This window comes from Borostomias antarcticus (assembly GCF_949987555.1).
Source record: "Borostomias antarcticus genome assembly, chromosome: 24".
Classification (NCBI taxonomy): Eukaryota; Metazoa; Chordata; class Actinopteri; order Stomiiformes; family Stomiidae; genus Borostomias; species Borostomias antarcticus.
Genome location: NC_140257.1, coordinates 13,817,383 through 13,887,721, shown reverse-complemented (window position 1 = coordinate 13,887,721; position 70,339 = coordinate 13,817,383). Strand labels below are relative to the sequence as shown.

Sequence of the window (70,339 nt, the reverse complement as noted above, 5' to 3'; positions counted from 1 at the left end):
TCTGTCTCTCTCTCTGTCTCTCTCTGTCACACAGATTATACACAGATTATACACACAGATTATACACACTCGCACGTGCGCGCGCGCACACTCACACATGCACGTTGTCTTCTTCCTGTTCATGACGCCTGCACCTGTTCATTCCTTGTTGGGAACGTGATGATGTCACACAGTACACCACCGGTTTCTGTCTCCGCTGGATCCTACACACACACACAGACGGCCAGACACACCGTTTTTGGCCAACAAAACGCCTACAGTATGCAGCTTAGTTGTGTTTAGTTATGTATTTTGTTTGTCCCACGCTTTATTTAACACCTTTAATTCTAACCTTTGTCTTTCAATTTGAACAGCAGCCCATAGCTAGGCTAAAGCGTGACCTTGTCACAGCAGCCCATAGCTAGGCTAACTCGTGACCTTGTCACAGCAGCCCATAGCTAGGCTAACCGTTGTGACCTTGTTACAGCGTTGTTGTCTGGGGTCCGGTTAAAGCCTGGTACAGTTGCCAATGGCTGTTGTCCAACACCAGTGATTGTACCATACGTTATCCAACCTGTGTGTGTGTGTGTGTGTGTGTGTGTGTGTGTGTGTGCGTGTGCGTGTGCGTGTGCGTGTGCGTGTGCGTGTGCGTGTGTGTGTGTGTGTGTGTGCGTGTGTGTGTGCATCTACTTGCGTGTGTGTGTGTGTGTGTGTGCCAGTCTTAGCCATGAAGAAGAGAGAACATGACTGGGTCTGTGTTTTTACAGAGAGGGAGCAGAACGATGACTCATCCTCTCTGATATGATGTCACCTGCGCCATCTCAGAGCCGTAAACGTATTTACCCAGCAGGCACTTTCTACACAGCAGCACCATTACAGACTGAAGACCAGAGTGAACACAGAACTTGATCTTGGGCAGATATGGACAATGATGTGTGTGTGTGTGTGTGTGTGTGTGTGTGTGTGTGTGTGTGTGTGTGTGTGTGTGTGTGTGTGTGTGTGTGTGTGTGTGTGTACGGAGGGGAATTCGATAACTGGAACAGTTATTGGAGCAGTTATCTTGATGCTAGCGATCAACACTTCAATGCTACAGTTCACTTCCAATGCTACAGTTCAATATAACCCCCTCAGAGGCCTCTCACCCCACCATGCTGGCTGCTGACCCCCCCCCCCCTTACACTCCCCGCCCCCCCCACTAATGCCTGTCTCCGCTGACCGCCTGTCCCCCTGTGCTGCTGTGTGCCGTCTCGTAGGTTCAGTTAGTCCACAAAAAGCTGGACTTCAGCCACATCACCTCGCGCTGCGGCTCCAAGGACAATATCAAGCATGTCCCTGGGGGAGGGAACGTAAGTAGCAGCGCTGTACCACGCCCACTCTGGGGGCCGCACGGCTACAGGATGACCAACAAACACTGATTGCCATAATTTGCCCGATATTGTGATTGCGATTATTAAGTGTGATTGATATTTCACATTTTAAATATATTTTCTGTAGTACCACCTTTATATATATTATATTATATTATATATATATATATATATATATATATATATATATATACAGTATATATTAAAAAAGGAGAACAAAAATCTGCTCTCTGTCTATCAGTGGAATTGCTCCCAGTGCACTCAGCAAGAATGCATGTGATTGGTCAGACAGCATGAACGCCTGTGATTGGTCCGCTCGCCCCCCGGCACGCTCGGTGCAAAGCCGAATTATTAATCACATTAATTGCTGCCTTTTGCAATTAGTTAATTGCAAGGGTCATGATTGCGATTACGATTAACGGACGGTTAATTAATTGTGCAGCACTAGCTCCCCCAACCCCCAACCTCCTCTCTCGTACCGCTCCAGGTACCTTCTGGATAGGCGAGTGGATTTGGGATATCCGTCGTATCGTTTTCACATACAGTATCCAGCCCTCACAGCTTCGTGAAAGAGTCAGGGGTCAGGGGTTATGGGATTGGTGTTGGGACTTGAGGTGGTGTTCCTTTATGGCCGTCTGCCCCATTAGTCCACTGACATCCTGCATTGGACTCCATTCAGCATAGATTCACTGCTATAGTGCAGTCGGTGCATGTTCAACCTGTCTCTCACCAAAATAACCAGGCTGGAACATTCTATAGCTTTCTATGTGTTTTTCTTTAACTGTCTTTTGCATTCAGTAACAGTCTTAACACCTGGATATTAAACCGAACTCAACAACATGTCAAATCAACATTTTACCTGAATGTGTTGAAGTGGATGTTCAGTTCAATACACTAAGTCATACTGTAGGGAATGGAATGGTGATAGGGCCTCAGGCGAGCAACTTGAGTACAGGCTTATTTCCGTGTCCCATTTTCCCCCATGGCCTACAGTGTGCGTTTGTCTGTTGTTTGTGTGTGTGTGTGTGTGTGTGTGCGTGTGTGTGTGTGTGTGTGTGTGTGTGCGTGTGTGCGCGCGTTTTTTTTTTTTTTTTTTTCAGGTCCAGATCCTGAATAAGAAAGTGGATCTGAGCAAGGTGATGGCCAAGTGTGGCTCCAAGGATAACATGAAGCATAAGCCAGGTGAAAGCAATTAGCTACTGTACTTCACGGTTGAATCCACCTCTTATGAGATACAATTAACTTCAGGTCTGTCCTGTTCTGTTTTCTTCTCTTCTGTTTTGTTCCCCCTCGGTTCCGTTCGGTTCCGTTCTTTTATGTCTTGTTAACCGTTCACTTCACCCAGGAGGTGGTGATGTGAAAATTGAGTCTCACAAGGTGAACGTCAAGGCCAGGTCCAAGATTGGCTCGCTGGACAACGTTGGCATGGAGACAGGGAATGGACACAACACGGTGAGGTCACACTGTTTAAGTCAGATTTGTCGGAGTCAAAAACATATTCAACTGTGGGAGAGCTATAGAGATATAGAGAGTATCTATACCGTGGATACATTCAAAAAATGGCACCGTGGATACATTCAAAAAAAAATCTGAAGACCTACCTGTTCAAACCCAGATAGCAAGCGGATCTGGGCCATATACAGGCCAGATCTGGCCCTTGTGACTTAGTTCCAGCCCATATATGGCCCAGATCCGCTTGCTATCTGGAAAAGGGCATTTCCCATTGGATAATGACAATGCAGGTTTTTAATTTTAGTTTTGTTTGTTTGTTTTTTCTGTTGTCTACTGTATTTGCATTTTGTATTTATTATGTTGTGTAAAGCACATTGAGAGGCACGTTGTGTCTGAAATGTGCTCTATAAATAAAGATTATTATTATTATTATTATACCGAATATGCATATAATAATATTATAAACATATAATGTTATACAAACCGTCTGTGCCACTAGAGGGCATGCTTGCACACACTACTCTCCGAAAGCCCCTCATCATCAAGCCTGTGTCCGCAGACTGAGGAGGCGCAGGAGAAAGCTGCAGGGAAAACATCTCCCCCTAGTGGCGCTCCGGCTGCACTTCCAGGAAGCATGACTAAGGAGAACGGAGTGAAGGAGGCCTCTCCAAATCCTTTCGGGGGGGAGGGGCTGAGGGACCCGCTGGGCATGGACAAACGCATCCCTGAGACAAGTCAGTACCCACCCCGACCCAACACACACACACACACACACACCATTCTTAGCCCGCAATCGATTACAGTTTAGACAACTTGAGTTAAAGAGAGTGAATGATGTCTCTTGCCATTATTCTAACAAATGTATTGTCTATTCTTCTGTCTCTTCTGTCCTCCTCTCTGTCTCGTCCTCTCTCTTCTGTCCTCCTCTCTGTCTCGTTCTGTCTCTTCTGTCCTCCTCTCTTGTTTTTTCTCTTTTGTCCTCTCCGGCAGATTGAGTCTCCCCGGCCGAGCTTTGGCGAGAACGCGCGGGCTCGCAGCTACCCACGCCGCAGACATCATCTCCCGGCCCACCTCCCTCACCCCCATCGCAGCACCTGTCTCAGTGTTACTCTGGGGTCCGCCAGCCTCCCGCCCCCCCCCCACCCCCCCACCCTGCTCCCCCTCAACCCACCAGACCCCCCCCCCCCCCCCCCTCTACCTCAGACCCCTCTACCCTGTCCTCCCCCCCCCCCCACCCCACCCCGGACCCAGCCACCGGTCAGCCACAAGGCTCACTACTGGACGCTAGCAGGACAAGGACTTAACCACGTTCCAGCTCCCAGCACTTCTGCTTGTACCTCAAACATATGCAGTATATCTCCTCACCGTCTCTCTCTCTTTCTGTTTCCTAGTCTTCTAGTCTCTCCAGCTTCTAGTGAGTGTAGAACCGGCCCCTGAGAGAGCAGCCACAGGTCTTCCCCTGTGACGGTGTTGTCCAGCGGGGGGGTTCTGGCTAAAACGTTGCAGTGATGAGTGGAGCTGGCGACCTCGGAGTGAACCCACTAGCCTAGACGCTCACTGTTCTGCCAAGTCATGTCAGCGCAGAGACTAGCCCATCGCTGACTACCTTTAGTTCCGGCCTTAGAACTACTACTACTACTACAGTACTACTGCTACTGTTAATCTGCTAGTACTACACCCGGACACTGTCAGCGTGTCACTGAACCGTCAAGTCTATCTCAGAGTAGACTACCGCAACCGGCCAACGCTATCTAAGTGACAGGCCTAGGTAAATACCTGCCCTGCCACTCCCTTCCATCGAGCGCAGTGACACCCTTTCCCTAATGGGGACCCCAGAGGTTTTCTGAGATCTACTGTAGTGTCAACAGTCCGTCATATATGGCTATTAGACACACACCCCCTTCTTGTGAGCATGTGGGACTGTCATGTGATCTCCTCCTAGCCAATAATATGTTATGTCTAGATCACCTCTGTAAACTTGTGACCCTCTGCCCTCGACGACGCCCCCCCCCCCAACCCCCACCCCCAACCCTGCAGCAAGCACACCCACCAAAACAGCACTCGGCAACAATAATGGACCTTGTAGGCTGTTCAACAGGTAGACTTAACAACTCTCTCTCTCTCTTAAAGAAAAAAAAAAATCTGTATTGTGTTTATTCGTAATTTATTGTATTAGAGTGGGCTGTGTGGTTCAGTTGTTCTTCATCAGTATACCCTTTCCCTCTTACTGTTTTATGTCTCAGAGAGCAATACAGCGGTCTTTGCTGAGGGTACAAGATCTTCAGCTACACATATTATGCGTACACAGGGGCCACTAGAAATGTTGGGCCCTTTGAAAGAATATAATATTGGGCCCCCCAAACCTAGACCTTATGATGATGATGATAATAATAGGAATAATATGAATAATATGAATAATATGAATAATAATAATAGTGGTTTATGGGGCCCCTGGCAGTGCAGGGCCCTTGGAAACGTCCTAACTGACTTCCCCCTTACGGCTGCCCTGTGTGTATATGAACTACAGCCTGGCAGACAGATGCTGGACTGGGGAATAAACTAAAGGCGGCAAACAGAGTTGATTGGCTGGAGAGGTGAGGGAGGGGGCCTCCTCCAATGACACTGTTCCATTCCTCTAGACATCAGGTCTATGTAGCATTGTCCAAAACCTCGTGAAAAGGAAGATGCAAGAACCGTAATATTTTGTATTTAGATTTATCAATAGCGTGAGGATTGAACATAGTGAATCGGGAAGTCCTTTGCAGCTGTCTTAACTACTGAACTGTCTTAAATTGAATGCGATTCAACTGGCTGCTAATGCTGTTGTTCCCACTGATTATGTAGGCAGCGCCGTGTAACAAAAAGGGACAGATTATCAATAATAATGTCACTTATTGCTTGCCTCTTATTTATTCAACCAAAAGGTTATTAACTCTGACTACCTATCTGTGGGTTTTTGAAAGCAGGGAAAGATAGTGAAACATGACGTTGAATGACAGGATCCAGTGGTGTGTGTGTGTGTGTGTGTGTAGGCCTACATGTACTGTAGAATAGATGTGATGTTGATATTGTGATAGTTTCATGAAGCTAAGCTCAACCGGCACACGGCCTAGATGAGTCCCCTGGGGGAGTTTGCCAGGTGTGTGCAGCGCTGCTGTATCTGGTCGGAGGTTCGCTCCGTTGCCTTTGAAACACTGGGAGTTTGTCTTCAGAGGAGGAAAGACCCCCTGTCTCACTTCTCCAGCTGAGGGGATACCAACCGCAGCACAGCAAGGTGTTGCTGTGGTATTACTGCTTATCTGGCAGTAAGTATCTTGAAGTCAACAGCTCCCTGTTTACCTGCTGAAAAACCCTACAACACATTCAGTATATCAGGGCTGCCAAGTCTCACGCATTGAGTGTGTGACACACGCATTTCAGCCTCTTCTCACGCTCACAAGCCTCACTTCACAATTCTCACGCGGAGAAATTACCAACCCAGATACTAGCAGTTCAATGGTTATGGGACCTTTATTTTGAAATTACTTGAAAGAACGCAAATCTCGCCTCCCAGTCGTCCTTCGCGCTCAATGAAGACTACTCAAATCTACCTAGCGTGGGGGGGGGGGGGGGGGGGGGGCAGGGGGGCGCAGGATGGGGAGATAGAGAGAGGTTGTGTCCGAATGTCCATACTATGTGTAGTACATACTATATAGTACGCCAGATGCAGCATGCTACATCATCAGCGTACTACATATTATATAGTAGCCGGAGCCCGTCACTTTCACTGGATGACTCGAGTAGCATGCTACATTTATCTCGCATACTAAACATGTTTTCGTGGAGTAGTATGTACTAAATAGCATGTAGTAGGCGAGTTGCAGTATGTACTATATAGTATGGACGTTCGGACACGGCCAGCCGGCGGGGGGGGGGGGGGGGTGCGCTCGTGACTGAGAGACAAAATCTCACTCCTAACTTTTGGTCAAACTTGGTAGCCCTGAGTATATATAATGGCAGTTATGTTGTTGCACTGTGAAGATGCTGCTTAAGTCATGCGGCGCAAATTGAGAATCTACACAAGTCAAAGTGAAAGAAACAGTAGCAATGATGATGACTCCCATTTTGAATCTGTTTGGAAATTCTTTCTGTGTCATACAGCAGCAGCGGCCATCTACGGCACTGCGATAATCAGCAAGTGACTAAATTGTTATAGAATCAAAAGAAAGCACCTTATGATGATATTTACAAGGTATGAAGTCATCCCTACGTAAGAGCATTAGGGCCAACAACTGAGTTTATTATTTTTTTAAGCTTTTTTTTTAAGACTTTAAAGTCAGAATTTCTGAAAAGTGAAATAACTTCTGAGATTAAAGTCTGAATTTCTGAGATTAAAGTCTGAATTTCTGAGAAAAAAACTCGGAATTTCTGAGAAAAAAGTCAGAAATAACTTCTGAGAAAAAAGTCTGAATTTCTGACTTTAAACTCAGAAGCTTAAAAAAAAAACTCAGCTGTTGGCCCTAATGCTCTTCCGTACATCCCCCACATGGTTAACCCCGATAAATAAAAAGGGTTGAAGAAAAGGGTTAAAGCACTTTGAATACTGTGTATATAGAGTACTGGTGACCGAGCTCTCGTGTCGGAGTTAACTGTTCGTGTGACTGGGTGATCCGATCCGTTCCTTCTCGCTGGCTTCTTCACTGTGGTCACGTTCGTGGTCGTTGGTGGTGTAATGGTGCGTTCGAGTCTGGCGGTCGAGTCACGACGGTCGCTCGCTCTCGGTCAGCTCTCTGTGTGCCTGTTTGGAGTCACTTCGGTTGCTATACTACTCGTCCCCCTCCAGCGGTTCACAGTTACCCGTCCGCCCCCCACCCCCGCCACCCCAACCCCAGTAGTCTCCACACAGCCATTTGTAAATAGACACCACACATGTTTTTATCGCTAAAGGAATTTAAAAAAGAGAAGTTGTGGCTAGGGTGTTGTGGATGTTGAGAGCAGCTTTCACGTGGGCCCATTCGTGGAGGGTGTTTCTTTTCGGAGTCTGCCTTTTTTTTTTAAGGGCTGAAGTTCAAGAATGTTTTTCAAAATGTAATGTATTAAAGATGCAAGATTATGAACATAATGTATTAATTTTTGTTCTGTTTTAAAGATCACAGTAAGTACTACTTACTCAATGGGAGTGACTGTAGGTGGTGTGTGTCTCTATGGGGACAGTGGACCGAAGGCAGCCGAGATTCAGAGATGCTACAGTCTAAGATGTCACCCTCTAGTTAGACTCTAAGCTGCTTGACAAAACTAAAACCAACGGAGAATTGCCGCCTGCACTATTGCTGATTATTAAAGATGTACAGTAGCATGCCATTGGTGAGCAGAATGGCAGAAACAGCGACCGGGAGATGGCAAATCAAAGATGGAAGGTCACTCTCCCACATGCGGCCCCCAGACACACACAGCCCCCTGAATGTCACATAGACATCCCTGCCTCCCGACCATGTGAGACTAACATTAACCGTCTTTTGGCATGTGGTATATACAGTAGTGCTCCTGCACAACTAGGAGCCCGTAGTAGTACCTCTCCTCTAGCAGAGGCCTACGGTGTATTATGGTAGTGTGTATTCCATAGGGCACACCATAAGAGCATGCAGAAGACATCGGATCGTAGAGACATCTGTCATAGATAATTCATCGTTTCCCCCTTCGATTTAAGATGTAATGAATATTTGGTATGAAAGAGATGTGATTCATTGTGATTAATTGTTAACCAGTGATGTGAATATTAATCCTGAAATAAAAGACAAGCAAAACATGATTGACTTTGTGTGTGTTTTTTTCTCTTCGGTTTTGAGCTACAGCACTGTATGTTTGATTGTATCAAGGTGCCCCTGTGTGCCTACTAGTTCTAAATGTGTTTTACAGACAGAGGTGAATCCAATGAATGCCATGTGTTGAGGCGTGTTCTCTAGTAGCCAAGCACCTGTCCTGTCCCGTCCTGACCAGGGAGACTTCAAGGTGAGGCTGCCCATGTAGACCTGTTGTAGACCTTGCTGCGCCCTGGGCATTGGATAGCCTCCTTCCTTCTATCCTTGATGTCAAAGATAACCTGGCCAAATTCCTGCTGAATGCCACTCAGAGATTCCGGGCAGCTTGTGACGCAGAAAAACGTTGCCTACCCAAGTTAGCTAACCTCACCAGGAGCCCTTACCACACACATTGATCTCTATGATCCCAAACATTAAACCCTATAAAATGAAACATATACCCATAATTTTTTTGTCTTCAGGAGGAAGTGTATGTTACACTTCTATTGGCCATACTGTATGTCAATTTCAACCATTGTCCACTGCTCTGTCTATTCCTACCCTTGACCAAGAACACCCAGAAGTATGTGACTGTAACCGAACCTCCCGCTATCTTTCCACACTGTATTATTAGAGATCTCACGTTATTGCTGTAGACAGCTGCAGGCGTGTAGAGGACAATTATGTTATAGGAACCAGCGTTCAGCCGAGGTTGGGACAATGCCAGCCCAGTTGCCTTTACAGCAACACTTGTTGGTCAATAGGGGAGTCAAGGCATAAGGATGACGAGAGAAGTGTTTGGTTTCTCCAACTGAGCCTTTGGGAGCGTTTAGTGAGCGGAGTCAAGTTAACGCAACAGTGAGAGAACCAATTAGCAAATAAAATACATGAACGTGCTGAGATTATTTGATCAGAGGGGAGCGGAGAGGGCAGTTCTCATGTATTGCACAGGTGATAGCCTAACCTGGGGTGTTTTTTGCTTCTTTCTGGAAAATTAGAGGTAGAATCAGTACGATATATGCACCCCCCAACCCCTTTACTTTCTGTGAAGCGCGTTTTGTTGCCTTTGTGTATGAACTGCACTCTATAAATAAAGTTTGAATTGATTTGACTTACAGCTTAACAGTCATAACCTGTACTTCCAGGAAGACATCATACAAAGTCATTGACATTTTATATGTGAGATGATATCATATCTACCTTAAAGTAAGCAGAGGGAAAGAGCTCTCCTCTATTTATCATTAATAAATATAGACACTTCAAATAAATGTACCTGTCTTCGCCATACCAAAACTCTCCACACTCCACCCCACTTTGCCCTCAGCCTCTGAACAAGCTATTCCAGGCCAGGCACTTCGTCAGAGGCCCCTCATTCTCAGCTGTCAATTAGTCTTTTATACGTTTGACTTTTGTGACTTTTATCACATGGGGTGGGAAAGAGAGGGTGTGAGGCACCTTGTCCCACTTAAGTGTTGAAACCCAAGTTGGCTTGGATTTAGGAAAGAGGCTATTGTTAGGCTATATGTTCTTACATGATGGGTTAAAGGTCAGAATGCTTGTTCCCGCCTCCTTGTGTGTCTCTTCTCTCTTCATGATCAGTCTGACATTGTGCAGATGGGCTGTTGGATCTGGATGGTCTCTTATCCAGGTCCTACCTACAGTACCAGACGGAGAGAGACTCAACCAAGGATGATCCCGTGAACATGACCTATTGCAGAAAAATCAAGACATCAAGGAGGTTTGATTGACAGAGAGCCTTTTGAAGATGTAGTGCTACCCTAGAGAGCGGTAAACGTGCCTTGTTTTGATTTGTCACTTTCTTCCCTACTACACCCGAGAGGAAACTACGCTTTCCAGTGTCAGGTGAGGCACAGCAGGTCTGCCAAGGAAGACTGCCTGATTTAGGATTCCTAACATGAAAGGTACTGCATAATGGATATATCCTAATAGTGGAATAATGTCAGCTATACACCTAGGTTTTTTTTTTAGGCTTACATTAGCTATAACTAATTAGATAATTGTACGCCTATACCTACAGTATGTGTTCTCTGGCGAAAATGGACTTAGAGTTTCCAGACCCTATTGCATTCTTGCAAACAGGGTCTGACGAAGCCAGGCTAACATTTAGGCCTACCTGAAAGGAAGTATTGCTGACACAGCAATATTGGCCTAGATGCTTAAATAGGATCTGCCCCGGTTGTCACGTGCAACAAAAAGCCCGCTTAAAAAAAGCCCTGCAGTCTGTCATTGCAAGTTAGTTGGTAGCTACAGTAGCTAACTAGCCAGAGCCTACTGTTATAAAATGCAAAATCTCAGTATTGGCTTACTGAATTTACAGCTAATGTAATTATATAATCATAATAATGTTATATTCATATTTATTTTTTTCTCAGGACCTGAAGCAGTGCTGGTGATGGGGGTTTTGCCCGTCAGATTTCCAAATGTGTTAATCGGCCTCAGTTCAATGCGAGTGGCTTCGAAAGCATCAACACCACCTTTCAGGTAAGCTCAAGGTTTAAGAGCAGATGAAGGAGAGGGCTGCAGTGTTCCTCAGGTGAACCTCATAGTAGGTGATGAAGGTAGCCTACTCTATTGGACTCAGTCGGGGGAGGGATCCGATGCATTAGAAAGAAAAAGGTGTCCAAGGCAACACTTCAAAAATAGCAAGCCTTTATTAAAAGCGACTAGGCTAGTTCATTGTGGAAAAATCAGACCAACATGTTTCGGCCAGCTCAGGGCCTTCGTCAGGGTATCAGGCTCAAAGTTTATTTGAAAGTAGGTCTAAGACTGTTTTTCGCCAACCAAGGTAAAGTTGGCTTCATATTGGACATTCAACAGACATTCAACATTCCATTGTGTGCCTTAGTTAGGAGGTAAATGTAGGTCCACAATACTAATCACGAATTTTCCTCCTAATTTCATTTTATTTAATAAAAATTCTGGTTATTTATAGTAACATTCAGACTGTTTAAGATCTGCCCTACTTACAGCTTTTTTAAATTCAAGAAATCAATTTAAAATACATTTAAATCTGCTTAGATCAATATAACTTTGCCAATATTAGAAAAAACAGACCTATGGTTTTCAGTGGACCACCAATACAGTATATTAAAATTAAAGAAATCAATAAAATATATATTTATTACATTTTGTTTTAATCCTGCTTAGATCAATAACTTTGCCAATATTTGCCAAAACACCTCAAACCAATTGCAGATTATTCTATTAATACCTGACATTCTTTCACAACCTTTGGTTTTCACAAGTAATAGCTTTATTAAAAGTCTATTAAAAATACATAACATTTTGCTTAGATAATAAAAATAAATTTAATTCTGTTCAAGACATTATTAGAATAATATGCAATTAGGTTGGTCTCTCAAATATTGGCAAAGTTATTTATCTAATCAAATATATTTGATACATTGATTTATTGAAATTTCATTTTAATAAATTGTGGGAACAAAAGCTGTGGAAGCTGGGCAGATTAAACAGTCTGAATGTTATTATAAACAACCAGAAGTTTTTGTTTTTATTAAATAAATGAATAAAGTGGGATGAGAAAGAAACACACAGGTTCCTGAATATCATGGTAACATCCAATATGAAACCAACTTAACCTGGGTTATTTACACAGACCGATCTAATTCCTTGACCTTCCACTCGTGTTTTTTAGAGATGTGCTAACCTCACACTGAGACACGTACTACTTCTTATACGATTAATTGTATCCATAGTCAAGTCAAGTATAAAAAGTAGGCCTAATGTACTAGAGTGTTGCTAGGATAGTGATGCCCTTGCCTTGCTGCATTTCATCTACATAATATTGACAGGTCGACTCCAAACCATAAATCTAAGCTCATTCCCACCCCATACTATAGGCAGCATCCGGTTTCAACTTTCAGAAAATTCTTAAAGAATACAAAGACAGACTTAAGGATGCAAATTCATTTTATTATAGTATGAAATAACAGTCAGGGTTCCACATGAATGGTGTCTTGGGCAGATAGTCTACAAATATGTGCAGAGTCAGTATGATTTAGTGACTTATAAAGATACTAAATGTGATTTAGTGACTAGCAGCTATTGCTCTCTGGTGAACTTGATTAGGTAAGTTTGTTAACAGTGGGCTTTAAGTACTGTTACAAGACTGTTATTTTGTTGTGGGCTGGCATTTAAGTGATGCATCTAGAGGGGTCGGTCTTCATCAACTGAGGTGTAAACAAACAAATGGGGATAGAAATCAATAATTAGCCTATACAATGCAATTTACATTTTTATAATGATGTATTAATTTTGACTATTAAAGGAGTAGTAAAGGGGAAATCATGTTTAGCCCTGTTTTAAGGTTACTTATGATCATATACAATGGTTCAGATCAAAAAGTTGACAAAACTAGCAATTTTGAGAAAGTCTGATAATTGCTCTACCACCGTTTTGGTCATACAATGGATGTGGGTGGGCACCTTGAAAAATCATTAAAAAACATGTTAAACTCTCAATTTCAAAGACCATTGACCATTGTATATGATCATAAGTAACCTTAAAACAGGGCTAAACATGATTTTCCCTTTACTACTCCTTTAAAGAGTCCATTATAAGGAGTCTCATTCTGTATCAATTTGTGAAATAGCTCAGTAGAGATTCATGCAGAAATCCAAAGTTGATTAACTTGGCCCAGGTTGGGGCCAGTAGAAACTCAGTCCAGGCCAGTGCACTTCAGATCTACTGGCCTGTCTGGGCAAGTTAGGAAAAAAAGTTATCTGAACCCTGAACAGGCATGAAGCATGGATGGAGATACGGTAACAAACTCTTCACTCGTGATCGAGCCCTTTCTGTAGCAGAAGTAGGATAAAGAGAAAAGAGAGACATGTTTTGAATCAAGCTGTTTGAAAAGTTGATCAAAGTTTGAGACTTCAAATGTGGAAATGAATGCCTGTCTTATTAGTTGCCAATGTCTGTTTTTAAACTCAGAATATACAGAGGTTACTGACCTTGGTTCCCACATCACGGGTCTTGGCGCGCAGCTTGTTGACCTGAGACTCGGCGATGTCAGCTCTCTCCTCAGCCTCGTCCAGCTCATGCTGCAGCTTGCGGAACTTGCCCAGATTACTATTGGACTGTTCCTCCTGTAAAAAAAAAAAGATACAATATAATAATGTCAGCACCAATGTCACCAGCACGGTACTCTTTAGAAGTGCATGACATGAAATCCTGTGTGTAGTGCATCATTTAGAGCATTCGATATTGTCACTTACAGCCTCTTCTGAAGTTCTCTTGTAGGATTTGACCTTCAGCTGCAACTTGTCCACAAGGTCTTGCAAACGACAGAGATTCTTGCGGTCCTCCTCAGCCTTAAAATAGCAATCCAATTAGCCGACAAGCATTTGAAACCATAAACTTGGTAATGCTCGTATTATATTACAAACCTATTTATTTATTGGTTACACTGAGAGTTTGTGACTTTGTAATTTAGTTTGAAGCTCTGTAGTCTATTAGCCTATCCACTGAAGCAAGAATGGAGAGGTACCTGGTAGGTGAGCTCCTTAGTGCGTCTCTCATATTTCCTGATTCCCTTGACAGCGTCGCTGGCCTTTTTTTGTTCAGCTTCTACCTCAATTTCAAGCTCCCTCACCTGTTAAATTTGAGGGTAGGTTTTTTTTTTGTATTGATCATACAGCAATGATGTCACCGTTGAACAATGTGGCAGAAAGACACTCACCCTGGCCTCCAGCTTCTGCACCTGCTTCTTGCCTCCCTTCATGGCGATTTGCTCAGCCTCATCCAGACGGTGCTGCAGGTCTTTGATGGTCTGCTCCATGTTCTTCTTCATGCGCTCCAGGTGAGAACTGGTGTCCTGCTCCTTCTTCAGCTCCTCTGCCATCATGGCAGCATCGGTAATGGCCTTCTTGGCCTTTTCTTCAGCGTTTCTGCACTCCTGCACTGTCTCCTCCACCTCGGTCTGAAGCTGAGACGTGTCGGCCTCCAGCTTCTTCTTCTGGTTCAACAGGCTGGTATTCTATTTATAGGTGAAATTCTGCTTAATATTGTTGTGAAATCCCATTGTGAATAGGCTTTATAAAGTAATGCAATGGTTTAGTTTTACCTGTGAGTGCAGCAGCTGCACCCTCTCGCTGACGTCCAGCAGCTCTTGCTCAGCCAGCTTGCGGGCTCTCTCAGTCTGCTCAAGCGCTGACCTCAGCTCCTCCAGCTCCGCCTGCATCAGGGTGTTGCGTCTCTCCACAATGGCATTGTTCTCCTTGAGATCGTCGTTGGCTCTGAGAGAGTCATCCAACTGTAGTTGAGCGTCCTTGAATATGACAAATGAAAACATGTTTCATTTTCTTTTCCTGCTTTTATTTATTTCTTTTTTTTTAAGGCAAACATTTTGTTTTTGATCATGTCCTCCGTAGCTTCATATTGGCTTTGAAAACTTGGAGCTGTTTCTGAGCCTGGCTGGGTGTAGATACGTTTCTCATGAAACTCCTTTTTTATTTGATCAGATTTACCTTCAGATGTGAATGAACAGACTTGAGTTGTTTCTGGGCCTCCGCTGCCTGCCTGTTGGCCTGGCTGAGCTGGATCTCCATCTCGTTGAGGTCTCCCTCCATCTTCTTCTTCAGTCTGAGGGCTTCATTCCTGCTGCGAGTCTCAGACTCCAGAGAGCTCTGCAGGGACTCCACCATCCTTTGCTGGTTCCTCTTGGACTGCTCCATCTCCTCGTCCTTCTCAACCAGCTTGCGCTCAATATCAGCCTTGATCTGATTAAACTCAAGCTGGGCCCTGAGGATCTTTCCTTCCTCATGCTCCAGTGTGGCCTAGAGTAGACATTGATAAATGTAACTAGCTATGACGATTTCCTAATATCTATGGCAATATGATGATAATTCCTGATATTTATGATGTTCAACCACCCTTATGGATTGAGGTCACAACATACCTCTGCTTCCTCAAGAGCGGTTTGAATCTCCACCTTCTCCTGCTCCAACTGTTTACGGAGCTTCTCCAGCTCATGGATGCTCTTTCCAGTCTCGCCAAGTTGCTCAGTTAGGTCAGATATTTCCTCTGGGGAAGAGCGATAAGATTGAGGCTCATCATAGCATGCTAATCTGAGAAGCTTATTAGAATAAGTGACATTTTCCCTCCGTACCCTGGAGATTCTTGTTCTCCCTCTTCATGGTCTCCAGATGGTCCAGAGATTCCTCATAGGAGTTCTTCAGCTTGAAGAGTTCAGTACTCAGAGACCTGGCCTCCTTCTGGGAGCTCTCCAACTCAATCTGAGACTCTTCGTACTTCTGCTTCCACTCAGCCAGGACCTTATGGAAACAAGTTCACTTTCATGTAATTTGAAAGAAATTATAACCCCCTAATATAAGTTATCCATTACTCTACTAGATTTGGCTCTTTACTTTGTCAAAGTTTCTTTGCTTCTTGTCCAGGGCGGCTGCAGCAGCATTAGACCTCTCCACATCCACCATGAGATCTTCAATCTCATTCTGGAGTCTGTGTTTGGTCTTCTCCAGCGAGGAGCACTTGGCATTCACTGCCTCAACAGCCTCCTCAGCATCCTGCAGACGCTGAGCCAGCTTCTTTCTGGGTGATCATAAAAAGGTATGTGAGATTCAATCAGTTGTTGAGCCTCATGCCTTGGAAAAACTCAAGAATGATGTGAGATGATAACACGCCTTACTTGGCTTCCTCCAGCTCCTCAGTCCTCTGGATGGCATCGGTTTCGTACTTGGTTCTCCACTGAGCCACCTCAGAGTTGGCCTTGGACATGGCGCGTTGCAGCTCAGCCTTGGCCTCCTGCTCCTCCTCATACTGCTCTCTCAGCAGGTCAGAATCATGGCGAGCAGACTGCACTGCATGGGCCAGGGCATTCTTTGTCTGAAATTTAAAAGAATGTATTTAATCTATGATAGAAGAAACCTAACTGCCCTACATTAGAGTACTGTAATGTTACATAAATATGTGCAGTGCAATAATTACCTTGACCTCCTCCTCTAGTTGTCTTTTAAGGTCCTCAACCTGCTGAGTATAGACCTGCTTGCCCCTAGAGAGTTGAGACACTAGAGAGTGCTTTTCCTCAAGCTGTCTGGTAAGTTCTCCTGTAATTATAAACAAGTATCTTCTTTATAACAACGTAATATAGATTAAGTGACTGAAGGTCCATCTCTTTGAATAATTGGTGAAAAGTAGATATTGAGCACGTACCATTCTCAGTCTGAAGCTTGGCCTTTTGCATTGTGAAATCATTGATGGTCCGTTGCCCCTCCTCTGCCTTTGTCCTATATTCATTCATCTGGTCCTCCAACGTTCTACACATTTTCTCCAAGCTAGTCTGGAATAAGAAAATAGTGCTGGATGAGATCAGAGGCTGGATCATTCTCACAGTGTTCAGTTTGAGAGACTACATTTGTGCACTGAGGAATACCTTTGATTTAAAAATCTGCTCCATGTTAGAGACCACATCATCCAGCTCCAGTCTGAGCTCACTCTTCTCCTTCTCTAGTTTCTGCTTCACTCTCTGCAGGTTGTCTATCTGCTCTCCTAAATCAGCCGCAGTGTCAGCTTGTTTCTTCCTGAACGTGGCGGTGATGGCCTCGTGCTGCAGAGTGGACTCTTCAAGGTCTCTGCGGAGTTTCAGGAACTCGGCCTCCCTCTTCTTGTTCATCTCAATCTGGACGGATGTTGCTCCACCGGCCTCCTCCAACCTCTCACTGATCTCCTCCAGCTCCCTGGCCAGGTCTGCTCTCTGCTTCTCCACCTTGGCTCGGGCAGCTCTCTCTGCCTCAAGCTCCTCTTCCAGCTCTTCAATGCGGGCCTAGATCATGAAAAGTTTTCATGTAAAATTTGAATATTTTAAGTGTACAATTCCTGGATAATGCACAACCATTTTTCTCATTTGTGTTACCTGCAACTCCTTCAATTTTTTCTGGAGTTGAGCAGCCATAGCCAGTTCATCCTCAATTTTGCAGTTCAGTTGGCTGATTTCAAAGTCTTTCCTATGGATGAAGAAAGTCAGATGGAACAATTAATTCCAATTTGATTATAGCTTAAGACATACAGTATTTTGTCTTAAGTAGTTGAATATGTTCATATTTCTTATACTTTTTCAGCCTCTCGTCCATTTGTTGCTTATCATTTTCCAAGTCCATAAGGGTCTCTAGGGTCAACTTTAAGTCCCCCTCAAGCTTCCTCCTGACTCTTTCAAGCTCCATGCGGATCTTCTTTTCTTGCTCCAAAGACCCTTCGAGCTATGGAAACACATTCATTCCAGTCGTCATTTGTTTCTGGACAGTAGTAGACCAAATGCACATTATAGATGGATACAGTATGGGCAGCACTGTAAGATGCTCACATCGTCAACTTGTTGCTCCAGCTTAGCCTTCGCCTTGGTCAGAGTGTTGACTTTGTCTTCCTCACTCTGCAGATCGTCCAGCGTTTGCTGATGAGCCTCCTGCAAAGCTTTCTTCTCCTTGGTCAGCTTGGCGATGATTTCATCCAGAGCTGACATTTCCTCAGTCAGGTTCTTCACCTGTAAACAGAGGTTGAGCACTCAGTAACTGATTTGACACCTTAAATAGACGTTTGTGGTTATCAATGGTTACCTTGTTTTCAGTGGCATGTTTCTCCTTCTCCACTTTAGCCAAGGTGAGCTCCAGATCATCAATGTCCTTCTTCAACTCAGAACACTCATCCTCCAGCTTCCTCTTCTTGGCCGTCAGTTCTGCATTCATCTCCTCCTCATCCTCCAGTCTCTCTGTCAGCTCTTTGGCTTTTCCCTCCATCTGAATCTTGTTCTTAATCAGACCCTCACATCTCTCCTCAGCATCAGAAAGATTATCTTGTTCCTGTCAAGGATGGGAAAAAGATCAATAACATTTATTCAATAACAAACACTTGATCACAACTGATACATACAGACTGGCTCTAAACTCACAGTCTGGACTTGAAGCTGGAGGTCATTCTTCTCTTGGAGAATAGAGACCATTTTCTCCTCTAGTTCCTTCCTGCGAGCCTCAGACTTTGCATAGGCCTCCTTTAGCTTCTCAAACTCCACCTTCATGTTGGCCATTTCCTTCTCATTCTCAGCAGATTTCAGCAGGGGCTTGATCTTGAAGTAGAGCCTCATCCAGGGCCAATTCTTGACCCCCATGAAAGCACGGATATTCCACTGGATGACAAGCAATGCATCCCTGTGAAAAGGTTTAATAATTATAATACTGAATTGAACCATTGTTGAGTTTTGAATATAGTTGACCTTTGAGCATTTACCTGCAATCCACAATCTTCTGGAACTCAATTCTTGCCAGAACACCACGGGCTCGAGACTGCATTCCAGTAATAATGAGTGCCAAACGCTCATCTCGCATCTCCTCTAGGCGACCCAACAGCCCAGCCTTGAAGAACACCTAATTTACATTAAACCCAGGGGACAAAAATGTTAATTCCCTTTCATTCATTCACAGTGTAGATCTATTTTCTAGTGTTGATACTAGTACTAACCTTTGTGTGCCCCAATCTATACTGAGTGTGATCAATTTCCAAAGAACCCAACAGTTTTTCAGCAGCCTTCTTGCTGTCAATGAACTGTCCCTCAGGAATGGCGTTAGGGTTCAAGATGCGGTACCTAGAAAATTGAAAGTGAATGTTCTTGTGAAACCTGTAATGCTTTTCGGATTGACATTTTTCATGAACCGTAAATGACTAGGGGATTCAAGGTTATCCATATTACAGTAAGAATGTACTTTGTCTTGTATAGGTAAAGTACAGAATGTATAACAATGTACACCTCTGTTTGAAGTCTCCATACAGGATCCTGTTGGGGAAGCCCTTTCTGCAGATCCTGATGCCTTCCAGAACACCGTTACAGCGCAGCTGGTGCATCACCAGAGGGTTCTCCATGGCCCCGGGATTCTTGGTCTCGTTGGGGATGATGCAGCGCACAAAGTGAGGGTGAGTAGACTTCAAGTTGGTCATCAGCTTGTTTAGGTTCTCCTGTAAGTGTAGTGTAAAAAATTAAACATGAAATGTGATTATATATTTCAAGTTGAGGGTTGCCAGAGATTCCAATATAATTTCCTATTTATCAATATTATTATTTGACTGCAGGTCAGTATGGCTCATCGACGGATCTTACCCTGTGTAAAGCGGACACAGTTTGGAAGGAGGAGCCCTTTTTCTTTTTTTCTTTGCCTCCCTTGCCAGTAGACTCTACAGACATTAGACCAGATGATGTGAATGACAAGTAGCATGAAAGCATGATCTGTGACACTGAAAACAGATGTATACATACGAGAACACATTTATGTTGGAAAATACCTGAATCAGATGCAGAATAATTAGCAAAGAGCAAAGCCAGTAACTTGAGGTTGGACTTCTGGTAAAGTCCAACAACGGTCTCATTTAGAGGATCCTTGTTCTTCACCAGCCAATTGCCGATGTTGTAATCAACAGTGCCAGCATAGTGAACCAGGGAGAAATGGGCCTCTGGTTTCCCCTTTACAATCCTGGGCTTCTGGAAGTTGACGGATTTCCCCAGGTGGTTGTCATAGAGCTTAGCTTTAAAGGTAGCATCACTGGCCTTGGGGAACATGCACTCCTCTTCAAGGATGGACATGATACCCATTGGCTGTATGGAAGAAAATATAAGCAGCATATTGATGTTAATAGCAGGTTGATTGAATATTTGACAATATTCAATATTGAATTTTACAATACTCAATGTTTAACTTTTTATAACTATTCCCAACTTCTCACCTTCTCAATGAGATCAATGCAAGCCTGCAAGTCCATGCCAAAGTCAATGAACGTCCATTCAATTCCCTCTTTCTTGTACTCTTCTTGCTCCAGCACAAACATGTGGTGGTTGAAAAACTGTTGCAGTTTCTCATTGGTGAAGTTGATGCAGAGCTGCTCAAATGTGTTGAACTGAAATGGGTATGCACATTGATCAGAAACTCTAAAAAACAAAAACTGTAAACATTAATCATGTTGAACATACAGTAATATTTAACATGAATAGATCAGGCTTCTGTACTCACGTCAAAGATCTCAAAGCCAGCAATGTCCAGAACACCTATGAAATACTGGCGTGGCTGCCTGGTCTCCAGTGATTGGTTTATTCTCACCACCATCCAGAGGAACATCCTCTCATAAACAGCTTTGGAGAGGGCACCAATAGAGTAGTTCACCTTCAAAGAAAATACACATTTTAATGACCCCTTGTCAGGTTTACTATCAATGGTTTACTTGTAAATGTTTTCAGGTCTTTTTGTTTCGTTTTTTCATCATCACCTGCTGGACATTCTGCCCCTTGGTGACCCACTCGTTCCCTACTTTGACCCTTGGGTGACAGAGACACTTGATGAGGTCAGCCAAGTTCAGACCCATCAGATATGCAACTTTGTCAGCATCTGGCCAATGAAAAGAGAGTTTGCAGTCAAGTCTTTTTTTTGTCTCTGAAAGTAATAAAAACATGGTCCAGTTGCTCAGTCATGTTTCTCAGCTTTATAAAGCATCTCTCACCCTCGGTGCCGTCAGCCTCTGCCTGCTCCTCTCTCTGCTTCTGCTTGAACCTCATGTTGCCATGGTGCATGACGGCGCCAGTCAGCTTGTAAATGCCATTCTTCTCCTCTTGAGTGAAGCCCAGCACATCAAAGGCATCCTGTGGCAGTGAAAGGAAAATTAAGCATAACATCACATATTTACTACTACTGAAGAACTGAGGACCATTGATATGTTTCACTAAGTCTAAAACATCAGTTTTCCACTGGCGAAAAAAAGCTGTTTTACAGAATAGTTGAGAATGACTTCTTTTTTAATGAAGTTGGCTCACGTCAGTTGCCATCAACTCCTCAGAATCATTGATGGAGGCTACAGTTGTCTCTCCTTGGGAGATGAAGGCGTAGTCGTAGGGGTTGTTGGTGATGAGCAGCATTTCTAATTAGGAGCAGACAGGACAGTTTAATCATCCATTTTGTGGTAGTGATGCTCCAGTTGCTCCCCCTGAAAATGCACATTCCTCCTTACCCAGAAGCTCAGGTTTTGCTTGGGACAGGATCTGGTAGAAAATGTGGTAATCTCTCTCAGCTTTGAGCTGGAAGGTCACACGAGACTTCTCCAGCAGGTCTTGGGGGAGATTGCATCACAGGTATTGTATCATGAACTCACAATCATAGAATGACTTATGGGTAGTGTGAATGTTGTGCTTTTGTCCGTTCTTACAAGTTTCAATATCAGCAGAGGCGAGCTTTCCACTGACGCCAAAGTGAATGCGGATGAACTTGCCCTGTTAATCAAATAGTAATGTCAGCATTGTTGTGTGAGCACAAACCTGGTTACTACAGTAGTTTCAGTTTGTCAGGCACTCACAAATCTGGATGAGTTGTCATTCCTGATGGTCTTGGCGTTACCAAAGGCCTCCAAGGCTGGGTTAGCCTGGATGATTTGATCCTCCAGGGTACCCTGTGTTTGAAGAAAAATAGATGATGCGTCATTTAGGCTACATGTTTTCAGGATCTCTAACAACAATAGTAATCTATTGTAAAATCGCCCAACCTTTTTATCAGTAGCTGCATCTTTCTTCCCTGGCGTAGCGGCAATGCTAGCAAAATACTGAATGACACGCTTGGTGTTCACAGTTTTTCCAGCACCAGATTCTCCACTGGGGGTATGAACATAAAGGAGGTTTAAGATGACTGTCTGTTATACATAATACATACACAATACATTATCTGATTAACACTTACGTGATAAGGATGGATTGATTTTCTCTGTCTGAAATAGAAAGAGAGAGAAACTAGGATTCATGTTGTTTTGCAGAGTATAGATTTAATAACATTCATGGTAAATTAGGCTGTAAAGTAACATGGTAGCCTATGTTGAAGATGTACCTGACAACATGTATTGGTAGGCGTTGTCAGAGATGGAGAAGATGTGAGGAGGAGCTTCACTCCTCTTCTTGCCTCTGTAGGCATTCACAACCGACTGGTTGTACACTGGCAGCCCCTTGTAGGGGTTGACAGTCACACAGAACAGCCCTGAGTAGGTCTGTGAGGGAGATGAAGTGATCAGAATGTGTAGGCATATTCTCCTCAGCCACACTGTAAAAGTGCTTCCTGTTGTGTGCCTACTCACGTAGATCATCCATGCTGCATAACGCTCTTTGAGGTTGAACAGCACAGCGGGTTCGTGGAGGAAGGTGAACATCGCCATGTCTTCAATTTTATCAAACTTTGGCGGGTTCTGAGGATGGACATCAACCTCCTTCACAGTCACAGTCTGTGAAATCAGTACACCCATTAAATTGTTGGTCAAACATCTCCAAAGCTTGCTAAAAGCATATTGGTACTGTGTACCAATTTGCTACATTTGGCAGTATGGAATATCCATCTTTGTTAGTTCCATGAGTGTTACTTTGCCCTAGAAACCCTAGAACTGTACCTTCCCATCAGCTGTTTGAGCTGAGACTGTGTCACCATCACGGCTGAGAATGGAAGCCTTGACGTACTCCACCACAGGGTCGGGCACGAAGCACTCCTTCTTCATGTCGAAGGCACGCGTCTGGGCCTCCAGACGCTCCTTGTCCGACTTCCGCAGGAATGAAGCGGCGGCTCCAAACTCCGCCATGATGGCATCACCCATCTTTCAAGCTGCTAATGTTGATCAAGATTTGAATCACCATGCAGTAGGCTTATACGCCCCCCTACCGTCGCCCCCGCCCCCGCAAATAAATGTATAAATTGTCATTTCCAAGTACACCTCATTTCATTTAAAAAAAAAGATTTACAAAAACATTTTGCATTTTGCAAAACTACTGTTATGATATTGGGTTATTGTACATAGGAGTATACAAATGAGATACATCACAATTAACCATGACTTCAGATCAGATCTTACCTGGCCGGTTGCAGGCTTTAGGAAAAACCCAGATTATGTTCTAGCCCTGTGAACTAGACAGAGGCAAACTAAGAACACGCTTACATTCAACCACCAAATACTGTATGACTCTGAGAGTCCTTTCAGATCTGAATCAGATGTTGGCTTTGATGCAACAATGACAACAAGTAGCTACGGTAGCTGAATCACCAAAATATGAAAAAAACAATGATATACAGTAGTCATTACATAGTCCCTTGCCTGACCTCTTTTGATGACATTAGAATATGATCCTTTTGCTTACCTCTATGATTGTCAGTCAGATGAATTACTGCCACCGAGATGGCATCTCTGTTATAAAGCTTGTCAGTCACCCAAATATGGAGATGAATATCAGACGGTCTTGTGTGACACATTAAAAAAAACAGTCTCCTACATGGTCAGAGCGTTTCAGTTCTATTTGTTGCCGTCACCTTGTGACCAGGCGATTAAACAAAAGGCAGGTTAGGAAATGAATATGGAAAGGCAAGAGGAGGAGGAAGAGAACCTGGAGCCAGAACTGTACTTACTCATCTGACTATACAGTATATGATGATCCTATCAGATGGCACTGTCAGACAGGTCCATGTCATATATCTCTTATCTGTTAGTTTATTCTTGACTTGCTTTGAAGGTTTTGTATCGCTGACGTTAGTTTCTAAAGACAGCATGACTGACGGGACAACAAGGACAGGTCAGGTCAGGTGATGAACGTCTAGAGGGGTGTTGGGTAACAAAGTGTTGCAGCTGCTGACAGCAGAGAATCGCGGTTACGTCAAGGTCACATTTCTGTATACTTTTCATTATCCCCGTCCCTTGCTCCATCCAATGAGGTTGAAGCCTCGACCTGAAATTGTTGACATGACACTGTTCGCTTTCTTTCATCGTTGATGATAAAGATAACCCTGTGAAATTCTTGCTGGGTTACTCGCTCTGATTGAGAAGGACAGCAAATGCGCATCACTGATATGTGAACTCCTGTCCTTATGCTTACAGTATGACTGGACAACTGATAGCAGGAGGTTTTACAGTTTGTGTGGTGTTTCTCCTAGAATCCACTGGTATAAAAAAAAACTATGCAACATTTAGTTCAGTGCTGCCAAGTCTCCAATTTATTATTATTATTATTATTATTATTATTATTATTAAAAAGGTATGTTTTCAGTTGCTGTTTAAAAATGTCCACTGAGCCCACTTTTTGGTACGGTGTTCCACAATTTAGGCGCATATTGGACGAAGGCTAGCCTGGGTCCAGACGTTCGAATCCGCCCACTCCACTGAAGTTGACTGATTCTTGAAGATCTCAACCGAGTGTAACGAGCTGACAATTCTGTCTGATATCAGGCTAGACGAAGACAGCTTCCCCAATTTTATTTATGGGAGCTTTTGGAATATTTAAAAGACCTGCTGTAGAGAACGCAAGAGCTTGTGAAGTGACATAAAGCAACAGAGAATCAGTGATGTAAGAGGGTGCTAAACCATTAAGAGCTTTAGAAGGACTTTAAAATCAACTCTAAGAGATATACTGTAGGGAGCCAGTGCAGTGTACAGTAGATGTGTGCTACTGTATCTTCCTTGTTTTTGTTAAAGGTTTACCAGCAGTTCTAAATTACCTGTGATTTCTTAATTGACTATTCTTTGAAGGCAGTAAAAAGACTTGAAATAAAAGTATGAATAAAAATGGACGTACTTTGGCAATATTTAATAGGTGGAAGAATGCTGTTTTCATCACCTCGTTTTTGTGGGGTTTCAAACTTAAATCTGAGTCTAAAATTACATAGACGTATTACTTCCTTCCATTTTATTCTGAAGACCCACATTTCCTAATCTATTAGAAAGTGCATCTATTTTGGTTTTGGGAGTGTGTGTGTGTGTGTGTGTGTGTGTGTGTGTGTGTGTGTGTGTGTGTGTGTGTGTGTGTGTGTGAGCGTGTGCGCGTGTGTATTTGTGTGTGTGTGTGTGTATTTGTGTGTGTGTATTTGTGTGTGTGTGTGTGTATTTGTGTGTGTGTATTTGTGTGTGTGTGTGTGTGTGAGCGTGTGCGCGTGTGTATTTGTGTGTGTGTGTGTGTGTGGTCATATTCTTTCCTGTGTGTTTTTGTTCTCTCTCACTCTAGGACCGAGACACCTGCAGTAACATGAGATACAGACACTGTCCTATAACAAGTTCCCAGGAGGAAGAGGCAGAAAACACTGAAAGAACTGCTCGAGGGCACAGCAAGCTGCTTCAGAAGGTAAGGTTGCCATGGCTTCTGAAGGTTAACCTCTTTGTAGAAAAGTTGTAATAGATTTGTATTTGGTTGTAGTCAAAACCAGTTACCAATATTAGGATGAAGTGAGAATTAGTCTGTGTGCTTTTATTTTTCTTAAAGCTGCAAACATGAAAACACCACATTCTTCTGTCAGAAATGAAGGACATTTTAATTAATCTATACATGCATAGCAAAATCAAGACTACAAGGAGAGAATTCCAGTAAGCCATTGAATAAAGTATTGATCTAACTACAACATGTCACCAATTAAAGGTATTGCTCAGGCAAGCAGTATAGCAAACGTTTTTGATGCTTGTGAAAATCCATTAGCAATGTTAACAAATTGTTACGAGGACACACTTTCATATCCAGTAGCTGCAGGGTAGCTAGCCCCACACGTAAAAGTAAGAAAAATAAAAATGAAGTAGCCTTGAGAACCAATGGTTCTCGAGCCTAGTGGCCCATAAGGCAGGAGCCTCTTCCTGTGAGGCAGCATGATGTACAACTACACCCACTGCAGGGACTTACAACTGTGTACTTAGGGACTGTACGCCCAATCCAACCTTTGATGGTATGAGGGCCCAGCAGGGAAGCATTGGGTACCATTTTTTTTAATAGTCTTTGGTATGACTCAGCCAGGGATCGAACCCCCAACCTCCGGGGGAACACTCTAACCACAAGGCCATTGAGCTAGTACACCGAAAAGTAAAACTCATTAACTTCCGCTATTGGCTTGTCAATTCGAGCAATTTGGTCACAGCAAGACCTCTGTTTACTCAGTTGTTAACTGGTCAATCCCACTCTGTTATTCAACCTCTGTGTAAATAAAATGTGCCCTCTACTTTAAATGTCCTTAACTAGATCTGTTGTGGGATCTGAAAATACCATCGCTGGCTGCTTCATTCTCAGCTGTGCATTTTGTACTCCGATCAGTGATCTGTTAGCCTTACACCTAATCATGTGATGCAACCTGACTCACTGCGGTCTGGAGCAGGGATGGAATACTATTATTAGTCCCCTTCTTTCTTGAACAATACCATAAAGGACAATGAGAAAGTCCTGCCTGACCCACTGCCTTAATTACCTGCCATGACCCCTATCTCATGCACTCTCATTGGGGTTTAGATAGATAGATAGATAGATAGATAGATAGATAGATAGATAGATAGATAGATAGATAGATAGATAGATAGATAGATAGATAGATAGATAGATAGATAGATAGATTGATTGATTGATTGATTGATTGATTGATTGATTGATTGATTGATTGATTGATTCTTTAATGATTCCCTAGGGGTACATTTGGCATTGCAGCAGTGGAAAAAAATTACAACAGAGGTTGGAAATTATAAACATAATTCCAGATTTACATACTTTTCACAGTCATGGATACAATGAACACAAGTTTAAGTATCTTCTCTGAATGTGTCTGTCCTCTGTCATTTTTGTTCTACAGCTGGATCGACTCACAGGCTGGGGTGGGGGGCGATCAAAGGCGGCCCACTGTGCACCCAAGCAGACTCTCACTGACCACAAGGTGTCAGGAGTGCACCGCCTGTCAATACCAGCCTCGCTGGTCTTCTGGTTGGCCTCCCAGTACCCAGCAGAGGAACAAGAAAGAACCGGTCCAGAGGATTGTCAGCGGCTGCACAAGCTCTCCCTCAGAGCAGGGTGGTAAGAGTTTTTTATTTTTTATTTTATTTAGAAACAGTAGCATGTTATGTTCAGTGGTGTGAACCTCAGGATTGGCAGCGGTGCAATACTGTACTGGTAGACAAAGCCACTATTCAGTAATATTGTTTTCATCCACAATGTTGCTGTGATACAGTATGATGTGACGCGACACAGTAAAACAAAGAACTCCCACTCTTCTTCACTTGCAATCAAAACTATTTAACGGGAGCAACGTCTTCGTACACATACCTTTACCAGGTTGTATTTCAAGCATATGACCAAAAGTATTACTTTTGCTTGACCTAAAGTATTTCATGCACACTGTATGACCTAAAGTCCAATTTCAAACTTATGAGCTAAAGTGCATTATCAAACTTATGACCTAAAGTGCAATTTCTTTGGTTTCTAATTGATGAAGTTGTAATTATGATACAAAAGTTTTTATACCGTCTCATTGATTGGAATTAATTGTTGCCTTGTGAATCGATGCATCAGTAGAAATAGCCCATTCCTTACAAAATCACTTTCTGAGTTACAGTATCTTCCTGTTCTGATATCTTAGTTCTATATTTCATAATCCACAGCAAAGTGTGGATCAGTGACTGATAGATGAATCTATGCTAGATGTGTTTTTGATGAACATGAACCAAGATGAAGAAACACTTGACACCTAAATTCAATGCAATTTGACTTTATTCTACAGTTACAGTGCTAGGGTTCTTTGGAGAAAGTAGGGACGAGAAGAAGACAGAAGATCAAAAGTTCTCACATGTTCTGTGTTCATATTCACTCCTCATCAAGTCCTTTCTGTGAAGGAACAGAATAAGAGAATAAAGTGAGACAATGGGGAAAAAAGATATTGGTAAACAAGGGTTCTACAGACGTTCTACAATAGACATGTACAGTATGGGTCAGAGATCCAATTGCAATAATGGATTATCTCATGGTAGGTTCTACAAAAGTGACACACTCCATACTATGTGTAAAGATTACTGTTTCCATGTAGGCCTATTTTTATTCACGTTATCCACAATAGCTAAAGTGTAGCAGTACATTATGTACTGTAATCTCTCTGAAGCAGTGCCGATCACCTTCCAATCCCATCACTAATCCATGCGTTTCACACTGGGGGATAATAATCCCTGTTCAATAGGTATATAAGGTAGGTTTCAAAATCAAGATGTATGCCCTTTCCATAAACTCTCCATGGATTACTAACATAGACTAACCCTTTCTAATTTTACACTGTACAACACTAGACTAGAGCAGCAGTCATATTCTGTTTATAGGACTCTGCTCAACTTGGCTCCCTATCTAGCATATCATCTAAAATTGAACAGTCTCTAATGGAAAATTAAATATATTTCTATAATGCGTCTGGTCTCATTTCTTTGGTCTGGATTATTAATGATTTAATTGCATTGAAAAATGACAAATCAATTATAATATATAATTACAATATATCATTATAATAATATAAGTATACTAAATTGTAATCAATTCTAATTTATTATAATGATTATGATTATAATCAATAAATATTAGTGCCTCTCCTTATTTTGGAAAGAAAGATCTTAACCATATCATGGCAGATACTGTATCTCTTGACACCTTTTACACAGTATGGTAATGTACCTGACAATAAGCTAAACCAAGTTCCACTGACCTTGGTTCCCACATCACGGGTCTTGGCGCGCAGCTTGTTGACCTGAGACTCGGCGATGTCAGCTCTCTCCTCAGCCTCGTCCAGCTCATGCTGCAGCTTGCGGAACTTGCCCAGATGAGTGTTAGCTTGTTCCTCCTGTTACACAGAGACACAAAACACATTTCAGCTAGAGCTCTCAGAGAGAGACGGTTCCTGAACACTGATGTCAACACTTACAGCCTCCTCTGCAGCTCTCTTGTAGGCTTTGACTTTCAGCTGCAGCTTATCCACCAGGTCCTGCAGGCGGACCATGTTCTTACGGTCCTCCTCAGTCTAAGAACACAGATCATATGAATTAGTGATGCCATTAGTGAATGAAATACACTGATACAATATATCCATGTAAGTACAGATAGCACCAAACGCAATAGATTGACCTGGTATGTGAGTTCCTTGATGCGTCTCTCATATTTGCGGATGCCCTTGATTGCATCGCTGCCCTTCTTTTGTTCAGACTCCACCTCACTTTCCAGCTCCCTCACCTGTCAGTAACATATCAGAGTTTAATTGATTTACGGATCCATAATTGAGTGTTGGCATTTATATAAGACCCATTTGTAGATAAAATGTACTACTCACCCTGGCTTCCAGCTTCTGCACCTGCTTCTTGCCTCCCTTCATGGCGATTTGCTCAGCCTCATCCAGACGGTGCTGCAGGTCTTTGATGGTCTGCTCCATGTTCTTCTTCATCCGCTCCAGGTGAGAACTGGTGTCCTGCTCCTTCTTCAGCTCCTCTGCCATCATGGCAGCATCTGTAATGGCCTTCTTGGCCTTTTCTTCAGCGTTTCTGCACTCCTGCACTGCCTCCTCCACCTCAGTCTGAAGCTGAGACGTGTCGTTCTCCAGCTTCTTCTTCTGGTTCAACAGGCTGGTATTCTACAGATGTGTTTACAACAAATATATGAGAAAAATATAATTGGACACCTTTGATTATAATGGTGATAAATGCGTTAAGCGCGTGGTAATGTTTTACAAACCTGTGAGTGCAGCAGCTGCACCCTCTCGCTGACGTCCAGCAGCTCTTGCTCAGCCAGCTTGCGGGCTCTCTCAGTCTGCTCAAGCGCTGACCTCAGCTCCTCCAGCTCCGCCTGCATCAGGGTGTTGCGTCTCTCCATAATGGCAACGTTCTCCTTGAGATCGTCGTTGGCTCGGAGAGAGTCATCCAGTTGGATTTGGGCATCCTGGATGACGAGGCATTCATCACATTTAGTGTCTTCTCATATCAGTCTGATAGAAAGCTTCATGAAACTGTATAGGCTATTGTGTTTTATCTGGTGTACCTTAAGGTGAGCATGAACAGACTTGAGCTGTTTCTGGGCCTCCGCTGCCTGCCTGTTGGCCTGGCTGAGCTGGATCTCCATCTCATTGAGGTCTCCCTCCATCTTCTTCTTCAGCCTGAGGGCCTCGTTCCTGCTGCGACACTCTGCTTCCAGAGAGCTCTGCAGGGTCTCAATGGTCCTCTGCAGGTTCCTCTTGGACTGCTCCATCTCCTCGTCCTTCTCAGCCAGCTTGCGCTCAATCTCAGCCTTCACTTGGTTGAACTCCAGCTGGGCCCTCAGGATCTTTCCCTCCTCGTGCTCCAGGGAAGCCTGGGAGATATGGTTCATGGATTTATCACAGTGTCCAAATACATTCGAATATGTGCAAAAGATATTCAACGGCAACTCAATATAGAGTTCCTACTGTACCTCTGCTTCCTCTAGAGCTGACTGGATCTCACTTTTTTCCTGGTCCAGCTGTTTCCTAAGTTTCTCCAGCTCATGGATGTTCTTTCCTGCTTCTCCGAGTTGCTCAGTAATGTCTGAAATCTCCTCTGTGAGGTGTACAGTAGATCGTGCAGAACCATTTAGATTGTGTGGATAACATTATGTCAGATGGCATTCCAAACCATCTCTGCCACATGTATACAAACATATAAGCTGACTGAAAGCTTACGACTTACCACTACTTACAGTACTACTATCACATAGCATGCTAGTCTGATAAGCGTATAAGGCTAAGTGACTTATTTTCCCTCCTTACCCTGAAGATTCTTGTTCTCCCTCTTCATGGTCTCCAGATGGTCAAGAGATTCCTCATAGGAGTTCTTCAGCTTGAAGAGTTCAGTACTCAGAGACCTGGCATCCTTCTGGGAGCCCTCTAACTCACACTGAGACTCCTCGTACTTCTGCTTCCACTCAGCCAGGACCTAGAGGAATTAAGTCCAGACATAGTTTGCTGTGTTAAGGAATAGACCATGTCCTTTTTAATGTATTAAATAGAATCTATATAAGAAATTAGTCTTTACTTTGTCAAAGTTTCTTTGCTTCTTGTCCAGGGCGGCTGCAGCAGCATTAGACCTCTCCACATCCACCATGAGATCTTCAATCTCATTCTGGAGTCTGTGTTTGGTCTTCTCCAGCGAGGAGCACTTGGCATTCACTGCCTCAACAGCCTCCTCAGCGTCCTGCAGACGCAGAGCCAGCTTCTTCCTGGATAAAAGAATAAGACGTTATGGAATGATTTAAGGTTTGCAATGTTGTAAGTCATGACACTATACAGTACCTCACCATCAATAGCTGCACAGTCATCTAACAGAAAAACTTTTGGTTTGTCTTACATTTTAGAAGAAACATAACACAAACAAAAAGCCTATCTGCTAAACGAAAAATTATCTCTTTCTTGGGAGAGTGTAAAAATGATCAATACATAAGCAACATGAAAAATTATTATCTTACTTGGCTTCCTCCAGCTCCTCAGTCCTCTGGATGGCATCGGTTTCGTACTTGGTTCTCCACTGAGCCACCTCAGAGTTGGCCTTGGACATGGCGCGTTGCAGCTCAGCCTTGGCCTCCTGCTCCTCCTCATACTGCTCTCTCAGCAGGTCAGAATCATGGCGAGCAGACTGCACTGCATGGGCCAGGGCACTCTTTGCCTAGGAAACAAATATTCCACATATTACCGAATGTTCAAAAATAATCATGCATTGCTTTAGGTAATTGACAGATTTTATATTTTTGATATAATGTTACAGTAATTTTAGATTATGTTTCTATTACCTTTGTCTCCTCTTCCAGCTGTCTTTTGAGGTCCTCAATCTGCTGAGTGTATGACAGCTTCCCTCTTGTCAATTGAGATAACAGGCAATCTTTGTCCTCCAATTGCCTTGAAAGCTCCCCTAGAATGTCAAAGCAATCTGTTACGTTTGGGGACAGAAAGGCACAGTACAACATACATCATGATTTTTCAAGACAACAGACATACCATTCTCTGTCTGCAACTTCGCCTTTTGCATGCTGAAGTCATTTAGGCTGCGCTGGCCTTCTTCAAATTTAGTCCTGTATTCACTCATCTGATCCTCCAGAGTCCTGCATGCCTTCTCTAAATTTATCTGAAACAAATCCCGTTATTGTATTAAAATAATAAACCTCGCAGAAAATATATGGAAAGCCTATATATGACTGAGAGCACAAAATGTTCACACAATACCTTAGTCTTAACAGTATGTTCCATGTTGGAGATCACATCATCCAGCTCCAGTCTGAGCTCACTCTTCTCCTTCTCTAGTTTCTGCTTCACTCTCTGCAGGTTGTCTATCTGCTCTCCCAGCTCAGCCACAGTGTCAGCTTGTTTCTTCCTGAACGTGGCGGAGATGGACTCGTGCTGCAGAGTGGCTTCTTCAAGGTCTCTGCGGAGTTTCAGGAACTCGGCCTCCCTCTTCTTGTTCATCTCAATCTGGGCGGATGTTGCTCCACCGGCCTCCTCCAGCCTCTCACTGATCTCCTCCAGCTCCCTGGCCAGGTCTGCTCTCTGCTTCTCCACCTTGGCTCGGGCAGCTCTCTCTGCCTCAAGCTCCTCTTCCAGCTCTTCAATGCGGGCCTAGATAGGAGCATAATTGTATTTGCTAAAATTAGGTCATCAGAATAATTCGTTTGAAGACACCTTGAGTCTTATGTTAAATGATTGATTACCTGAAGCTCCTTCAGTTTCTTTTGAAGCTGAATGCCAACTGCTTGCTCGTCTTCTATCCTACTAGTGAGCTGACTGACTTCAAAGTCTTTCCTGTAGGGGACAGGAATAGATTGAATAATGTATCACAAACTTTTGGCATGAATGCTTTTAAAAGAGTACAGAATTCATCTACTTTTTAAGACGCTCTTCCAGCTGTTGTTTGTCGTTTTCTAGGTCCATTAAGCTCTCCAGGGTCAACTTTAAATCTCCTTCCAGCTTTCTCTTGGCTCTTTCAAGGTCCATACGAACCTTCTTCTCTTGCTCCAGGGATCCTTCAAGCTAAGGAAATACATTATAAATAACTTTGCAGGATCAAATGTTTTTTCTTATTTATTCCTTATATTAACATAATCATAAGTAACTAAGTGGACTCACATCGTCAACTTGTTGCTCCAGCTTAGCCTTGGCCTTGGTCAGAATGTTGACTTTGTCTTCCTCACTCTGCAGATCGTCCAGCGTTTGCTGATGAGATTCCTGCAAGGCTTTCTTCTCCTTGGTCAGCTTGGCGATGATTTCATCCAGAGCTGACATTTCCTCAGTCAGGTTCTTCACCTGTAAACAGAGGTTGAGCACTCAGTAACTGATTTGTTGAAAGACCTTAAGTAGACATGTGTGGTTATCAATGGTTACCTTGTTTTCAGTGGCATGTTTCTCCTTCTCCACTTTAGCCAAGGTGAGCTCCAGATCATCAATGTCCTTCTTCAACTCAGAACACTCATCCTCCAGCTTCCTCTTCTTGGCCGTCAGTTCTGCATTCATCTCCTCCTCATCTTCCAGTCTCTCTGATAGCTCTTTGGCTTTTGCCTCCATCTGAATCTTGTTCTTAATCAGACCCTCACATCTCTCCTCAGCATCCGAAAGATTATCTTGTTCCTGGTTTGAAAGATTAATAAGTAATTACAATACAGTTTTAATTTGCAAGACAATCTTGATATTAGTTTATCATTTTGTTATTCCTGTGCTCTAGGATGAAAATCCACAAACTTATACTGTTTTATGATCTCAACTCAGATGCAAATGTATAATTCCAAGGTATTTTCTGCAAACTCACGGCCTGGACTTGAAGCTGGAGGTCATTCTTCTCTTGGAGAAGAGAGACCATTTTCTCCTCTAGTTCCTTCCTGCGAGTCTCAGACTTTGCATAGGCCTCCTTTAGCTTCAGGAACTCCTCCTTCATGTTGGCCATCTCCTTTTCAGCCTCAGCAGACTTCAGCAGAGGCTTGATCTTGAAGTAGAGCTTCATCCAGGGCCAATTTTTCACCCCCATGAAGGCACGCACATTCCACTGGATGACAAGCAATGCATCCCTGTAAAGAAATTCCATTCAGATACAATGTAGAACCATTATGTAACAATAATAAAGTGTTACCCTAAAATATTTAAAGTTAAGGATCTTTTATTCATACCTGCGCTCAACAATCTTCTGAAATTCAACTCTAGCCAGTAGACCCCGAGCTCTTGACTGGATTCCAGTGATGATGAGTGACAAACGGTCATCTCGCATCTCCTCAAGCTGACCCAGTAGACCAGCCTTAAAGAATACCTTGAAGAGATTGCAGAGCACAGCACAGTAGAACATATTCCAATGAACAGACAATTACAATCTCATACAACCCCTTTGCTGTTCAAAACAGATGAATCTCCATCAAGGATAATTCTTTACTTTAGTATGTCCAAACTTGTACTGGGTTTTGTCAATGTCCAGAGATCCCAGTAGCTTCTCAGCGCCTTTCCTGCTGTCCATGAACTGTCCCTCAGGGATGGCAGCAGGATTCAAGATTCGGTATCTACAATACATGAAGCATTTCATAATGTCAGAGGATCTCCTATCTCAGAGGAACTATTTTGTAATGTACTGTAGTACAACTTATATACACACCTCTGTTTGAAGTCTCCATACAGGATCCTGTTGGGGAAGCCCTTTCTGCAGATCCTGATGCCTTCCAGAACACCGTTACAGCGCAGCTGGTGCATCACCAGAGGGTTCTCCATGGCCCCGGGATTCTTGGTCTCGTTGGGGATGATGCAGCGCACAAAGTGAGGGTGAGTAGACCTCAAGTTGGTCATCAGCTTGTTGAGGTTCTCCTGTGGTAACAATGACATTCTTTGTTAGATGCAAAACTAACTCACATTTCCCCCCTTTCGTTTGAGGTTAAAGCCATTTCATATACGGCTAATGGTTTGACATTGTACTGTATGATAAAAAAACATTTTTAAAAAACAATGTTATACTCACCCTGTGCAAAGCAGACACTGTCTGGAAGGAGGAGCCCTTTTTCTTACTTCCTCCCCCTTTGCCTTTCCCCTCAGCTGCAATAGAGAATCATTTCATGAAAATGGATGGCCGTTCATTTACTCTTATAGAATTTATATTTTTGTAGTCAATCTGGTAAATATATCTGTATAACTTACATACTTCTGACCCAGAATAATTAGCAAAGAGCATAGCCAGTAACTTGAGGTTGGACTTCTGGTAAAGTCCAACAACGGTCTCGTTTAGAGGATCCTTGTTCTTCACCAGCCAATTGCCAATGTTGTAATCAACAGTGCCAGCATAGTGAACCAGGGAGAAATGGGCCTCTGGTTTCCCCTTTACAATTCTGGGCTTCTGGAAGTTGACGGATTTCCCCAGGTGGTTGTCATAGAGCTTAGCTTTAAAGGTAGCATCACTGGCCTTGGGGAACATGCACTCCTCTTCAAGGATGGACATGATACCCATTGGCTATATGGAAGGAAATATAAGCAGCATATTGATGTTAATAGCAGATTTATCAATTTTACAATGTTCAATATTTTAACTATTCCCAACTCTCACCTTCTCAATGAGATCAATGCAAGCCTGCAAGTCCATGCCAAAGTCAATGAACGTCCATTCAATTCCCTCTTTCTTGTACTCTTCTTGCTCCAGCACAAACATGTGGTGGTTGAAAAACTGTTGCAGTTTCTCATTGGTGAAGTTGATGCAGAGCTGCTCAAATGTGTTGAACTGCAAAGGGGAGACCATATTAAAGGTGCTGTAGATAACCTGTTTTATGTAGACGAATCATAAAAAACTAACAAGGTACAGCACAACAATAATCACATATGAAGTACAGTAAGCCTATTCCTATAGGGGTGGATATAACACATTTTCCTTCAAAGTTGCAGAAACTCACGTCAAAGATTTCAAAGCCAGCTATGTCCAGAACACCAATGAAATACTGGCGTGGCTGTCTGGTGTCCAGGGATTGGTTGATTCTCACCACCATCCAAAGGAACATCTTTTCATACACTGACTTGGATAGTGCACCAATAGAGTAATTCACCTTCAAAGAAAATAAAAATTTTAATGACCCTTTACTATGAAAGTAAACATTAACTTGTAAATGTTTTCAGGTCTGAAAACCTAAAATTGTGATGCATTTTTTCATTATCACCTGCTGGACATTCTGTCCCTTGGTGACCCACTCGTTCCCTACTTTGACCCTTGGGTGACAGAGACACTTGATGAGGTCAGCAGAGTTCAGACCCATCAGATATGCAACTTTGTCAGCATCTGGCCAATGAAAAGAGAGTTTGCAGTCAAGTCTTTTTTGTCTCTGAAAGTAGTAACATGGTCCAGTTGCTCAGTAATGTTTTCATCTCTCACCCTCGGTGCCATCAGCCTCTGCCTGCTCCTCTCTCTGCTTCTGCTTGAACCTCATGTTGCCGTAGTGCATGACGGCGCCAGTCAGCTTGTAAATGCCATTCTTCTCCTCTTGAGTGAAGCCCAGCACGTCAAAGGCATCCTGTGGCAGTGAAAGGGTTTACTTTATGCCACCAAAGCATCAATACTGTGAAGTAGAAAGATAAACCACCATTCTCTGAACTCACATCAGTTGCCATTAGCTCCTCAGCATCATTGATGGAGGCTACAGTTGTCTCTCCTTGGGAGATGAAGCCGTAGTCGTAGGGGTTGTTGGTGATGAGTAGCATATCTGTAAAAACCAACAGAAATGTCAAATACATTTCTTGTGATTCTTCAGTAATATTTATTTTTACGGTGGTATCCATTTACCTAGCAACTCTGGCTTCTTCTGGGACAGGATCTGGTAGAAGATGTGGTAATCTCTCTCAGCCTTGAGCTGGAAAGTCACACGAGACTTCTCCAGCAGGTCTGTCAGATGGAAATGTCAATTGTTAATCAGAGTTTTATACCTGATATCCAAAATGAGCATCATGTCTTGAAATTATTTATAAGAATAACCCCTTGAGATGTGCCATCTCATTTTCACGAGGGTCCACAAAGACAATAATTACAACACAATTAGAGAAAAAAATTGACAGATGACAAAAACAGACTAATAAAGAAAAGGCAAAAAAGACAAAATAATAGTCATTATAAGACCAAATAATCAGGACATCAAAATCCAAATGGATTAAGAAAATCAATCAATATTAATCATCCATTGATAGAATGTTTCGATGTTAGCAATGTCCTCTTACATGTCTCAATGTCAGCAGAAGCCAGTTTTCCACTTGCAGCGAAATGAATTCTAATGAATTTGCCCTGTGAATGCAAGACAACAAATCATTAGTTATTTATTTATTAATTATTTATTTTAATATGGAATTTACAAATACATGTATAATATGTCTGTTGACCACATTGTTCATTTTCTCATAGTGACCGGTTTACATACAAATCTTGATGAGTTGTCATTCCTGATGGTCTTGGCGTTACCAAAGGCCTCCAGAGCTGGGTTAGCCTGGATGATTTGATCCTCCAGGGTACCCTGAAATCATTCATAGCAACAGTTGATAACAATGATAATGAAAGTACAGTGTCTTTAAAGAGTATTTTGTGTTTTTAATTAAATTAATTAAAACAGAAACCTTCTTCTCAGAGCCTGTATCCTTCTTCCCAGCTCCTCCAGCTGCAATGCTGGCAAAGTACTGAATGACTCTTTTGGTATTGACAGTCTTCCCAGCACCAGATTCTCCACTGAGGATACAAATACCATTCATATTAATTCAAGTGTAAGAATTATAATGTAAATAATGTAGAGTTTACACTCAAATGGACAGGCTTTAGGTCAGAACAGGAGATGCATTAAAATTCTCAAATCAGTATTGTAATAGGCCAAAGTAATAGTATCTATGATCCAAATTGAGTTACAGCAAGGAAGATACACAAGTTTCTGGTTAGACCTAAAGTGAAAATAAACTTAGCATAGGGAAAAAAGAGGGAAGACTCACGTGATGAGAATGGATTGGTTCTCCCTGTCTGAAAAAAAGAGATAAGGAGCTGTTCAAATACTTGCGCCACACTAGCAGTTCAGAACGTAATTTAAAGTAGTACGTTTGTTTACCTGTCAACATGTACTGATAGGCGTTGTCAGAGATGGAGAAGATGTGAGGAGGAGCTTCACTCCTCTTCTTGCCTCTGTAAGCTACCACCACCTCCTGGTTGTAGACTGGCAGCCACTTGTAGGGGTTGACAGTCACACAGAACAGCCCTGAGTATGTCTGCAAAAGAGAGGCAACGTTCATGAGAAAATATTTGTTGTATTTGTTGATAGTCGAATGCCTTTTATTCCACAAAGATTGGAGAATCCAGTCAGGGTGTTTTCCACTCACGTAGATCATCCATGCTGCATAACGCTCTTTGAGGTTGAACAGCACAGCGGGTTCGTGGAGGAAGGTGAACATCGCCATGTCTTCAATTTTATCAAACTTTGGCGGGTTCTGAGGATGGACATCGCAGTCGTTCACCGTCACAGTCTGAAAAAAGAAGTACAATAGTTGTCACAAAATGCAGGACGTTGCAAACAAAATATTGCTATTTATATGATGAAGAGCATCATTTTTCATTCCTTCAAGTTATGTTCATTCGGTTACATAGTTCATGTTCAAGTTCACAACCATGGTACAGTTGGTCCACAAAAGTCTAATTATTTAGGTCCAGGCAGAAGTTCTTAAAATTTGTATTACCATTAAAGGTGCAGTATGCGATTTGTGATTTCCTGTTACACTTACAGTTTTTGTTACATTTTCTTTTACAATTTTTTGAAAGATTTTGAAAAATACAACTGACAAAATGCCTGCCCCTCCCTTCAGGCCTCCCTCCAAAGCCACTCCTCCAAACTGGGGGGAAACAAATGACACTCACTAGGCAGGTACACCTGTTGGTAGATTGACAGGCAGGTAAGCCATCCAATCATTTCAAGTTGTCAACTCAAAATTATTGGAAGCACTTATTACACAGTCCAGTGACTTCCACAGATTATCGATTTATTTCATTTTAGTGGCAGAGCACTTTATTTATTGATTGCTCTCGGGATGTAATGATAATGGAAATAATTATGACAAAAAGTGCTTCTGAGCCAAACTACATACTGCACCTTTAACCTGTCATGCATGAGTTAGAATCATTTAATTTGAATGTCATCCTATAATCTCTACAGTAGGTGTCCCTGTTTGACCAGGGCAGGTGCCACAGCTGACTAACCTTCCCCTTCTCAGTTTGAGCGGTGACGCTTTCTCCTTCTCGGCTGGTGATGGTAGCCTTGACGTACTCCTCAATGGTGTCGGGGACGAAGCACTCCTTCTTCATGTCGAAGGGTCGCGTCTGGGCCTCCAGACGCTCCCTATCTGACTTCCTCAGGTAAGAGGCAGCAGGGCCAAACTGTGCCATGTGCGCGTCACCCATTATTCAGTGTCTAGAAAAAAAATCACGCCCAAGTGGTGAAGTAAGCGACAGGTAAGGGCAGTCTTATGCATTAGTGCATGAGCAGTCTAATCTAATCACAGCCCTGGACCAGATGGGTCATTTTCTTTTCTATGAAAAGTGTGAAATGTGTTGTTGAAGCAAGAGACTACGCCTGATGTCAAAATCTCATGCTACAAATGGACACACGGACACACACAAACACACACACACACACACCCGGGCGGACACACATGTCACATCTAGAAGTGGCTGCACCTCTTAAAAATGAATGATATGGTCACTTATACATTCATCTACTCATTCACTCTAGTGTATTTTGGTATATTATATATACACTCTAAAAGGTTGCTACTGTACAGAACCCTTTGTAACAACAGAAGAAAAAACCCTGTGTTCCATTTAGAACAGTTTCAGCTTCATACGGTGCTGTTTGGAAACCTAAATGGTTCATTCTTATCCCTATATGGAACAATTTTCCAGAGGGATCTTTTATAGTTACAACACGTTCTAGGTACTGTATAGCACCCCTTGTTTTTAAAGTGTACTGTTTATCCAGTGTTGCAGTATATCTTCATTGTAATAAAGTTTTGAAAATGTCAAACATTTCAGATTGATTTCTTTCTCCCACTTATTCTGTTGATGGAGATGCGTTACCAGTGGACCAATCACACCAAATACAAATGAATCATATAAAACAATCAAACAGCTTCCCTAAAATGATGTAGAGATGCTCCTACCTTATCAACCCCTATAGAGTAGGGATGAAGAATGAAGAAGAATGAGGTTGCCTTGGTCCTGTGGAAACAAATAAAACAAATTAGACAAAGAAATCTTTGTAACACTGAACCCCATTTGTACTTATATCTTTCAAATCAAAAGTTGGCGTTAGTTCCAAACCCTTTGTCCCCCTCTCTTACCTTGAGATTGAAAGCTGACCTATTGGGGCTCTGACCATGTGTGCCCTTTATAAATGAAGCCCTTCTGCCAAATATGGAGGCGCATCTCAGGGGCCGGGAATGTTATTGTGTCTGTGTTTGGTGGGGTACATGAAGGGGGGGGGCAGGAAGGCAATATAGAAATCAGCGGGTATCTTATCAGTGATGGAGCTGCTGACTAGTCCTTATTAGGAACACCATAGAACCCTGTGATTAATCACGGTTCTCAAGCAGTAAAGGGAAGTGAACTCCATCTTTAAATAGACAAGGGAAGAATTCCTTTGTCATCAATCATCAAGATATTCATAAACAGCAAATATTTAAAGGGCCTAATACATGATCAAATCCCCCCTGTGTTCTAGTCATGTATTCACACATTATTAGGAATTTATTTCCTATGCAATATACATTGTAATGATACAGCAAGCCATTAAGCTGACTTCCAAAGTGAACTGTAGCTGATATAGATAATTATCAATTAGTCAAACCCTAATTTAAAACCTGACTGAGTGCTTAAGTTGTGAGGTATAGATAGGTGAAAATAATGAGAATGTATACTAGCATTAACATAGTTCAGTGGTAGAACAAATATGTATAAGCGGATCACTTAGATTCCTAGCATGTTTTACCATGCCACAAGAAGGTCTGTTTATATACGCTACTGGTATTGTTTAGAAGAAACACAAATAAAAAGATATTGGATTTCACAAGTGATATTCAGAATAGCATGTCATGCAGGGTTCTCAATTACACAGTGGGCTTAAGAGGAGTTAATATGTGACTTTGGTAACATATTGTGTTTGGTCATCATGGTCTGGACTTTACAGGAACACGAACGGCAATATCAGATATCCCAAAGGGCCCGTCTAAATAAAGAACATGTGGGCAGTGAGATTAACCAGGCGGCAAGTGTGGAGCAGCACAGACAGACTTTTGCCACAGGTGACATGCTTTAGATTCACCGAAAGATCATCATAAAGATGCACAATGAAGGGCTGTTTGACCAATGGGAGGCTAAGGTCACCGTAGTAGACCCCTACTCCATTATCCACTCAGCAGCCAGTGAAAGCCTGGCCCCTTAGCTGCAGTCTTGTTGACATGGCGTTGTGTCTTTGAGGACAAAGATAACCCTGTTACATTCCGGCAGAGTGCCCCTCACTGACAGAGGAGAACAGGCTGTTCTCTGGGCTTTCCTGGGCCAGACGCTGCCTGTGAGTGGGATCAGCCGGAGCAGTTGATCACGCCCTTTGACTTTTCTCTTTGGCAAAAATAAAGAGGGCGTCACGAATAACCTTCGACTCTGATTTTGTTGTCTTTAAAATACCAGCACTGCAGTGGAGTCATCGTTGAGCCGAGCAGCATCAAGTTTATGATTTCTGGCTTCGGTCACGATACCGACATCCTGGGAATGTGGCTCTTCAAGCTTTGATGACGTGTGGAAGGTCACAGAAATCAGTTGTTCTCAAAGTGATGAGAGGGGGTCCCTCGACTGCCGGTCAAACCACAGAAAATTTTGAAACATGTACAGACCATGTCAAACAAAAAATAAATATAAAACAAAAAGTTTAGAAATGTGTGTTTAGTAGATGATTACTCTGTTGTAACAATGCTTCTTGGCAATAAATTGTATGTAGTTGGAAAACCTGTTTCCCTTTTGATGGTGCCCCATTTGTAAGGAGCATGCATTTGTGGGATGAGCAGCACAGCTGAGTACAGTATGTGGGTTGCACCCATGAAAAATGTGATAAATCATCTCTGCCAATGCCAAACTGTTTATTCTGCTGTTGCTATTGACTCTTGTTTGGTGGATTGGATGATTGAAGTCTATCGGTAACAAGGACAACAGTCTGGGACCGAACTCCATCCTCCAGGATCACAAGACCTCGCTCGCCCCCACAGAGCAGCGTTTATTAGAGAGTACCTCCAGAATTTGGGAGTGTTCCAGTGTTCCAATTGAACACTTATGGGATCATCTTGGGTGTGCTGTTCGTGATTGAGTGACCAACACAACCATGTTGGCAAACCTGTGACAAATTCTGGTTGAGGAACGGGATGACATCCCACAGCCATGTGTGACCAGGATGGTGACCAGCATGAGGAGGAGCTGCCTGGCTGTTGTGTCTGCGTATGGTTCTAGCATGTTCCTTACAAATTGGGAACCATTTAAAAGGGAAATAAAGGCTTTCTAATGGTAGGAAATGTATTGCCAAGAAGAATTGTTACAATAGAGTAAAAATCTACCAAACACAAATTTCTGAACTTTGTTTTATGTTGATATCTATTATCATTAACCTTTAATTCAAAAGGATTATATTAAGGCATGAAATTTATTATTTATTGTTTTTTAAAATAAGTAATTTTTAGTAAGTTTTAACTATTAGTAACTTTAAACTCTTTAGTTTGAAGTAAATAAATTAACGCTTATCACAGCCTCCCAGAGGTCGAGAGATAAAAGGAGAGTAGAGTGCTGATGACAAGTGTTGAGATTACTTCATTCTGACCGGTTCCCTTTAACTTCACTTGACAGCTGGCGTCAGGGTGACAAAACTAAGTGAGAAATGCCATGCCTCTGCTGAGGACCCAGTGAGGATAACACTGACCTGTAGCTGCCCAGTGTCAAACCACAGCTCTTTATTAGAAACATGAGAACCGATATTTAAGTCAATCACTGGTTTGCTTTGATTGCTGTATCTGATTGGTTTGCTGATTGGTTTGCTTTGTTATGCTGTATTATCCCCATATCCCCCGAGAGGAAATTGGTCTCCTGCGCTTCTGTCTCCGAGTTGAGCGCAGGGTCAGTCAGCTTGACCGCCACCCCTGGATGTTATGAGCCAGCGATGGGGTTAAGTGCCTGGCTCGAGGGTCCAACAGTAGCCACTGACTGATGGGAACTCAGCCAACAGCCAAGCTCTGACGTCGTCAAGTGGCCCGGCGTGGTCTCTGGTCTGCGCTCTAACCACTGGGTTGCATACCGACCAATTCCATATGGTCTATTATTGATTTGATTCAAACAAGCGAGATTACATTAAGGTTGCGATCACTATACTGTACCTCCTACACACGTGCTCACAGGTAATGGATATTGGTCCCACGCTCTGAGCCTACCACTTAAACATTATGTTCTTTAATACACAGTTAGTACATGGACTCTGTCCCTAGCCTGCTTCCACTTTTACCAATAATATAGTTACTGTAAACAATTGTAGATTAACACTTCCTTGAAATTTATAACATTGCCTTGTCCATTTGTTGTTATCAGTTCTATCCAACGGTGATAGGGCTAGAACTGATAGTACTGATAACAACAAATGGACAAGGCAATGTTATAAATTTCAAGGAAGTGTTAATCTACAATTGTTTACAGTAACTATATTATTGTTAACTGTAACTATATCATGTTTTAAAAAATTGTACACTGGTACTGTTAGGCGTGTCACTCTTTTCAATCAAAGCTAATGCATGATCTAATTTCTTCAACATCCACATTTTGAATAATCTCATCAACACAGTTTATCTGTGAACTAATCCACATCAGATACCACATCTGATTGTGGATTAGTACCCTGGCACACAGTACATTACTACACTGGCTTCCTGTCTGTCAAAGAATTGACTTTGAAGTACTGCTGTTGGTTTATAAAGCACTGAATGTTTTAGGGCCAAAATATATTTCTGATCTGCTGCTACGTTAAGAACCATCCAGACCTCTCAGGTCATCTGGCAGAGGCCTGCTTTCTGTCCCCAGAGTTAAGACAACATGGAGAAGCAGCGTTCAGTTTTTATGCTCCACATATCTGGAACAAACTTCCAGAAAACTGCAGGTCTGCTGCAACTCTCAGTTCTTTTTGAAGACTTTTCTTTTTGCTGCTACGTTTTATTAAATCAAATAATGATTTATTCATACGCTGCACTGTAACTTTTATGACTGTATTTTATTTTTACCTTTTATGTTGCACTTTGTCTTGATGCTTTTAATGTCTTATGTAAAGCACTTTGTTGCTTGTTGCTGAAATGTGCTATACAAATAAACTTGCCTTGTCTGTATGTGTTTCCATGTAGTAACTAGTGCAGGCTTGTCCTAGCTGATGGAACCCTGTTTGTCCATTAGGGGTGTTAATGGTGGCTAGACATGTGCAACAAGAGAAGGGTCATGACTGATGGTATTCACATGGAGGCAGACCGGGTCTTATCAGTACGGTGCTATTCTGTTTCTATAGCCCTCCTCCCTCTGACTCCTATGTCTAATCACAAGATCGGCCTCCCGCACTGAGACTGAGGCCTGACGAACTAGCAGCACTCTGCAGGCGCCAGCAGGTGAGGACTGACTTCTCTTCTACTTAACTGAAACAAAATGCTTTGACCCACCCAAGCATTTTATTTTAGATGATTAAGTAACCATATAATGATAAGATTATGATTATGATACGACAATTGATTAATAGTAACATTAATGCTCCTCTTCACTAACCCTAATAAGTGTCACTGTAATTACCCATTGGATGACTGGGAGGGTCTCACTGGGAGTTGATGCTTTCACAGTGTGATTAATCCTGCTCGCAGTACTGCTGTTTTGCATAGCTAATTGTACAAAGTGACTCCGATTTTTTCTGTGCGATGGGATTAATTATTGCTCACATACGGCAAAAGTTCAAGATCTTGAGTGATTGTACCATATTTGAACAATATTTAAATTTAAATTGTACACATTTTCAAATTTGCCAAATATTGTCCGTAATTACATTTTAAGGATAGTTTCTTAACTGTTTAGATCACAATATGATGAAGAAGTTGATGATGTATAAAAAGTTATAAATCAGCCCTCCAGAGGAGTGTGTGTGGTTGAGTGGCAGAGGGATTAAGGACGACCAGCTGCGTGTGATTATGCATGGCATCGTCTAAGGCCCGGCCATCTGCACTGGTTTATTGTATGACCTTGACGCCTCAACGCTTCCTTTAACACTCTATTTTAAGAACAATATATTTGTTTTATCTCTCTCTCTCTCTATTTTAGGAATCATCACCTCATATTTCAGACACCTAAGCCCTCATATTCTACTTCACTACTGCCGTGGGGCCCTCTCATGTTCCTCTGGCCTGCAAGCTCAGTTCTTATCCTTGGGGTAATTTCAGAGAGCATGCTTGACACAGATAATACCCATGATCACCCAGATACTACTGAACATAGACTTGTGGCTACGACTGCAGTGGAGCCTTAAATAAACCTTTCTATTTCTTTGGGGTGTATAACTTTACTTAAAACTTTAACTTTAAAGGCTAATTTGAAAACGAAATCAACCAACCAAACAGTGCTGGGAAAGAAGGTAGGAGACAGAATGTCAGACTGCTGGTGTTTATTCCACACAATAACAGGATGTGAACAGTGATGAAGCTAATGCACACAGCAGATTTTTAAAACAAATTCAGAAGAATCCAAAGCTTCACTCTTGATCAAACCCTTTCTGTGATGATGAAGGATATTGAAAAGAAAAGAGAAAAGAGAGACAAGAGTATCTTAGTTATTAGAGGGCTTATTTAATAAAATAATAAAATAAAGGAAACAAACAATTATTAGAGTGGAAAGAAAGACAGCCAACAGGGGGCAGCATGAGCCAGCGTCCGATGCCATCATAGATGGTTACTGACCTTGGTTCCCACATCACGGGTCTTGGCGCGCAGCTTGTTGACCTGAGACTCGGCGATGTCAGCTCTCTCCTCAGCCTCGTCCAGCTCATGCTGCAGCTTGCGGAACTTGCCCAGATGAGTGTTCGATTGCTCCTCCTTCCACAGGGAAATCCGTGACCACAACAAACATCACTACCAGAGCGGAGAGATGACAGCTCTTCAGTTTGGTTAAGATAGCGTCAACACTTACGGTCTCCTCTGAAGCTCTCTTGTAGGCTTTGACTTTCAGCTGCAGCTTATCCACCAGGTCCTGGAGACGGATCATGTTCTTACGGTCCTCCTCAGTCTGTGAATTAACAACATAGACAGGTTCTTAACTCTACTGTTTGCTTGGAGCGTTACCAGTTAAATAATACAATGTCCAGTATGTGTTAGACTATGAAGTCAATGGATTCCCTCAGCTACTAGATACTGTAATACAGAGCAATGTATATATACTGTACCTGGTAGGTTAGCTCCTTGAGACGGCGCTCATATTTACGGACGCCCTTCACAGACTCGCTGCTTTTCTTTTGTTCTGCTTCAACTTCAGCCTCCAGTTCTCTCACCTGGCCAATACAACCAAGAGTTACGACAAACCAAAGGCAAAGCAACATTGTGAGTCTGTTTTAGTTGTCGACGCGTGACTTGTAATGACACTCACCCTGGCCTCCAGCTTCTGCACCTGCTTCTTGCCTCCCTTCATGGCGATTTGCTCAGCCTCATCCAGACGGTGCTGCAGGTCTTTGATGGTCTGCTCCATGTTCTTCTTCATGCGCTCCAGGTGAGAACTGGTGTCCTGCTCCTTCTTCAGCTCCTCTGCCATCATGGCAGCATCGGTAATGGCCTTCTTGGCCTTTTCTTCAGCATTTCTGCACTCCTGCACTGTCTCCTCCACCTCAGTCTGAAGCTGAGATGTGTCGGCCTCCAGCTTCTTCTTCTGGTTCAACAGGCTGGTATTCTATTTATAGGGGAAATCCTGCTTAATATTGTTGTGAAATCCCATTGTGAATAGGCTTTATTAAGTAATGCAATGGTTTAGTTTTACCTGTGAGTGCAGCAGCTGCACCCTCTCGCTGACGTCCAGCAGCTCTTGCTCAGCCAGCTTGCGGGCTCTCTCAGTCTGCTCAAGCGCTGACCTCAGCTCCTCCAGCTCCGCCTGCATCAGGGTGTTGCGTCTCTCCACAATGGCATTGTTCTCCTTGAGATCGTCGTTGGCTCGGAGAGAGTCATCAAGCTGCATCTGGCCATCCTGAAAGATCAAACAAATTCCAAATATTTTACTGCTGTTACAGAGTGCTTCCTAGCTCAACCAAGGATCATTGTGTTTTGTTTCTTTACCTTCAGATGAGCTTGGACAGACTTGAGTTGTTTCTGGGCCTCCGCTGCCTGCCTGTTGGCCTGGCTGAGCTGGATCTCCATCTCATTGAGGTCTCCCTCCATCTTCTTCTTCAGCCTGAGGGCCTCGTTCCTGCTGCGACACTCTGCTTCCAGAGAGCTCTGCAGGGTGTCAATGGTCCTCTGCAGGTTCCTCTTGGACTGCTCCATCTCCTCGTCCTTCTCAGCCAGCTTGCGCTCAATCTCAGCCTTCACTTGGTTGAACTCCAGCTGGGCCCTCAGGATCTTTCCCTCCTCGTGCTCCAGGGAGCCCTGGAGTTGGCATCAGTCAACAAGTGCAAAGTAAACAGTCAACAAGTGCACAGTAAACATGTTGTCTCCCGTGAGCGGTGCATGACACCTCTGTGTCAATGGAGCGGTGGAAGCATGTGTAAAAGATAAGGATTCGTTTGCAGCTTTATTGTACTGATACTGCACATTGCATTGTTTCTGTAGTGAGGATTCAATATAAAATGATTTGTGTAATTAAAAAGTAATTATCTACCCACCACAATGCACCTAACCTCGACCCTAATCTACGAGAATGTAAAACAAGGACCAGAGAAGCTCCTCAAACTCTACTCCCTGAGTAGATTGTACTATACTTTTACTATGAAGCAAAGTCTATTTTTGTGCGTACAAAGCATTATGTATTGGCAATGGAGAAAGGGAACTTGACTGTGATTAGTACCCCCAGTGGTGGTCTCTGGAGTTGAGCAAACGAACAGACAGAGCCCTTTTTAATAAAAGATCCCCCTATGATTTAATCTTGGGAACATAAATATCGAACATAAAAAAACAAAATAACCAGCACAAAAGTTTGAAACTAGCTCAATCTTACCTCAGCTTCCTCAAGAGCTGCCTGAATCTCAACCTTCTCCTGCTCCAACTGTTTACGGGTCTTCTCCAGCTCATGGATGTTCTTTCCTCCCTCACCAACCTGTTCACTCAGATCACTGATCTCCTCTGCGAAATATGAATGTAAAGTGTTCAAAAGGTCATATTTGCATTACAAAATCGTCAACATGTAATTAAACATTGTATTGTGGATAACATTTCAGTCGATGGATTGAGATCATTGAATAATGACCCTGCAAAATTTTGTTCTCCCTCTTCATGGTCTCCAGATGGTCCAGAGATTCCTCATAGGAGTTCTTCAGCTTGAAGAGTTCAGTACTCAGAGACCTGGCATCCTTCTGGGAGCCCTCTAACTCACACTGACACTCCTCGTACTTCTGCTTCCACTCAGCCAGGACCTGGAGCAAAATAAGGCCAAACAAACTGTATTATTTCGCAGCGCATTACTTTCTCAAAGTAAAATTCAGGTATTATGATTCTCACAAGTGAACAGAAAAAAACGACATACCTTATCAAAGTTTCTTTGCTTCTTGTCCAGGGCGGCTGCAGCAGCATTAGACCTCTCCACATCCACCATGAGATCTTCAATCTCATTCTGGATTCTGTGTTTGGTCTTCTCCAGCGAGGAGCACTTGGCATTTGTTGCCTCAACAGCCTCCTCAGCCTCCTGCAGACGCTGAGCCAGCTTCTTTCTAAGTTAAATGGTAAGGGGCAATCATGAATATGAAAGGCACAAAATCAGTCAAGCATGGCATTGCACCTTAAACCCTCTCAGGATTTTGTTAATCAGAAATGTTTTTCGCTTACTTGGCTTCCTCCAGCTCCTCAGTCCTCTGGATGGCATCGGTTTCGTACTTGGTTCTCCACTGAGCCACCTCAGAGTTGGCCTTGGACATGGCGCGTTGCAGCTCAGCCTTGGCCTCCTGCTCCTCCTCATACTGCTCTCTCAGCAGGTCAGAATCATGGCGAGCAGACTGCACTGCATGGGCCAGGGCACTCTTTGCCTAGGAAGAGTAAAGACAGAGCAATGTCATTTTCATGTGAAAGGCGTTATGTTCATAAGATATATATTCACCAGCAATTACCTTGACTTCCTCGTCCAGTTGTCTTTTTAGGTCCTCAAGCTGTTGATTGTAGGAATTCTTCCCCCTGGTGAGCTGCGAAATTAGAGATTCCTTTTCTTCCACCTGTCTAACAAGTTCATCTGAAAGGTCAGAGGGAGAGAAACATGTTTTACCTTGTTACTCATTCTGTAAGTTTATTACACAAAAACAAACATCTACATACCATTTTCTGATTGAAGTCTAGCTTTCTGAGTTGTGACGTCATTGAGGGATCTTTGGAATTCATCAGACTTATTCTTGTACTCATTGGCTTGATCCTCCAGAGCTCTGCTGAACTTCTCCAAATTAGTCTTAAAGATGAAAAACATCACAAAAACCATTACGATGGGCTACCTCCCCAAAGGATGTGGCTCTAAACCACCTCCACTATATTTGCACTCAGAGGAATATTTACCTTACTCTTAACAATCTGCTCCATGCTGGAGACTACATCATCCAGCTCCAGTCTGAGCTCACTCTTCTCCTTCTCTAGTTTCTGCTTCACTCTCTGCAGGTTGTCTATCTGCTCTCCCAGCTCAGCCACAGTGTCAGCTTGTTTCTTCCTGAACGTGGCGGAGATGGCCTCGTGCTGCAGAGTGGACTCTTCAAGGTCTCTGCGGAGTTTCTGGAACTCGGCCTCCCTCTTCTTGTTCATCTCAATCTGGACGGATGTTGCTCCACCGGCCTCCTCCAGCCTCTCACTGATCTCCTCCAGCTCCCTGGCCAGGTCTGCTCTCTGCTTCTCCACCTTGGCTCGGGCAGCTCTCTCTGCCTCAAGCTCCTCTTCCAGCTCTTCAATGCGGGCCTAGAATCAGAGGAAGTTTCATTGTTGTAAAACAAACCTGACATACTTACATTGAATATGGATGTACGTACGTATATTGTTATTTTATTGTACCTGCAATTCCTTCAGCTTCTTCTGCAGTTGAATTATTATGATCTGGTCATCCTCAATCTTACTACTCAGCTGACTGACCTCAAAGTCCTTCCTGTTGAAAACATTTTGGTTGATCAGTTGAACTGCTCTTGGATCCCGGAGCAAGGTGCAAATTGAGAATATGTGCTTTTTTATGCCAAATCGTCATACTTCTTAAGCCGCTCCTCTAATTGCTGCTTATCATTCTCCAGGTCCATCACGTTCTCCTGCATCAGCTTTAAGTCTCCCTCAAGCTTCCTCTTGGCTCTTTCAAGGTCCATACGAACCTTCTTCTCTTGCTCCAGAGACCCTTCAAGCTGCATTGGGGAATAACCAAAAGAACATTGTTAGATCTTTGCCTGCATATTTTTCCATTACAAAATGTTCTTTGTTTGCATTCGTACATCGTCAACTTGTTGCTCCAGCTTAGCCTTCGCCTTGGTCAGAGTGTTGACTTTGTCTTCCTCACTCTGCAGATCGTCCAGCGTTTGCTGCTGAGCCTCCTGCAAAGCTTTCTTTTCCTTGGTCAGCTTGGCGATGATTTCATCCAGAGCTGCCATTTCCTCAGTCATGTTCTTCACCTGTAAACACATATGTTGAGTAAACCAAATACAGTGAATAGTATTTCTTTGTCTCAATATCTAAAGACTGAAGTTACCTTGTTTTCAGTGGCATGTTTCTCCTTCTCCACTTTAGCCAAGGTGAGCTCCAGATCATCAATGTCCTTCTTCAACTCAGAACACTCATCCTCCAGCTTCCTCTTCTTGGCCGTCAGTTCTGCATTCATCTCCTCCTCATCCTCCAGTCTCTCTGTCAGCTCTTTGGCTTTTCCCTCCATCTGAATCTTGTTCTTAATCAGACCCTCACATCTCTCCTCGGCATCCGAAAGATTATCTTGTTCCTGTTTTGAATGATTCATGCACACTTTACAAATAAGTCATTCTGTTTTTCCAGTGATGTAGGATTTGAACGAGCAATCTTTGATTCTGCACCCATTTCTTTATCCTCAAGGCTACGAGATAATTTTTAATGATCTCAACTCAGATGCCAAAGTATAATAAGGTATTTTCTGCAAACTCACTGCCTGGACTTGAAGCTGGAGGTCATTCTTCTCTTGGAGAATAGAGACCATTTTCTCCTCTAGTTCCTTCCTGCGAGCCTCAGACTTTGCATAGGCCTCCTTTAGCTTCTCGAATTCCTCCTTCATGTTGGCCATTTCCTTCTCATTCTCAGCAGATTTCAGCAGAGGCTTGATCTTGAAGAAGAGCTTCATCCAGGGCCAATTCTTGACCCCCATGAAGGAACGTACGTTCCATTGGATGACAAGCAAGGCATCCCTTGAGGAAAGTAATTTGTACTTTATATAATTTGTCCCTTATATAAATGCATGCATACTATACTAATACATTGATCTGGATATATTTGGGGCACAAGGCTGTGAAAGCTATTGGAATCCACTTTTCATTGAGTAATTTTGAAACTAAACTGAAAATATGCTCCTGATAAGAGACCATGCTGGTGTTTTCACAGTGACCAACAGACCAACCTGCGCTCCACCATCTTCTGGTACTCAATACGTGACAGAAGACCCCGGGACCTGGCCTGGATCGCAGTGATGATTTTGGACAGACGCTCATCTCTCATCTCCTCCAGTGTTCCCAACAGGCCAGCCTTGAAGAACACCTGGAAATCAAGGTATTTTAGTGACATCCATTCTACCATAGAGACTTTGGTTTGGATGATACAAGCTTTAAATATCACCTTAGTGTGTCCAAACTTGTACTGATTGTGATCAATGTCCAGAGATCCCAGTAGCTTCTCAGCACCTTTCCTGCTGTCGATGAACTGTCCCTCAGGGATGGCAGCAGGATTCAAGATTCGGTATCTACAATACATGAAGCATTTCATAATGTCAGACGATCTCCTATCTCAGAGGAACTATTTTGTAATGTACTGTAGTACAACTTATATACACACCTCTGTTTGAAGTCTCCATACAGGATCCTGTTGGGGAAGCCCTTTCTGCAGATCCTGATGCCTTCCAGAACACCGTTACAGCGCAGCTGGTGCATCACCAGAGGGTTCTCCATGGCCCCGGGATTCTTGGTCTCGTTGGGGATGATGCAGCGCACAAAGTGAGGGTGAGTAGACCTCAAGTTGGTCATCAGCTTGTTCAGGTTCTCCTGTGACATTTATTATTATGATGTTATTAGCCTCTCTTACTCTGAAAATGTAATTTAATGTTATTTATTGCTCTATAAATGTTCTTAGCCGGTAGACAAACATACTCCAGGAGCTTGCTCGATCGCCTCGTTGAGAGGGGTCAGGGAAGAATTTTTACAGCTCACTTATCTGGCCCTCGGGTGATTACTGTTTTTTTGCTTCCCTCTTGAATATGTAGGGGTGGGATGTCTGCCCACCTCCCTTGTTCTCTGTAAAGCGCATTGTGTTGCCTCTGGGTATGAAATGCGCTATATAAATAAAGCTTTGATTGATTGATTGATTGAAATATGTGTGATTTACTACAATGTATGTATTCACCACTGTCTTGCTTTGCAATTTTGAGAAGAGCCACCCACGTACCCTGTGAAGAGCTGACACAGTCTGGAAAGAGGATCCTTTCTTCTTTTTCTCTTTCTTCCCACCTTCTGCCGCAGCTGAAAGAGAAATTGTTTAAACATGCATAACTCAATAACTCATAACTCATTCTCTTGAAGTGCATGAGGAGGAGGGTGTCTACAGTACCTGAATCGGCTCCGGAATAGTTTGCAAACAGGATAGCCAGTAGCTTCAATGATGACTTCTGGTAAAGTCCAACAACGGTCTCGTTTAGAGGATCCTTGTTCTTCACCAGCCAATTGCCGATGTTGTAATCAACAGTGCCAGCATAGTGAACCAGGGAGAAATGGGCCTCTGGTTTCCCCTTTACAATCCTGGGCTTCTGGAAGTTGGCGGATTTCCCCAGGTGGTTGTCATAGAGCTTAGCTTTAAAGGTAGCATCGCTGGCCTTGGGGAACATGCACTCCTCTTCAAGGATGGACATGATACCCATTGGCTATATGGAAGGGAAAAGGGTGTACATTGATGTTATTAGGACATTGATTAATTTATGAATATTTTACATGCCCCCATTATTATTTCGTATTTTATATAAATCTATTTCTCACCTTCTCAATGAGATCAATGCAAGCCTGCAAGTCCATGCCAAAGTCAATGAACTCCCATTCAATTCCCTCTTTCTTGTACTCTTCTTGCTCCAGCACAAACATGTGGTGGTTGAAAAACTGTTGCAGTTTTTCATTAGTGAAGTTGATGCAGAGCTGCTCAAATGTGTTGAACTGTGGAGGAGGGGCAGAATATATATTGCAATTGACACTCTATCAGTACAGGAAATCTTCATATTTCAAACACTATCTACAAACTCACGTCAAAGATCTCAAAGCCAGCAATGTCCAGAACACCAATGAAATACTGGCGTGGCTGCCTGGTCTCCAGCGTTTGGTTTATTCTCACCACCATCCAGAGGAACATCCTCTCATAAACAGCTTTAGAGAGGGCACCAATAGAGTAGTTCACCTGCAATGTGACAGAGAACAGCAGTCCACATTCACACATGTGAATAGATCAAGAGAATCTTCATGTGGAGAAAAGCCACCCACTTACCTGCTGGACATTCTGTCCCTTGGTGACCCACTCGTTCCCTACTTTGACCCTTGGGTGACAGAGACACTTGATGAGGTCAGCCGAGTTCAGGCACATTAGAAAAGCTGCTTTGTCAGCATCTAGAGAAGGAAATAAAGAGTTGTAATAGTTTTAGCTAGTCTCAGTACAGGCGTGTAATACTTATTTCTGGTCCATTTGGCTCTGAGCCAGCCCTCACCCTCAGTGCCATCAGCCTCTGCCTGCTCCTCACGCTGCTTCTGCTTGAACTTCATGTTGCCAAAATGCATGATGGCGCCAGTAAGCTTGTACACAGAGTTTTTCTCCTCTTGAGTAAAGCCCAGCACATCAAAAGCACTCTGGGTGAGAATGAAAAACACTATTTAGTCAGAGAACAATATCTGTCATATACATCAAAAATGTTTCTACCATCAAGGTCTATCTCAAAATAATGTAGCACAATGAAACCCCTTACATTGTAAATGTTTTCATATCACAAGAATAACACCATAGATTTAATTGTCATTCTGGACAAAGAAGAATGAGTTAGTGGCTCACATCTGTTGCCATGAGTTCATCTGCGTCATCGATGGAGGCGACTGTGGTCTCCCCTTGGGAGATGAAGGCGTAGTCGTAGGGATTAGCTGTGACCAGTAGCATCTCTGGAGGTCAGACAGGGAGAGAAAGACATGAACAGATGGACAGGCTACTCACTACACACGTGTATGGAATGGCGCTCACACTTTTACACTGACCCAAGAGCTCAGGCTTCTTCTGGGACAGGATCTGGTAGAAGATGTGGTAGTCTCTCTCAGCCTTGAGCTGGAAAGTTACACGAGACTTCTCCAGCAGGTCTGGATAGAACCACACACAGGAGAGAAGGAAATTCACCTGGCCATTTTTTAAAGTTCTATGCAATAATGGGTAGGAATTGTGGGCTGTAAGGTCGTGTTGTTCTTACATGTCTCAATATCCGCGGAGGCCAGCTTCCCTCGAGTGTCAAAATGAATTCGGATGAATTTACCCTAAAAAGACAACTTAATGTTAGTTGTTTTTCTACTGGATAATGATATTCTGTGTCAATGATAAATTAAAGCTGCAATCATTGATTTTATTCACATTGACAAAACTAATTAAAACCACCTGATATCAGATTGTTTCACTGAGCCATAGTGTCCTAATGTCCTACTTCAATGACTCATCCCTACCGGTGGCCTGGCTGTTGTTATTACAGAGTTACTGCCTGTGTTGCTCCACCCCCTGTGCCTTATATGGCTCTGGCCATTCGTTTTAGCCATCCATTTGTAAACAAGTCTCTTACTGCCATCTAGCGGAATATATTGGTATTGGCAATGATTGCAGCTTTAACTATCTACCAGAACCTTACAAATCTTGATGAGTTGTCATTCCTGATGGTCTTGGCGTTACCAAAGGCCTCCAGGGCTGGGTTAGCCTGGATGATTTGATCCTCCAGGGTACCCTGGAAATGTTATTGATACATATCAGAGGCTTTGCTCAAAAATCTCCAACTTTAAATGGATCATATTAAAAGAGCAACTTTACAGTGTGTAAAAGGACAAGCTGGTTAAAGACCTTGTTTTGAGCAGCTGCATCTTTCTTTCCACCAGAGGATGCAATGCTGGCAAAGTACTGGATGACTCTCTTGGTGTTCACAGTCTTTCCTGCACCAGATTCTCCACTGCAAACATACAATAGACCCAGCTACCTTTCATATACCGTAGCATTCCTCACAATTTAGTAACATACTACAAGAGATTAAGTCGCATATCAAAGCATTTATGTGATGTCGATAGCAAAGTGGAAAGAGATGCATAAAACTTACGTGATCAGAATAGACTGGTTCTCTCTATCTGTAGTCAGATATCAGAATATTGATATTAGAATTCACCATCATTAGCAACACCTCATGCATTTATATGAACATTAGCCTGTGTTTACCTTTCAACATGTACTGATAGGCGTTGTCAGAGATGGAGAAGATGTGAGGAGGAGCTTCACTCCTCTTCTTTCCTCTGTAAGCTTCCACCACCTCCTGGTTGTAGACTGGCAGCCACTTGTAGGGGTTGACAGTCACACAGAACAGCCCTGAGTATGTCTGCAAAAGAGAGGCAACGTTCATGAGAAAATATTTTGTTGTATTTGTTGAAAGTTATTTGAAAGAATGTATTTTATTCTAACGCTTTCATGCATGAATTATGACAACCTCAGTCAGGAATTTTTTTAGAAACCAAGGCAAGAAAAGCAAGATGTGATTTTTTTTTTTTACACTGATTTTTACATGTTCACTCAGGTGGACAGCATGCATTTTTGCTTTCAACTGAATTAATACGTATTTAACAAACAAATGAATAAAATCATATAGATTATTGCATGATATATTGCATGATGTCCATTTTAGTGGACAAGTCATAATTCCCTCCCAATATAAAATCAATACTTGGAAAATGTAGCATTTGCATGACTCCTGAGTTGTTGCTTGATGTTACCTTTTTTAACTGCAAGAGTCTCTTACTATAGAAGAATTGGCAAGATGTTGATGAGCAACTTGGCATTGCTGGCTTTCCATCGGTCATCTTGGTTTTGATCAATTTCTCTTGCACTTACATTGGCTTGCCATTAGGTGGCAGTGTATGGGATGATGCTCTGGTGTCCACTCCAGTAGCTGATATGCAAATACGCCATCAAAACTCATGCATATACAAGAAAACAGCTTTTGAATAGCTGTCCACTAGTGACCTCTATGCGTGACAGGGCTAATCATCCACAGTGTCAAAGATCGGAGAATCCAGTCAGGGTGTTTTCCACTCACGTAGATCATCCATGCTGCATAACGCTCTTTGAGGTTGAACAGCACGGCGGGTTCGTTAAGGAAGGTCAGCATGGCCATATCCTCGATCTTGTCAAACTTGGGAGGATTCTGTTGCATAATCATAGACTCCTTGACAGTCACAGTCTGGGTGGGAGAGATGAGAAAGTTACTAACACATTAATCATAAACTATCTTGTAAAGAAATAGATATGCTGTTTTTTTTGTCATGAGCATAGTAAAATGGTTCTATCAAGACAAAGGGGTCCCTATCACTGACCTTCCCATTCTGGGTTTCCGCGGTGACCTTGTCTCCCTCTCGACTGGTGATAGTAGCCTTGACAAACTCCTCCACGGGGTCCGGCACAAAGCATTGCTTCTTCATGTCAAAGGGTCGTGTCTGGGCCTCCAGACGATCCCTGTCCGACTTCCGTAGGTACTGGGTGGCGGCCCCGAACACCGACATCTCCGCGTCCCCCATGGCTGCGCTGTTGGGACACAGGACACCATATGACTGTCTTTGTTTGGTCCATTTGTATGCCTCGCATGACTTATCAAAACACACAATAGTGTGTTCTAGAAGTGCTCCCTTCCATGGTAAACATTAGGACGAATTTACCTATAGGCTCAAGACTGCGGGCAGATGGAGAAGGACACAGGCTTCAGTGCTGCACCTGGATAGACACGAGGAGAGTTAGTAGCATACTGGTGCTAATAAGAACAAATAACTCTTATTAAAGGAAAGATGATGGGAAGGGAATAAAAGAAAGAGACATGGGAACTTACTGTACAATAAGGCCAGATGAGGATTGTCGGCTGCTGTCTTGCACTGGACCCACTGGATTAGCCAGAGATCAGATATATAACCCCCTCTGGCTCTGCCCTAAAAGGCCAAGGACACACACCGCCCCTGACCCCGCTCACACACACACACACACGTACGCACATATCAACACAAATATGCAATATCAAACACCACTCCAGACTCCGGAGTGACAGGCCACTGGGTGAAGTGTCTTGGCTGTATTAACTGTTGTCCAGCTCCGAGCCTATCTCAGTCAGGTGTGGCTTTTTGGGACCACGTCCAGGAATCTTAGATGACTGTTCTATGAGTCACACTCTTTAAAGACCCTCTATCTCTCATTCTCTCACACTTTTATCTCACCCACTGATTGCTCTTTTATTCTGCCTCGCTCACTTATCCGAGTTTCACCTGGCCACGAAATGTTGTGTGACAGTTGTGTGACCCTTAGAGGTTAAATAGGACAGAAGTACAGTTGGACGTGTTGAACCATTCTCTCCCATTGTTCTACTCCACACAGATCCCCTCTCCATCCATCCATCAGTCCATCTGTGGTATTGTGAGAAGTGGTATTCTAGGAAGACAAGGTCACATTCATCCATTAAACACGTCAGGCGCGGACTGGGGAAAGAATTCAGTCCTGGCGGGAAATGTAGCACCAGTCAGGCCACGAGGCGACGCGGTGAGATGGAACACTTCCAGTTCCGTTTTGTAAACGCGAAATGGACGGGCTTTCTGATTGTGAATAATAAACTGTCGGCAAGTGCGGAGTGGGGTGGGGGGGTGCGGACAGGCAATTCTGATTGTCGTGCGATTTGTTGACCGGGGGGGGGGTGCAGGCCATTCAGGCCAGTTAGCGCGCCACGGCGCCAAGCCACCGGGTCTGTGTCTGATCCCCAACATATTTCCTATTCAAACGGACGACAGCATCTTAAACGGCTGCTTTTATATGCTTGTTTTGACCGAAGATTAGTCTATTTATACCACAGCTCCAAATTGCTTCATCTCAGTTTGGTCGGTGAGGTGCTAAAAAGAAATCGCGTTCCGGCTGCTTCTCAAACTGATGATAGAAGCGTTAAGTAGCTGAACAATTGCTTCACATTAACACATAGCTCATTAAGATATACTTAGCATAGCATGCATAACATATTTTATAAGCCTACCCTGGAACTGGAATGTGCCTTCTGTCATGTCAGCTGCAGCCTGGGTCATGCATGTCTTTGTCATGATGACACACAGTCATGTACAGTATTTGCACTGTTCTGTTTAATACTGATGTATGCATTACAGCAGTCAATGTAGCATGAGACAAGGAGGCAAGAAAAAAACTTTGCTTTTTGCCATCATGGCCACTGTGGATTAATTTCACATGGGTTCCCCGAAAGAAAGACCTAGATCTAGCCTACTCCGTATCCTTCAGATCTCAAGCAGGGTCACAGATAAAACAACAATGGCGTTTCTCCACAACACTCGGAAATGCTGTTTTACAAAACCAGCCTGACCATGCTACTGAGCACGAGGGCCCTTGGGATCTGAACCCATGCAGCCGTGGTGAGAGATGACGGGAGTGATAGCCACAGCTCCGGCCCGCCAGGGTCTCATAACTCAGGATGTTGACAGCTCTCAGCGTGCGCGTGTGTTCCATCATGGATCTGATGCCAGTGGCCCCGCGGAGGATTTTGATGGGCCTGTCAGCGTCTTGTCAGTGTCCGCCATGGATAATATCAGCACATTTTTCATCCGTGATAAGGACTGGAGAGTCAAAGGTGGTTTCCGATGTGTACATTATGTGGGATGGCGTGGGGGGGGGGGGGGAGGGGGTGCCCTCATGTGTGTGGAAAAGGCTGTAAAGCCACTGACTACACCCCCTTCCCCCCCAACCCCTTCCTCCCTTGCATGTAGACAGAGAGAACAGTAGCGGTTTCTTCTTCTGTGTTCCCTATTCTCTCTTCTGTCCTCTTGTCCCCTGGGGCTTTTCCAGCTCAGGACCAGCAGTGAGAGAATCCAGCAGCAGCTGCTGTTGTCGCTTCAGACCGAGCCTTAGGATGGGATTAGAGGTAAAACCCACAGCTGACTGCCCCGCCAGCAAAGAGACACACGCATACAGGAGGACGCTGAGGACACGTGACCGAGGTGGAATAAGTTGGCCTGTTTAGATTATTTAGATTCATTATGACTGCATACATTTCTGTTTATTTGAAAAGGGATAGTGCATATCAATCAACAACAAATGTAAATACGGCAGATTTAGCCAGGAGGCTAATATCCATCTGTGCCCATATACAAGCCTTTGCACTGATATTATTCTGGGGGGTTATTAAAAGGCATATGGAATATAATTCCAATGCATAACGACGCACAATGGCTGCTTTATTCGTAGCCTACTGCTGTTGGATGATGTGGAGGAGAAAGGAATTCAGAGGGTGAGTCTTCAGGGATCGGCAAGACCTACTGGCCACGTGACAACGAGTGCCTTATGAGCCGTTTCAGACCACCCAGGGCTGTCCTGTTGGACCTCTGTGCCACACTGGGCCCAGTGCTACAGAGACGTAGGACAGGAACCATGCCTGTTCCACTGCAAGTCCTGACAACCCTCGGGTTTCTGGCAACCGGCACCTTCCAAGGGGAATTGGCTGATAGGTCAGGGGTCTCCCAGCCTACCTTTAGCTTTAGCTTTTTAGGAGGTATACTTAGATTGACACACTTCTATAAGGTTCCCTTACAGGGTGGGTGAACAGGCAAACAAAAAAGCACAATTTACAGCAAGGTCCGGTTTCCCAAATGTAATCGGTGGTATCGTCTTCACTCATGTTGCTATTGAGGCCCTGAGTGTGCATGTGCATTTGCAAATAGGAGGCATCACCATTCTATCAATGTCCAAGTGGTATGTGATGTGGACATGCTCCTGACGTAGTGGATCGGTGGCCTGGGTCGTCCCCATGACTCATTCATACTGAGGAACACAGACTGCCCAGATAGCAAGCGGATCTGGGCCATATATGGGCCGGAACTAAGCCACAAGGGCCAGATCTGGCCTGTATATGGCCCAGATCCGCTTGCTATCTGGGTCGAGGCCGGAGCTGTGCAAGTTGGCTGTCTTATAGGCACGGATGAGTATGTCGAAACTGTAGGCGTGTAGGCCTGCATCAGTTGCACTTCTTCTGTAGGCCTAAACCATTCATAAACCTTGCAGGCGACAGTGGATATCCCCTCAATGGCTGCTCACCCCTTTCGGCAGCCCACGAGGCGCAGGGCGGGGGGACTACCATGTGCGCCATTGGCCAGGCGCGCGCTGTTGTGGAGCGCGCCATCAGCCTTCCGAAGGGCAGATGGCGCTGCCTGGATGCTTCCGGCGGCAGACTGCTACATAAACCTGAGAGAGTCTGTGCCAACGATACAGCACAGCTGAGGGATGTGCCTGCGCCCCTCGATGCTGGTTGTGTTGGCCCTGACCCCGACCCCTATCCCCAGGCATTTGAGCCACAGGCAGCTGCCGTGCACCAGCATTATGGACGTGACGCGGCGCTTGTAAAACAACACAAAGGTATCATGGGATGAAGCATTTATTGGCCAAGTCGCGCAATATGAGCCTTATGTCACCCATCGCAATCGTTGACGCCTCCAGCAACTACTGTCCAAAAATCAGTTTGATAACATTCTGAAAAATCTACGTCATGAAAACTTTGACATTTTTTCATGAACATTGTAGATTTACTGAGCGAGAATTTGCAGTGGTTGCAATTTGACAGTTTTGAGAAAAACAAAGAGTGATGGACTTCATAATTCCTGACCCATTCTCAGTCACATGAGTGTCTGCTTTTTCCTTACAAATCACACTAATGCACGAGCCATCGAATAGGCGCTTTCAACCACAATTTCCTATTTACTGATGTATTTTCCATAGATCTGAATGAGGATGTTCCTTTAGTCACTGAAGGAATGCTAGTCAGCTGAGCAGTCTTTGTGACTGAAGCTACATACCATCCCTGCCCCAATAATGAAACCTATCCCAGATAGCAAGCGGATCTGGGCCATATACAGGCCAGATCTGGCCCTTGTGGCTTAGTTCCGGCCCATATATGGCCCAGATCCGCTTGCTTTCTGGGATTTCAAAGTCACTCAGATCTTTTGCTCTTGCCATCTGAATATAAAATTGAGGTCAACTGAGCTGGTCAGCATGTATACTGTACTGTACCGTGCCACAGAGCATGATATGATGTTAATTGCTTAATTGTATAATCCAGTACACCTGCATGAAAGCATCTGCATTGATTGTGTTTCTCCACTCGTTTTTTCAGGTCATTCCTTTATTTGAACACCCGTCTGTACATTGTACTGTTTATTGTAACCAGCAATCCGATCAGGGCCATATACAGGCCAGATCTGGCCCTTGTGGCTTAGTTCCGGCCCATATATGGCCCAAATCCGCTTTCTATCTGGGCGCTGATTTTGTCAGACTTGATGGGATCCATCCATCCAAGGGAAGACAGCTTTCCTAGGAAGAAGAAAAGAGGCAATAACAAGATAGCAACAAGCAACACTCATACTTCCCATCGTTCCCATTTGATATTCTTCTCTTGTTCATGAATTAATTATTCATGTTGTCATTATCATCAATTTGTTAAAATAAACCCTTTTCAATAAACCAACCCATTCCTGTCATGAGATGCTTATTTGTGTGTTATTCTACTCACTGTCTCGTGAGTAGAATAACCAGTGTTGTGAAATACATTTAACAACTGGTCAGTTGGTATGTTGCACAGCAATCGAGCAGGACAATATCATTAGGGCTAGGTTAGGTAGCTAGCAAAGTCAGCTTGTCCAGCTGGTATGGTTATAGGCTCATTCCTATGGGATAGCTTAGTAGTTTGTGATTTAGCAATGGGTTGAGTAATCACTAGATCAATATTTTCAGTTGGGGATAGGACTACAACACCACCTGTGCTGTGGCACCAGGAATCTGCTCTGACCACTGTTTTTAATTCACCACCATATCATGTTATTATGCAGATTAAATGTCATATCTTCATATCAATATAATATCAAGATCCTAGTAGATGTCTAAATAACCCACTGTGTCTTGGGTATACTTATTCACCACCTAAAGGGAAGTGCAAAACAGCAAGTCATGACCTTTATCCAGAAACAAAAGTTGAACCCATTGCAGCAAAATAGCTAACATTACAGGAATCATCAGTGTAACTGTTTTAGCCACTGACCGCTACCATTAATGTTATGGAAGCTGCTGCTAGTTGTTGTGAGCCCATGAGCTAACTGGCTATCCCGCTCTCATTGTGCTGAATTAGCATTGGAAGCATTGGAACTGATGTGTCCAGGTGACAAGACCCATCTTTATTTATCAGACATTACCGTCCTACCAGTCCCGCACAGAAACAAGCCAGCCAACACACATAAGCCAGGCTAGATCTGGCCTGGTTTCTTCTGCGATATGTGTCGAGAGATGCCGGTAATTCTAGGATTTCTTTAAATGACGGTAGAGAACAAACAGAAGTCAATATTTAGAAGACTGTTATGAAACTGTGCACATTCTAGGTGATTTACAGTAGCAAAAATACCAAGCGCAGGACTTTCCTCACCTTGTTAAATGCATACCACGGATTAAAAAAAAAAAAGTATTTTATTTCTGCCAACACACTGGCTATCACAGTTATCCCCTATAGACAAAGCGATCTGCAAGATTCAAAATTAATCTTATTTCAATCCAGCATTGTCATTGAATGGTTTACATGCCAGTGGGTCAGACTCTAGCCACAATATTCCAGTGCAGCAGGCAACTGTCAGCTAAGTCATTCAGTACTTGGCCCATGTTGACATGTTAGCACTACAAATACAGCTTTTGGCCACATGGTGGCAGTAATGTCATGTCAGCAAATAAACCAACTTTGTTGCTCTTTGAATGGACTAATAGGGTTGATTTGTTCTTCTGCCAGGTTACAGCAAAGTTCTTTAAATTGTTAACTTTGACTGGAGTGAGAGATATGTTGCGACCTCAATACACTCATATTGGTCATTTACTCAGAATCAATAACTTACAAATACTTTTGGAGGAAAATCATATATACAATACAACAGTGGACAAGAAGAAGAAGACGTTTTTATTTTTATTTGTCACATAGCTTTGACGCTCCCACACACACACACACACACACACACACACACACACACACACACACACACACACACACACACACAGACCTGTCCTTACTGTCCTTCCTCAAAGGGCAGCCAGGAGCAGCTGGCGCCTACAGGGGTCACCCCCAGGGACCAATCCAAGTGCTCGTGTCCAATCTTTGGTCAGGGGTGGAGAGGAGAGCGATCTGTTCTTCTGCATGCTTTTCTATTGGGGTTCTTCTGGGAGATCGTGTGTTCACACCCTTGTAAACATAGTGAGAACATGTGGAAAGGCCCCGGGGTCACCCCAGCTGAGTACCCGTACCCATGAGCACAGAGACGCATACGGGTACTGTGGGAAATACAGGAGCTAGAAATGTCAGAGGTGGGCTAAGTGACGACAGAGGGAGCCAGAGAGAAGGGGAAGAGAGAAGGACGACTGAGAGAAGCCGTAGAGAGAGACCAGTACAGTAGACAGGGGAGAAGGGAGACCCCACTGTCTGCTCTCTCCCTGTTTTTGTGCGTGGCTGTAAGCCAGCGCACCAATGATAGCAAATGTCCGGTTGTCACTCCCTTCCTCCCTCCCTCCGTACCATTGTTGACCTGCAGTTCTATGTTGCCACCACAAGAGGCAGTGGTCCCAGACTCCGCCCCCGCCAGTCTATCCAAGCTACGGACCCCACAATTCAGCCCTTGAGTGAGCTAGAGACACACAGTCATCACCGGTGGGTGCAGTGATTGCCCGGAGGTCAGTGACGTGTACCCGACCAACTCAAACACGAGGGGGCGGAGTCTCGCCACCACGCCACTATCCACGCCACAGACTCTACAACTAAGCCCCTGAATGAGCTAGAGACACACGGTCTCCACTGGGGGTGCATAGAGATTGTCCGGAGGTCAATGCGGTGTCGCCGACCAGCTCTCCACCCCTGGTTATCTGGGTTTATCCCTTACCTTTGTCCAGAAATAGAAGTTGAACCAATTGCAGCAAATAGTTAACGTAACAGGAATCATCAGTGTAACTGCTTTAGCTACTGACCACTACCATTAATGTGGGGCGGCTGTAGCTCAGTTGGTAGAGCGGGTCGTTCAATGACGAAGGGTCAGCGGTTCGAATCCCAGCTCCGACTGTCCACATGTCGAAGTGTCCTTGAGCAAGACACCTAACCCCAAATTGCTCCCAATGAGCAGGTTAGCACCTTGCATGGCAGCTGCCGCCATTGGTGTGTGAATGTCTGTGTGAATGAGAGGCCATTGTAAAGCGCTTTGAGTGCCGCTAAGGTGGAAAAGACCTATCATAATTGATCAGACATTATTTCATGTCATTTCAATTCACAGCTATTTCAGTGGCATGACTAGCTTCCGTCCTACCAGTCCTGAACAGAAACAAGCCAGCCAACGCACATAAGCCAGACTGGACCTGGCCTGGTTCAGAGAGAGTGGAAGGGTAGTAGACAGAGAGAGAGGAAAAGGATTCCAGAATCCAGATAACCTGTCCAGAGAAATAGGGAGGACAGTAAGAGAGGGGGAGAGAGAGAGGAGAGAGCGAGCTCGGGTGTGAACGGAGACGAGAGAGAGAGGAGAGAGCGAGCTCGGGTGTGAACGGAGACGAGAGAGAGAGAGGAGAGAGCGAGCTCGGGTGTGAACGGAGACGAGAGAGCGAGGTCACGTGTGAACAGAGAGGACAGAGAATGGGCAGAGAGTATAGTTAGAGGGAAATTGATTGACGGAGACAGGCCTCAGCTGACAGCTGAGTCTAAGAATGGGGACGCGGGTGTGCCACACAGCACAGAGGCTACAACTATAAATACACAAACACACACACACACCCACAGGGAGACTTGTATGTTTCATCTGACATTTCTACAGGGTAGCCCAACACTCAAAATACACAACGCTCAAAATACATCCATGCACTATTGTGGACCAGCAGAGCGAGTCATGACCGTTTTGATCAGTTCAAGGTGCTTTCTACTGTGAAAGAAAAGTTGTTACACAACATGCCCAATGTTAAAAATGACTCTTGGGAGAGTGCTCACATAAGCAAGCGTGCTATCCTCTTAGCCTCATAAGCCCGCACAAGCTCCAATTATCAGGTTCACACTGTAGTTGCTGTGTCATTGGCTTCTGGTCTGTGAACTCTGGCAATAGCAACGGACACCCGAGACGGGGGTCCTATGGAAGCTGGAGAGGACATGTGTCTGCTCGCGTCTGAGGGGTCCTGACGGGCGCAGAGAGCCAGAGGGGCTAGCGTGGCCAGCAGGCTAGGGAGTAGGGGAGACGCCGCTCCAAAACCCGGGACGGTCGGTCTGTACGTGCGCACTGGTAGAAGAGGCAGGGAGAGGAACAAGCGCGGCCATTTTGGATGAGAGAAGTCTGTCTTTCTGCAGCGTGAGGTGGGTGGTGACCTCCCACAAGAACTACAACAACAGGAAGAGTTTATACCCAGACAAGGTCAGACCAGACTGGAGCTTAGACACTCTTCAACTGTCAGACGTTCTACTAAGATACTAAATAACTGTAACAGCAGGGATTTCTGACAATGGGACAAAACCAGTGTGTTGGATACAGAAAATGAACCTTACTGGATTTTACTACATTCAAGTTAGTGATTCTATGAGTTTCTGAAATATGAACCACCTACCTAGAGGATTACATCTTGAATGAATGACACCAGAACCAGTGGATTCTATTATCAGTGACATGCTTAATTACTGTAAACTCATGATCACGGATTATAAAATGCTGGATTGGTGACTGGCATCGGCAAAATAATCAATAAACTACAGCATCAACAAACCGCACCATTTCTGGATTATCAGTCGTATGAAACAAGGTGGGGGTTCGTACACGCAGAGGCAGAAACGGCCTTAAAGAGTCTTTCCTTCTAACTTCGACCCGCTCCGTTCAGTCTTGATCCAGATCGCCCCGCGGTTCCAGATGTTTCTGAACACCGTCCTGGTGGTGGTCACCAACCTGGCGGCTGGGTTGCTCGGCCACGCCTCCTTCCGTCGTCACTTCCACCTGCTGCTGACCTGCTGCCTGGTGATGTTCGGCCCCGCCCTCAGCCTCTGGGTGTCTCAGTATAGCATCTTCGCCAAGCCCAACCACTTCCTTTACAGGTGAGACCCACTTCCTGTCACCTGACTCACGGTCTATCCCAAAAACAAATCCCTCGGCTTCCAAAGCCTACGGACAGAGATCTGGGGGGGCTAGGCCTGAATGCCTTTCTAAGACTTTTAAAGATTTTAAAGATTTTTTTAATGCCACTTGGAGAGTAATGTAAGGCAAAAAAGGTCAAAGAGTTAAAAGCTGACAAAGAGGGATAGAAGTAGATTATTAATTCAGCCTTTATTTATCCAGACCCAGATACTGTAGCAAGCGGATCTGGGCCATATACAGGCCAGATCTGGCCCATATATGTCCCAGAATCATTACACATCCGCTTGCTATCTGGGGAAGGTCTCATTGAGATGAAAGTCTCTTTTGCAAGAGAGACCTGTCAGGGTAGCAGCAGTAGACCTATAGAATAGTTACAGTAAACAATACATTAAAAACACAGACACAGCTATTCAGTCTGGACTAAAACATAGCATCTCAAAAACACTTACAGTAGCCTACATCCCTCTGTTACAGTATCTTGTTTGAGATTTTTAAAATCACCCAGAGATTCGGGAATACTATTAGCTGTTGCTGGCTAAGCCTTTTTAGAGGTGGCTTTACAGGTATCTTGTTATATCGCCTTTAACCTATTTTTTTCATAGTGAAATCAGCAGATTACAACATGATTATTATAAGATTACAAATATTTGAAACTGAATGGGCATCACATTGACATGGTTATTAAGGAGCCTAATAAAAAAGTCCTTTGAGCAATGAATTTAAGGCCTTGAATTGACATACTCTAATTTACATATTAGCCTACATAGCCTACACTAAGACTTTTTAAGGACCCGGGGATGCTTGTTCTTAGAATCTGTTGTCTTGGTATTTTATTCTGCATTATTCACCAGCAGTGTCTCCTCACTAGCAGAGTCTTTGGTACCGACCCTCTGCTGCTCTCTGCTCCTCCAGGATGTTCTTGAGGTCCGGCTGGGGCTGGACCTGCGTCTTCGTTGGCTCGTTCGTCTTCCTCCTCTCCTTCTCCGTCCGCCGCTCCCTCCCTCTCTCCCTCCGCCACCTCTCCAGGCTGGCCGTGGCGGCGGCGCTGTGGCTGGCCGTCCGCCGCCTGCTGGGGCTCCTGGAGAACGCCACGGGGAGCTGCTACGAGCCCCTGGAGGGCCAGCCCCCGCTGCTGCTGCTGCGGGAGGGGGAGAGCAAGGCGGCGTGCCTGGGCTCCGGGCTGCTGTGGCGAGGCTACGAGGTCTCCGAGGACACCTTCCTGCTCTGCCTCTGCTGCCTCCTTCTGGCCGAGGAGACGGCGGTGTTCGGGCCCTTCCTGACTCTGGGAGGGGCCTCGGGCGCCCCGCTGCGCCTGCTCTTCCTGTTTTGCGTGCTGCTCCTGGCGCTCTGGGTGTTCCTGTTGCTCTGCCTGCTCGCCTACTTCCCGCAGTTCCCCACGCAGCTGCTAGGGGGCGCTCTGGGGTGCCTGAGCTGGCGGGGGCTCTACCAGGGCTTTTACCGCCTGGGGCCCAGCTGGTACTGCCCTGGGAGGCCCGGAGTGGGCCTGCTAACCACCAAGTCTGGGGCCAAGAATGGGGAGGCCAGTTAAAACCATGCGCCCCCTTCACTCCCTGGTGATGTCACCCTCCTGGTTATAGACCTTATTCCTATGAGGATAAGAGACTTTTAATAGACTGAGAGGCCGACTAATTTTGGGTGATTAATGAGCATTCATATGAATGATTGAACATCTATGCAGAAACAAAAACAGTGACGTCCGTTATGAATGTGTCATTAAATCCGACATTTTAAATCATGACTGTTAATGCTTGCTATAATTATTATTCTCTTCTTCTTTGTGTGGGTTAGATGTTATATCCTCTCCCCCCCCCCAGGCTCGGGGCTATCCTTTTACCTCCCCGAGCCTGGGTGAGGGGGTCACCCAGGCTATATATCCGAGCACACCTCCAGGAGCCACGTCACCATTTCGTCATCCACAACCGTAAATTATTACATGCATTTTCAAGTTTACATGTGTAGTCTTAGATACCCAGACCCACGAAAAACACGCGCACCAGGACAGACATTAGATGCGAGTAATACAGTACAGTGCGATATTCTCTGCCAAAAATGTATTTTTCATGATTCTACCTTTCGGACTCAGGGCAAAACAATGTCAGTAAGGGGAGTGAACTTGGACGAATGAACTGCCAGCGACTTTGGCGTCACACTACGTTTTTCCAACAAAACCAAACTCCAGGCCAAACCCCAACCCATCGTTATAGTCAGTCTGGTAGGGGGGTGTTGGGTCACAGGGCAGAGGTGCCAGGCTAGCCTCTCTCCTCCACCTCCAGGTTCGGAGGGGAGGACTTAGATACTTTTTTCTCTTAACCATACAGCATATGCAGCCATTTTCTTTGAATCAACATAGCTTTACGGAGACTTTAAAAAAGAATACTTAACAAAACATGATTTTCCGCAATAATCTTTTAATAAAATTACTTCAAAAGGATTCTGCCATGACTTAGCCATGACTTACAGGTATAAGAGACTGAAAATAATGGATGCCAAAAATTCTATCTTACAAACCCCCATGGATTGAACACCCACCCCACAATCAATACGCAACACAAGCTGTTTAGATGCAGCTTATTGGAAGAAGAGTCATCACATGACCAGTCATACGCATCAGAAGCACAAATCAGAATCCTCCACTTCCTGAACACCTGTACATATCAAATCCACAAAGATACTTCACATTTGTAATGGCAAAAACGTGGGCAGTGAGATATTCCTTCAACGAGAAACTTCGAAACGCATACAACGGGGCACTTCTGAACTCATATATACACACACACACACACAAGTTTCCAACATGTACACGTAGGCATGGAGGGAAGGCGGGATCAGGAGGAGGAGGAGGAGGATGAGGAGGAAGGGGGGATGCTGGAGGTGATGGAGTCCAGCGGCTGCCAGTGACAGGTCATGAGGGCGTCGTACAGCTCCTCGCTGCGCTCCATGTAGTCCCTGTTCAGCACATCCACGTCCAGGGGGGGGTTGGGCTCTGAGGGGAGGGGACACACGGGAGAGGACATGTCAGCGGCCGGTCATTTATCAACTCGGGCCGTGGCGGCAGCTAAGGGTCGTAGGGTGAG

At 43.9% G+C, this 70,339-nt stretch overlaps 6 protein-coding genes across 7 annotated transcripts in view; 2 read left to right on the top strand and 4 right to left on the bottom strand.

Moving 5' to 3' along the window:
* map4l (microtubule associated protein 4 like) overlaps positions 1-3,924 on the top strand; it is a gene marked incomplete at its 5' end in the record, with an annotated part of 43,224 nt that extends 39,300 nt beyond the window's left edge. The window contains 5 exons of the mRNA XM_084458292.1: positions 1,233-1,325; positions 2,447-2,528; positions 2,692-2,798; positions 3,358-3,532; positions 3,789-3,924. Of these exons, the coding sequence (XP_084314418.1) occupies positions 1,233-1,325; positions 2,447-2,528; positions 2,692-2,798; positions 3,358-3,532; positions 3,789-3,793 (462 nt within the window). The 3' untranslated portion in view covers positions 3,794-3,924. The remainder of the gene's footprint in view (positions 1-1,232; positions 1,326-2,446; positions 2,529-2,691; positions 2,799-3,357; positions 3,533-3,788) is intronic.
* Positions 3,925-13,389: 9,465 nt separating this feature from the next.
* On the bottom strand, positions 13,390-23,224 carry LOC311325570 (myosin-7-like; the record flags this gene model as incomplete). The annotated part of the gene is made up of 37 exons (XM_084458291.1): positions 13,390-13,410; positions 13,570-13,704; positions 13,834-13,929; positions 14,106-14,210; positions 14,298-14,594; positions 14,682-14,885; positions 15,085-15,393; positions 15,516-15,640; positions 15,726-15,891; positions 15,985-16,168; positions 16,266-16,462; positions 16,565-16,683; positions 16,790-16,916; positions 17,010-17,399; positions 17,490-17,580; positions 17,687-17,832; positions 17,937-18,113; positions 18,187-18,429; positions 18,519-18,774; positions 18,854-18,990; positions 19,085-19,208; positions 19,371-19,576; positions 19,719-19,792; positions 19,901-20,210; positions 20,339-20,509; positions 20,623-20,772; positions 20,876-20,994; positions 21,107-21,245; positions 21,417-21,520; positions 21,611-21,709; positions 21,806-21,869; positions 21,953-22,045; positions 22,139-22,244; positions 22,330-22,357; positions 22,474-22,630; positions 22,718-22,861; positions 23,024-23,224. 37 exons carry the CDS (start codon positions 23,222-23,224, stop codon positions 13,390-13,392), a joined length of 5,814 nt encoding a protein of 1,937 aa, XP_084314417.1.
* Positions 23,225-28,211: 4,987 nt separating this feature from the next.
* Positions 28,212-57,629, bottom strand: LOC311325430 (myosin-7; the record flags this gene model as incomplete). 2 transcript variants are annotated; one of them, XM_084458133.1, is made up of 37 exons in its annotated part: positions 28,212-28,232; positions 29,092-29,226; positions 29,308-29,403; positions 29,508-29,612; positions 29,710-30,006; positions 30,108-30,311; positions 30,411-30,719; positions 30,819-30,943; positions 31,153-31,318; positions 31,418-31,601; positions 31,848-32,044; positions 32,169-32,287; positions 32,374-32,500; positions 32,599-32,988; positions 33,081-33,171; positions 33,254-33,399; positions 33,496-33,672; positions 33,751-33,993; positions 34,172-34,427; positions 34,527-34,663; positions 34,784-34,907; positions 35,000-35,205; positions 35,357-35,430; positions 35,533-35,842; positions 35,936-36,106; positions 36,276-36,425; positions 36,537-36,655; positions 36,749-36,887; positions 36,973-37,076; positions 37,157-37,255; positions 37,585-37,648; positions 37,782-37,874; positions 37,975-38,083; positions 38,338-38,365; positions 38,451-38,607; positions 38,719-38,862; positions 57,429-57,629. In XM_084458133.1, 37 exons carry the CDS (start codon positions 57,627-57,629, stop codon positions 28,212-28,214), a joined length of 5,817 nt encoding a protein of 1,938 aa, XP_084314259.1. The 2 variants fall into 2 exon arrangements, with proteins under 2 accessions (XP_084314259.1, XP_084314258.1); XM_084458132.1 differs by lacking the exon at positions 57,429-57,629 and adding an exon at positions 39,590-39,790.
* On the bottom strand, positions 46,372-57,289 carry myh7l (myosin heavy chain 7-like; the record flags this gene model as incomplete). Its single annotated transcript, XM_084457871.1, has 35 exons — positions 57,152-57,289; positions 56,281-56,437; positions 56,165-56,192; positions 55,885-56,020; positions 55,709-55,801; positions 55,283-55,346; positions 55,077-55,175; positions 54,880-54,983; positions 54,542-54,680; positions 54,325-54,443; positions 54,088-54,237; positions 53,829-53,999; positions 53,407-53,716; positions 53,245-53,318; positions 52,639-52,844; positions 52,423-52,546; positions 52,208-52,344; positions 51,743-51,998; positions 51,320-51,562; positions 51,066-51,242; positions 50,833-50,978; positions 50,644-50,734; positions 50,161-50,550; positions 49,930-50,056; positions 49,728-49,846; positions 49,450-49,646; positions 49,151-49,334; positions 48,875-49,040; positions 48,626-48,750; positions 47,749-48,057; positions 47,456-47,659; positions 47,072-47,368; positions 46,872-46,976; positions 46,619-46,714; positions 46,372-46,524 (listed from the first exon to the last, which is right to left on the bottom strand). The coding sequence occupies exons 1-35, from the start codon at positions 57,272-57,274 to the stop codon at positions 46,372-46,374; spliced, it is 5,619 nt and encodes a 1,872-aa protein (XP_084313997.1). The 5' UTR covers positions 57,275-57,289.
* A 9,393-nt stretch (positions 57,630-67,022) lies between the features above and the next one.
* fitm1l (fat storage inducing transmembrane protein 1, like) lies at positions 67,023-68,793 on the top strand (the record flags this gene model as incomplete). Its single annotated transcript, XM_084458290.1, has 2 exons — positions 67,023-67,204; positions 68,157-68,793. 2 exons carry the CDS (start codon positions 67,023-67,025, stop codon positions 68,791-68,793), a joined length of 819 nt encoding a protein of 272 aa, XP_084314416.1.
* Positions 68,794-69,653: 860 nt separating this feature from the next.
* Positions 69,654-70,339, bottom strand: part of trnau1apb (tRNA selenocysteine 1 associated protein 1b) — a 6,959-nt gene continuing 6,273 nt past the window's right edge. Inside the window, exon 9 of the mRNA XM_084458005.1 lies at positions 69,654-70,248. Coding sequence (XP_084314131.1) covers positions 70,091-70,248 — 158 coding nt within the window. The 3' untranslated portion in view covers positions 69,654-70,090. The remainder of the gene's footprint in view (positions 70,249-70,339) is intronic.